The following is a 72,089-nucleotide window of genomic DNA, read 5'->3' on the forward strand; positions in this document are numbered from 1 at the left end:
TAGCCGGGCAAGGTGGCACATGCCTGTGGTCCCAGCCCGAGCAGTGGAGGCTGCAGTGAACTGTGATTGTGCCACTACACTCCAGCATGAGTTACATAGCGAGACCTCGTCTCAAAAAAAAAAAAAAAAAAAAGCAGAACTTCAACAAGGAGAGATGGGACATACCAGGCTAATCACCATTCCTATACTACCCCGTAATTGGACCAAAAGATCTACTTGGTAAACTGAGGGATCCAGCACTACGGTATGGTGCAATACCCAGTATCACACTCCTGTTTTCATTGAGCATTTGTCTACAACTCCTAATTCTTACTACTTTTTTGCAAGATGCTTTAAAGTATGTTTGTCACCCCCATGCAAATTTCAGCTATGCCTCACAGCTCAATTCATAAAATTAAACAGATACCGCAGTTTGCCAGATGAGGTCACCCAGCCCCGCACCAGCAAGGCCAAGGTTAGGACTCACAGACCACAGCTCTCGCACTTGTTTCTGCACCTCTGCCAGCCTGGCATGTAAGGAGTCCCCACAGGAAAGACATCTGACTGGTCATAAAGCTTTTATTTTACATATATTCCACTTATCACAAGGGTGGCTGAGGGAAGGGCAGAGCGTGCTAAAAGCCCCAAGTCCTCCCAGCCTCATGTGGCTTTGATTCAGCTCTGTACACGTGTGTTTGGATTAAGGTGGACAGTTCTGCTGTGCTCACTGCCTTGCCTTAGATGTGTTCTAGAGGGGCACTGCCTAATACAGGAGCTCAAAGTCACACGGGGCTATTAAGCACCTGGAATGTAGCCACTGTGAATTGAAAAGTGCTGTAAGTGTAAAATACACACCAGATTTCAGACTTAGCACAAAAATGTAAACTATCTCATTAATAATTTTCTATTACTTATTGAAATATTTTGAACATTTTTGGGTTAAATAAAATATATTGCTAAAATTAATTTCACCTGCTTCTTTGTTTTTTTTTTTTTTTTTTTTTGAGATGAGGTCTCACTCTGTCGCCCAGGCTGGAGTTGCAGTGACGCCTTCAAAGTTCACTGCATCATTGGCCAGGCGTGGTGGCTCATGCCTGTAATCCCAGCACTCTGGGAGGCTGAGGCGTGCAGATCACCTGAGGTCAGGAGTTCAATACCAGACTGGCCAACATGGTGAAACTCTATCTCTACAAAAAATACAAAAATTAGCTGGGCATTGTGGCACGTGCCTGTAATGCCAGTTACTCAGGAGGCTGAGGCAGGAGAATCACTTGAACTCGAGAGGCGGAGGTTGCAGTGAGCCAAGATCATGCCACTGCACTCCAGCCTGGGCAGCAGAGTGAGATTCCGTCTCAAAAAAAAAAAAAAAAAAAAAAATTTCACTGCAGCCTCCAACTCCTGGACTCAAGCAATCCTCCCACCTCAGCCTCCCAAGTAGCTGGAACTATAGGCACGCACCACCACACCTGGCTAATTCTTTGTACTTTTTAATGACTGAAAGAAAATGTAAAATTACATTATCTGGCTCATGTTACATTTCTATTGGACAATGGTGCTGTAGAGTATTCCAACAGCTTCCATTTACTGAGCAACTACAGATTTGCTAAGCACTGTGCTAGGAACCTTACATACTACTTTATTTAACCCTAACATCCCTAAAAGTAGATATGACCCCATTTAATAGCAGGAGCAGAAAACTGATGCTCAGAAAGGCTATGGAGCATGTCTGAGGAAACACTATTAGGAGGAAAATCAGGATTTTAGACCCAGATCAGTAACCCTAAAACCCTTGCCCTAAGGCCCACCACACCACATGGCCTGTATTCCAGGGAAAACCGAAGTATGACCATGCACATTCTTTCCTTCAGCTCATCAGTATTATGTGGGGGCCATCCTGAATCAATGACCTATGAATGGTTTGAGTGTAGGCTTACTTTATAGAGCATCATTAATTTAGTTTTTCTCAAAGGAAATCTCATGAAGGTGAATGCAAAGAAAAAGTAGTACCAAACACACCAGAGATGAGACTGGCACTGACTGAATCAGAGATCCCTCCCAGAAACAGGCCAATAGGCAGGTGACTTGCAGCAACAGTGTGGGTGGCACAGGGCCACCTGGAGTCCATAATAACCTTTCCTGTATTCTAGTTCAGGCACACAAATAAGGCCATAAAGTTTAAGTCAACATTTTTAAGATTTTGATCAGAACCAGCCTAGAATTAACACCTGGTGTTCCTAGACTTTCTCAGGGGGTACTTTTCACCTTGAAAATCACTAACAGGTGCTGGCTCAAGATGGTAATCTGAGCATATTTGTTTAATTCCCTCTTGCAAACTCCCATTTGAACTGACAAAAGGAATATAATGAGGAAGCTTGCGGTATGAGCACTAGAAGAGGAAGGAGGAAAGTAGCTATCTCCAAAACAAAATGTGTGGGTGAGTGAAATGGACCCACAGCAAAAGCCCATTAACATCCCCACGCACAGATCAGTGAGGGCTGGAAGAACTGCAGCCACCTAGGAAGAGTGGCTAGATGGTCAGTTTCTGCTCATCAGCAGCCTCCTTACTTTTAGCCTTTAATGCTACAAGAGAGGGGGCAATTACAAAACTCTACAGTCTTTTCATTTTGCCAGTCAAGGTCTATTTGCCTGCAGGGAGCAGGGCAACGGCTGCTCACACTCCCGTGCTAAATAAAGCAGGGCCCAGCTAGAGCTCTGGCAACCTGAAGAGGATAACCAGGCCAATTAGGAAAGGGGCACTGGCCCAGCCAGCTTCATGCTGCCACAAAAGAAAGAAATCCTTTGGGCATGGCTGCCTGAGTCTCCCAAAGATGAACCTCTGATCTTGTGAAGTAAACCTTCACTATGCTGGGCGCGGTGGCTCAGGCCTGTAATCCCTGCACTTTAGGAGGCCAAGGTGGGCGGATCCCAAGGTCAGGAAATCGAGACCATCCTGACTAATACAGTGAAACCCCATTTCTACTAAAAATACAAAAAAATTAGCCGGGTGTGGTGGCACTCGCCTGTAGTCTCAGCTACTTGGGAGGCTGAGGCAGGATAATGGCGTGAACCCAGGAGGTGGAGCTTGCAGTGAGCCAAGATGGCGCCACTGCACTCCAGCCTGGGCGACAGAGCAAGACTCCATCTAAAAATAAAATAAAATTAAAAAATTTTAAAAAGTAAACCTTCACTAAATCTAAATGTTTCCCTTCTCCCTTTGGGTGTGCTTTTTAAGATCTGAACAGGCACCCACATAATTTGAAGAAAACTGTTTCCAACTACCCAAACTAGAAAAATAATCCTCCCTAAGCAACAGAACATACTGTGGCAGCCACGAAAATACGCCTCTCAGATCTCCTGCTGTGGGGAGCATCACTCAGTGATGCTCTGGGGCCACCGGGTTCATACTTAGGCCACACTTTCTGGGGACTCTTTATAGCCAATGAGCACAGTACAGGTACTCAGGCAGGCCCATTCTGGCAAGATGCCAACTCCTCCAAAAGGCAACTTTGGCTTGAAGACTCTCCATCAACTTAGCTATATTACAGAAATCATCTGAAGAACACAGCGAAATGTTTGGTGGGAAAAAAAAAAAAAAAAAAAAAGAGACTCGGAGACTGAGACCGAAGCTTAGTATATTTATAACTGAAGTCCCAGGAGAGAGAAAACATGGGTCAGGAAAAAGATCTGAGGAAATAATGGCTGACACTTTCCTATATTTGATTAAATGGCATAAATTTAGAGAGCCAAGAAATTCATCAAACTCCCAAGATAAATACATAGAAAACCACACCTGAAAGCTGCCAAAGAGAAAGACGCATTCTATAAAGGGAACAACTATTTGAATACCCACTGATTTGTCATCAGAAACAATGAAGGCCAGAAGACAGTGGAACAAGATCTGTAAAGAGATTCTTTTTATTTTTTGAGACAGGGTCTCACTCTGTCACCCAGGCTGGGGTGCAGTGGCATGATCTTGGCTCACTGCAACCTCCGCCTCCTGGGTTCAAGCAATTCTCAGGCCTAAGCCTCTCAAGTAGCTGGGATTACAGGCACGCACCACCACACCTGGCTCATTTTTTTGTATTTTTAGTAGAGACAGCATTTCATCATGAAGGCCAGACTGGTCTTGAACTCCTGACCTCAAATGATCTGCCTGCCTCAGCCTCCCAAAGTGCTGGGATTACAGGCCTGAGCCACTGCACCTAGCCAAGAGATTCTTTTTAAAAAAGAGAAAACTGGCCAGGCACGGTGGTAATCCCAGCACTTTAGGAGGCCGAGGTGGGTGGTTCACAAGGTCAGGAGTTGAGACCAGCCTGACCAACGTGGAGAAACCCCATCTCTACTAAATATACAAAATTAGCCAGGTGTGGTGGCACATGTCTGTAATCCCAGTTACTCGGGAGGCTGAGGTAGGAGAATCGCTTGAACCCAGGAGACGGAGGATGCAGTGAGCCAAGATTGTGCCATTGCACTCCAGCCTGGGCAACGAGAGCGCAACTCCATCTCAAAAAAAAAAAAAAAAAAAAAGGAAAAAGAAAAAGAAAACTAATTTGTTGCCAGGAGACACAAAAAATGCTACAGAAAGTTCTTCAGGCTTAAGGGAAAGGCTATTAGATCTTTAAGAAGAAATGAAGAATATTAGAAATGGTAAATATGTGAATAAATACAAAAGATTTTATTTTTTCCTCTTAATTTCTTTAAAATACATATCATTATTTAAAGCAGAAATTGTAACTTATGACAGGACTTACAATATTTAAATATGTAGATTTAATATGTATGACAACTACAGCATAAAAGACAGGTATGATAAATGGATGTACATACTTACAAGATTTCTACATTTTACGTGAAGTGGCACATCAACTCTAGGTAGACTGAAAAATTAAGAATGTATATTGTAATCACTAGAACATCCAACTTAAAAAAATTATTAAAACAGTATAGCTAAAGAGCCAATAAATTAAAATACAATTATAAAATAATCTTATCTAAACAGGAAACATGTAAATTAGAAACCTATTAATAATTACATTTAATGTTAAACTTATTAAAAGATACAGAGAGAACAGATAAAAATGCAAGACTCAAGTATATGTTGTTTAAAGAAACTACTTTAAATAGGCACAGAAGCACAAAGTAAATTAATAGAAAGAGGTATACTGTGCAAACACTAAGCTTAAGAAGGCTGCAGTGGCTATATTCACATAAGATAAAGTAGATTTCAAACCCAAATTACCAGAGACAGAGGGAAATTTCATAATGATAAAATGGTCAATACATTAGGAAGACATAAGTTATTAGAGCTTCATACAAAAACTGGTAGAATTTAAGAAATAGACAATTCCACAATCGTAATTGAAGATTTTAACATCCTTTCTCAGCACCTGATAGAAATAAACAAAAAGATCAGTAAAGACATAGAAGATCTGAACAATACTATCAACCACTTAATCTCATCGATACTACAAAACATATTAACCCAACAATTCAAATTACATACTGTGTTTCTTAGAGACATGGTCTCGCTATACATTGCCCAGGCTGGTCTCGAAATGATCCTCCCACCTCAGCCTCTCAAAGTGCTGGATTACAGGCATGAGCCACCACACCTGGCCTAAAATACGCATTCTTTTAAACTGTGTGTGGTACATTCACCATGACAGACAATATATTGGGTCATAAAACGAGTCTCAATAAAACTAAGAGGATTGAAATCATAAAGAGGATATTTTCTGACCTCAATGGAATTAAAGTAGAAACCAGCAACAAGAAGATATTAAGAGGAAAAAAAAACAAATGTTTGCTAATCAGACAACCCACTTCTGATAATCCATGGGTAAAAGAAGAATTGAGGAGGAAATCAGAAAATAATCAGAGGCTGGGCATGGTGGCTCACACCTGTAATCCCAGCACTTTGGGGGGCCAAAGTGGGTGGATCACCTGAGGTCAGGAGTTCGAGACCAGCCTGGCCAATGTAGTGAAACCCCATCTCTACTAAAAATACAAAAATTAGCCAGGTATGGTGGCTGGAGCCTGTAATCCCAGCTACTGAGGAGGCTGAGGCAGGAGAATCGCTTGAACCCAGGAGGCAGAGGTTGCAGTGAGCTGAGATCGTACCATTGCACTCCAGCCTGGGCGACAAAAGCGAAATTCCATCTCAAAAAGAAAAAAAAAAGAAAATTAGAACTGAATAATAAAAATACGACATAATAAAATTGTAAAGTCGCAACTGAAGTAATGCTTAAAAGAAAATGTATAGCTTTAAATATGTATTTTAAATAACGTCTAAGATCAATGACCTAAGGCTTATCTTAAGGAACTAAAGAAAAAAGATCAAAGGAGACTCAAGCTAAATAGAAGAAAGAAAATAACAGCAATTAATTATATAAACAATTGAGAAAAATAAAACCAAAGGTTAGTTCTTTAAAAGTTAAACCGTCGGCCAGGCACGGTGGCTCACGCCTGTAATTCCAGCACTTTGGGAGGCTGAGGCGGGTGGACCACGAGGTAAAGAGATCGAGACCCTCCTGGCTAACACAGTGAAACCCAGTCTCCACTAAAAATATAAAAAATTAGCCGGGCGTGGTGGTGGACGCCTGTAGTCCCAGCTACTGGGGAGGCTGAGGCAGGAGAATGGCATGAACCCGGAAGGCAGAGCTTGCAGTAAGCCGAGATCGCGCCACTGCACTCCAGCCTGGGAGACAGTGTAAGACTGTCTCAAAAAAAAAAATAAAATAAAATGTCAGATCAGTAAAACTGATAAACCCCTACCAACCTGATTAGGAAAGTGAGAACAGAAATTACCAGTATCATAATGAAAAGGAAATTATCAACACAGCTCCTAAAGACATTAAAAGGGTAAGAAGGGACCATTATAAATAACCTTATGTCTACAAATTTGATAACCTGGGTCAAAAGGATAGATTCCTTGGATAGATTCATTACCTCATTTAGGTAATGACACCAAGATCAAACCAAAAAATGTGAATAGCCCTATATTTATTAAATACATTATAGAAAACCAGACAAAGAAAATTTAAGGCCAAGATGGTTTCAGACATTAATTCTACAGCCCTGACAAGGAAAAAGGGGACAGTTAGAATTGGGTTACTAAAAAGTTAGCTTTTAATATCAACAGGAATACTGGTCAAGAGTCCACATTATGCAGGTTGTAAATGGTAGACACTATAAACAAATAGGAATCAGCTCTGATGATACTCATTTTTTCTTCCCTTTCAAAGGCTTGGCAAATAAAGCTGGGTCAATTTGCTCCTTTGCCAGTCCTCTGACAGAGAAGAGTCTTGCTGCCCGCTCCTGCAGAGTGCCCCCACATTTCAGTCCAAGGGCCATCAGTTCACATTTGAGCTTCTCCAAACCCAGCAACTCCAGTTCTGCAACAGAGGTGAACGTCAATAAATCTATAGTTTCCTTATCAATAACCTGAGGGAAAAAAATAAGAAAATATTTAAAACAGGCTCCTTCCTCTGAATAAAGACTCTTTGTCAACTACATTTCTTGAGAAATTTTCATTTAATTTGCCATACCTTGCAACTGAATTTTAATCATCATCCATCCACATGTTATTCCATAAGTATTCTCAATACACATAACTAATTTTTCATCTATACATTTAGAAACAAGCATTCAGAACAGTAACAGAAGTATAGCATTCCCAAACAGATTTTTAATATTGCTTTCTTTTCCGATTTTTCTAGTAAACATCTAAACAGTAAAATATAGCCAGCCTATCCTCACACTATTCCCACAGAAAGAGCAGGCACTCCTAAAAGCTTAATGAGAATCCCATGCCTCTGAATCTACTAATTCCATAATCTTAATGCTTTCTATTCTAATTGAGTAATTAAAACTAATTGTCAGAGCGCTCCCTTATATAACTCAACAAACTCAAATGCTGTTCAATAGACTTGCAACTGTTCTACCCACCAAGTGCCTTTATAGACTTTAAGACAAAATTAGCCTGTAAACCCAGCCCTTTGGGAGGTGGAGGCAGGCGGAACACTTGAGATTAGGAGTCCGAAACCAGCGCGGTCAACATGGTGAAACCCTGTCTCTACTAAAAATACAAAAATTAGCCGGGTGTGGTGGCGCGTGCCTGTAGTCTCAGCTACTCGGGAGACTGAGGCAGGAGAATCACTTGAACCTGGGAGGTAGAGCAGAAATCACACCACTGCACTCCAGCCTGAGCAACAGAGTGAGACTCTGTCATTGAAAAAAAAAAAAAAAGACAAAATTAAATACTGCTAATGATACCTTGAAAAGAATGAAAATGCCTATCTTTGAGTGATTTTTTATATTCAAAGAATAACTTTCACAATTTTAAAATATTAAAGAGCTCTGGAGACATACTCTATCTTTCTAGTTGATCTTTGTTTTCTTAAAAAAGCTGTTTTGTTAGATTTCTGGGAGTTAACCTTGGCTTACTTATGACCAAGTTCTAAAATGCCACTTATGTGTGTTTAAAGAATCACACTTGGTTGTTAGGAATACAACAGCTATTACTACAACATCAAGAACAAAACTCCATGGCTAACACTGAAAAATATCAGGTTTTATCCTATGATTCCTTTTTTATTTTTCTAAGACTTCAGTCAGGATAAAGCTCTTACCTGTATACACATAACACAAAAATTACATGCTTACAAATCCAGAGATTGTAAGGACCTTAGCACAAAAAAATTCCAATAGTCTCACCAGAAAGGGCAATTTATGCATTTTTACTTACTTACTGGGGGCAGGGGAAGGTGCTGGCTAAACAAATGGTAGGTTTTGTGTTTATCGAAGGAAATTAAGTAGTTTAGGTTTCACCTATTCTAAAAAGCAAACCATTAGATCAAAGCACAGAGATTTTTGCTGGAAGCCGTCCATTGTAGATAGTGAAAAACCAACTTTTTGAGAGAATGTACTATGAAAATGCCTTTTTATTATTATTTTTTGAGATGGAGTCTCACTCTGTCGCCCAGGCTGGAGTACAGTGGTACAATCTCATCTCACTGCAACCTCCGCCTCCCAGGGCACAAGCCATTCTCATGGCTCAACCTCCCGAGTAGCTGGGATTACAGGCGTCCACCACCATGCCCGGCTAATTTTTGTTGTTGTTGTATTTTTAATAGAGACAGGGTTTCACCATGCTGGCCAGGCTGGTGTCGAGCTCCTGACCTCAAGTGATCTGCCCACCTCGGCTTCCCAAAGTGCTGGGATTACAGGCGTGAGCCACCGCACCTGGCTGAAGATGCCTTTTTTAAAAGGCTGACCGTGGGTACTTAAGATTTAATGATAAATTTAAAAAGAGGTTCCTCTTCTATAGAAGAGGTCTTCACATTCAGCTGAAACTATTGTTCAAGCTATCCTCACATTAGAAAAAGCTGAGTAGCAATTTAGTGACAGGAAAAATGAGCACATTTCATCAAATCTAAAATGCCATCGATCGTAATATACCCTCATTCATGTATTACTAAGAATAAACAATACCAATTAAGTTATAATATGTTATACACATCTCATTTTAGACATGCTAAAATGTGGAAAACATGCAATCTTACAATTGATGCAATATGGAATCAAGGACACCACCTAGTGGCAACATAGTATAAATGCCAGAGCTTAAAAAGAGTCTTTTTGGGGAATAAGGCAAGCTTCACCATAATCTGTACTTCTTAAAATCAAATAAGCCTTTCACTAAGCAGCTGAGGGGCAAAAGCACATTTTCATTTTAATGACTTATTGTGGAGATTAAATTGATTTGGCTCTAGGTATCAACCCCAAAACATACTTACTGTGTTTCCTGGCTGGCTTTCCTGCAGTTTGGCAACGGCAACGTTTTCCCTTTCTTCAGGTGCTACCTCAGCAACTCTTTCCCCATCAGTCCTTTCTTCTGTCTCTTTATCCTTATTCAGTCCAGCCCCAGTGGGTTCCTCTTCTATGGGTTCTTTACTCTCTGCCTTCTTCTCCTGGGTCTCTTCTGTTTCTGTAACCATCCTGCTTTCCATGTGCTCTTTGGACTCCCCCAGCTCAGCACATGAGTCTTCTAAAATATGCCTCCCAGAGTCAGTCACCGGGATCTGCAGTTGTTCTGGTGATCCATGGTCTGTATTCACTACTCTCGCCCTCTGAGAACCACTGGGAAATTTGGCTGCCATCTCGACACCATTGCTACCAATTTTTGGAGCATGGAAACCCATTCCTGAAGTGCTTGGTGCTTCTTCACTGTCATCATCTGAACTCTCAGAGCTGGACCCTTCTGCAGTCTCTAGTCCCTCCATGCCCAACCTGTTAGAAGCAACAGAAAGGTTTCACAGCGTTTGTAGCTTCTATTTAAAGCAAAGAGTTGGCTGGGTGCAGTGGCTCAGGCCTGTAATCCCAGGACTTTGAGAGGCCAAGGCAGGCAGATCACGAAGTCAGGAGTTTGAGATCAGCCTGGCCGACATAGTGAAACCCCATCTCTACTAAAAATACAAAAATTAGCCAGGTGTGGTGGCATGAACCTATAGTCCCAGCTACTCAGGAGGCTGAGGCAGGAGAATCACCTGAACCCGGGAGGCAGAGGTTGCAGTGAGACGAGATCGCGCCATTGTATTCCAGCCTGGGTGACAGAGTGAGACTCCGTCTCAAAAATAAATAAATAAATAAAGCAAAGAGTTATAGTTTGTTCAGGAAACAGAATCTGTTTCTGCTAGCTTGAGATGGAGAACAGGCAAATTTCGGAAAAAGACATTCCAGAGCTTATAAACATAAGGAAAAAACATTTCAATGAGACTGGGACCAACTGTCCCAAAGATCCAAGAGGATCTCCTTTCTAAAGTTCTGAATCTCTAAAAGCAAAATTGATTTTGCTTAAAGCTTTTTTCCCCCGCATTACATTACCTTCGACGGTTGGAAATTAGATAAAATAACAAATAGTTGGCCGGGCGTGGTGGCTCATGCCTGTAATCCCAGCACATTGGGAGGCCAAGGCGGGTGGATCACAAGGTCAGGAGTTCAAGATCAGCCTGGCCAATATGGTGAAATCCCGTCTCTACTAAAAATACAAAAATTAGCCAGGCCTGGTGGCAGGTGCCTGTAGTCCCTGCTATCCGAGAGGCTGAGGCAGGAGAATCACTTGAACCAGGAGGCAGAGGTTACAGTGAGCCATGATCGCACCACTGCACTCCAGCCTGGGCGACAGAGCAAGACTGTCTCAAAAAAAGAAAATAATAATAATAATAAATAGTTATAAAGAAAATCCATCCGGGCATGGTGGCTAACGCCTGTAATCCCAGCACTTTGGGAGGTTGAGGTGGGTGGATCACTTGAGGTTAGGAGTTCAAGACTAGCCTGGCCAACATGGTGAAACACCATCTCTACTAAAAATACAAAAATTAGCCGGGTGTGGTGGCGCATGGCTGTAGTTCCAGCTACTGGGGAGGCTGAGGCAGGAGAATTGCTTGAATCTGGGAGGCAGAGGTTGCAGTAAGCCGAGATTGTGCCATTGCACTCCAGCTTGGGCGACAGAGCAAGATTCCGTCTCAAAAAAAAAAAAAAAAAAAGAAGGAAAATTATTCGGTGCTGCCCCTTGATTTGATTGGTGAAAAAATACATAAAGAAAATCCTAGGAACAATTATTGTTTTACAGAGGTGTTGCCCAATAATATTAATACACACACACACACACACAATTTATAAATCCTATGCTTGGGCTGGACGCGGTGGCTCACGCCTATAATCCCAGCACCTTGTGAAGCTGAGGCGGGAGGATCACCTGCTCAGGAGTTTGAGACCAGCCTAGGCAACATGGCAAAACCCTGTCTTCACAAAAAAATAAAAAAAATCAGCTAGGCATGGTGGTATGTACCCTAGCCCCAGCTACTCAGGAGGCTGAGATGGGAGGATAGCTTAAACCTGGGAGGTCAAGGCTTCAGTGAGCCGAGATCGCGCCACTGCACTCCAACCTCAGCAACAGAGTGAGGAACCTGTCTCAAAAAAAAAAAAAAAACACCCATGCTTTATTAATAATTACTCAAACCCAGAAATTACCCAAATGTCTACCAAATGGAGACTGGATAAACAAACTGTGGTACATTCACACCATGAAATGATACTGAGTAATAAAAAAGAATGAACTACTGATACATACACTACCATGGCTGAATCTCTAAAGCTTTATATTAAGTGAGAGAAGCCAGACACTAAAGGCTATATGACATCCTAGAAAAGACTAAACCATAGTAACAAATATCACACTGGTGACCAATGGTTGCCAGGGTCTAGAGGTGGGGAAAAGGGACTTAACTGCAAAAGGGCACGTGGGAACTATTTCAGGTCATTAAAATACACTCTATCTAGATTGTGGTGGTGGTAACGTGACTACATAGTATACATTTTTCAAAAGTCGTAGAACCAATCAACCAAAAAGGGTGAATTTTGCTATATATAAATTATACCTCAATAAACCTCATTAAAAAAATACAAACCACAGGTAGTGTCACCACCCTTTCTCTCAGGAACATTTAATTCCCATTTCAGAAAGAACAAACATTGTATGCTGAACTCATAGTGTTATATGATCTTTGATTAATAATTATCTGTTTATCCCCAAAGGGGATAAACTTATTTTCAAGAACTTGGCCCAAGGGAAGTCACTGGCAACAAGAGGACCAACTAGAGGGACAAGAGAACTATCAGAAAAATGGACAAGAAAAAGTACTGCTGTGCTTTTTACCCTCAAGTGCGAAAGTGGTGAAGAGAAGTCTGGCAAAGTGACCAAAGACCTCAATGATGACTGCGAAAAAACCACACAAAACAACCACCTGGAAAGTACAGCTTGATTTCCACCTAGAATTTCTAAAAGTTAAACCCCTTCAACACCAAAAAAGTAATTCAAATATAAAGCTATTTTTATGTTTCAGTGTAAGGAAAAAATTCATCCTTTACATTCAATTAATGGCATTCACAGCAGAAACCATTACCAGTACAATGTGACAATCACTGAAACCTAAAGCCTGAAGCACTCTGGAAATTTTCTGAGCTCCCACCAAACATTACACAAAAATGTGTTTATGCCAGATAAACAAGGAGGAAATGTCTCAAGTCAGTCCTCAAAGATCAATTGGGAACGAAAGCGAAACACTTACCAGAAGCATCTCCTCTTTCCCGCACTGGCTCCTCTGTCTGTTTGAGATTTAGCAGGCCATTGCCGTTTCCGATTCTCACTGATTTCTGCTGAAACCATCTTGCTGGAGGCAGCCTGCATACCTAACCAGAAATTTTAACAACTCAGTTTCTACTATAGGGACTAAGTTTAAAGAAATCATAAATAACATGGATTGCAAAAAAAGCTGCAATCTACAGCTCCAGATTTAAATTTCTTAAGATACCAACATTTTATACAGTTAATCTCAAATTTACACAGATTTAAAATGATAAACATTCTAGTCTAGGAGCAGATTTTTTAAAGCACCATTGCACAATTTGTAACTTTGAGACTGACAAGTTCATACCCAGCCCTCCCCAAACCTAATTATTTATCCCTGCGTTAGTTATTTGCATACACTTGTCTTTTTCCTGTTATGTCATAACCTTTTTGATGCAAAAAGACTGTTTCTTATTCAACTGTTCCCATACTAGGCCTGCCATGTTTTGGATGCTAAAAACAAAAGTTAATGAGAATCATTCACATTAAAAACTGACTTAAAACTGGCAGCAAATTCTTTGAGGTCTAGACATCTTCTGAAGACTTAGCTTATCCCTAAACACAAACAAAAAATTTTCTTACCTGGGGCCCATGGCCCCTTGGAATTCAGGGGTTAAATATGCCAAATGTTGGCTGGGCTCATGCCTGTAATCCCAAGCACGAGGTTAGGAGTTTGAGACCAGCCTGGCCAACATGGTGAAACCCTGACTGTACTAAAAATATGAAAATTAGCCAGGCGTGGTGGCGCATGCCTGTAATCCCAGCTACTCTGGAGGCTAAGGCGGGAGAATTGCTCGAACCCGGGAGGCAGACGTTGCAGTGAGCCGAGATCACACCACTGAACTCCAGCTCTGGGCAACAGAGCAAGACTCCGTCTTGGGGGGGAAAAAAAAAGCCAAATGTTGTGTATGTGTTCTTTTTTAAAAAATACACTGTGTTCATTTTTGAGGATAAAAGTTCCAAGGTTTTCATCAGATTCTCAGACATCTGTAACCTAAAAAAAGCTTAAGAACTGCTCTTTGCGTGTAGTGTAGAGCAGTCTGAACAGCTGGCTTCAGGGGTGCCAGCTGAACACACTAAGGAATGCTCATTCTCACCTTTGAGGACGGAATCCTCCAGACGCTCAGCCATCTCATGGCACTGCTGCTGGTAGTCGGGGCTGGTGAAGCAGTGCTTGGGTTCTACAAGCTTCCGCTGCAGTCGCTCCAGCCGCTTCTGCTCCTTTTCAGCCTCTCGCTCGGCTTGTTGTTTTACCCATTCAGCCATTCTGGGGATGAGGGAGGAAGAGATATAACTGAATAGATATATTACATATACACTTTTATATATAAAATGTCTCTGACGAATTAATGTACTTGTTCATACTGTGATATTCTCTTAGAAAGGTGAGCCATGCTTACTACTAGCATATGGTACTGATCTTAACTTAATCCCAAAGATAATTATTAAATTATGGAAAAGGTTAAATCTGATAATAAATTTGGATGTAAATATTTTAAGTTTCCATTTCCAATATGCGTGGCATATGTATAATCACTACTAATAGGAAAGTATATGTCTCTCCTCAAAAACACAAAAAAAGGTGGGCATCTTACGCTTTTTCATGATTGACATCGCGTAGTCTCCTTCCACTGAGATCCCGACAAGCTTCTCGATTGGTTGTCTTCTCAATCTGAGCACCAAGTGCTCGGAGCATAGATCCAAAACCTGAGCAGATGTATTTGGAGAAAGTAGGTTAAAATGTGTTCAAGGATGGATAAAAGCAGAATTTGTGAAAACAATCTATATCACAAGATTAACAATGATCTCTACTTTTTTTTTTTTTTTTAAGAAAAGATGAACATCAAGGTTCTAATTCAGGCAGCGAAAGTAAAAAGACTGATTTAACCTCATGCCTTTCACCTTTCATTTTATAGTTCTGAGATAAAATACCTAGCCTTCCCAAACCTAATTATTTATCCTTGTGTTAGTTATTTGCATACCGGTATAATACCTGTACAGCTAGAATATTTAAAAAGCTTTACCCAGGCCAGGTGCAGTGGCTCACGCCTGTAATCCCAGCACTTTGGGAGGCTGAGGCGGGCAGATCATGAGGTCAGGAGATCAAGACCATCCTGGCTAACATAGTGAAACCCCGTCTCTACTAAAAAATACAAAAAATTAGCCAGGCGTGGTGGCGGGCGCCTGTAGTCCCAGCTACTCAGGAGGCTGAGGCAGGAGAATGGCGTGAACCCAGGAGGCAGAGCTTGCAGTGAGCCGAGCTCATGCCACTGCACTCCAGCCTGGGAAACAGAGCCAGGCTCCGTCTCAAAAAAAAAAAAAAAAAAAGCTTTACCCAATCACAGAGATCCCAAGATTCTCAGATTAAGAACTTAAAAAGTATATAGTGAGATTTTCCAATGAGTTTAGAAGGAAAGGCAATTTTAAGCTCCACTGGCTGATATAACATGCTTCATTAATTCATTCTTTTTATCCCCCCTAAGAGATGGGGCCTTGCTCTGTCATCCAGGCTAGAGGGCAATGGCTTGATGTAATCAAAGCTCACTGCAGCCTTGAACTCCTGGGCTCAATGGATCCTCTTACCACAGCCTCCCAAGTTGCTAGGATTACAGGCGTGTACCGACGCAGCTAGCTATTTTTTTTTTTTTGTAGAGACCAAGGTCTCACCATCTTGCCCAGGCTAGTCTCAAACTCCTGGGTTCAAACTGTCCTCCCACCTTGGACTCTCAAAGTGTTGGGATTACAGGCGTGAGCCACCATGCCTGGCCACATGCTTCATTCTTTTTTTTTTGAGAGAGAGTCTCACTGTGTCGCCCAGGCTGTAGTGCAATGGCACAATCTCGGCTCACTGCAGCCTCCACCTCCAGGGTTCAAGTGATTCTCCTGCCTCAGCCTCCCAAGTAGCTGAGATTACAGGCGCCTAACACCACACCTGGCTAATTTTTATCTCTCTAGTAGAGATGGGATTTCGCCATGTTGGCTAGCCTGGTCTCGAACTCCTGACCTAGGTGATCCACCTGCCTTGGCCTCCCAAAGTGCTGGGACTACAGGCGTGAGCCACCGTGCCCAGCCCACGCTTCATTCTTAATGATACAATTTCAAACAGCTGGATATAGTCTGAGATGTCAGCTCTCTGAAAACCAAACCAAATCACTGTAGATTTTGAGAAAGCTTAGGATCACATGTTACTACATTAGGAGAAATACCAAGAACTGTTTATACTGTTTTCGCTCTTTGTTATTTTCTTTCCTAGTAGTTGTGTTAAACAAACAAAACCTTAATCTGCCTCAACTTATAAACAATTGTGTTTCCTAAGGTAACTTTAGACTTCCTTTGGAACTACAAAAACGAGACAAAATTCTGATTAAAGCGGAAGGAGATTTAGAAAAAAAACTCTTTATTCAGCAAATTGAACAGAATAATGGCCATCTCTCTTCATCTAATTTTCCCCAAAGTTTTAGAGCCTAGGTTCCCTAAGAGCTATCCAGCTGAACAAAGTGGGAATTGTATCATACAATATTTCTTCCTCGACCAAAATAAAAGACAGCCTGGGCAACATGGGCAACATGGCGAAACCCCATCTCTACAAAAAATACAAAAATTAGCTGGGCATGGTGGCATGTGCCTATAGTCCCAGCTACTGGGGAAACTGAGGTGGGAGTATTGCTTGAGTTCAGGAGGTCAAGGCTGCAGTGAGCCGTGATCGTACCACTGTACTCCAGCCTGGGCGACAGAACAAGGCAGTGTCTCAAAAGAAAGAAAACAAAAGAATAAGAGAGAAAATGTCCAAAATCAGGTTAGGTAAATAAAAGAATTCATAAGGCAAAACAATATTGGCATACTAAAGAGACTAAGAAGTTTGTTAATACCATGGCTAAAGACAGCAAATGTCAGCAGCAGAATATGAAAATAAATGAATAAAGACTGCAAATGTGCTACAACTAAGTAGTCAATGTTCACGTCCTACCTCCTTTTCCACCGCAAAGTCTGGGTTCCAAACTATAAACAGCTCCATGCTGCACTGTGTCACTGGTGTTAATGAGTGCTCCACTGCATTTCACAAAGAAGTTTTCCACTGGAACATTCTAGAGACAAATTTGTTTTTTTAATGCCTTTTATGAGATAATAATCTAAGTTTGTTACAAGAAGGGACCTAGCTATCTTTTTATTACTCTGGTTACAACAGAGGGTGTTCAATTAATATTTGTTGAATTGAAAATGTAAACTACTAGGAGAAAAAGTCATTTCACATGATGCATTTTGGGTATAATTTTTTCCCAATATTACCTAATTATCACATATAGAAGAAACTTCAGTCTTTGTGGTGAAAACAAAAACTGCTTCTTCTTCTCTGATAGGTAATCTGAGTCAAGGTAGAAGACTATGCAGGACTCAGATTAAATAACTGTGGAGGTCCCATTTTCTGACTTTCTTAAACAGGTAAAATTAAGTTGAACATCAAAAGTAGTCCTCGATCCTAAAAAGTGCAGGTAGGAATAAGAAGTAGAGAAGGAAGGAGTCAAGAGTGTGGTTTTTAATACACCTATATAAGTACACCATAGGAGACATAAATACATGAAAAATGAGCAAAAATGAGCAAAGTTGCTGAAGATAGCCTAAGATGCTGGGCAGCCCCAGATTCTGTGTAGCTGCCCCAAAGCCTACATGAATCAATACTCTAAGCAGTCCTGTAACCCAGTAAAAGCCCACTCTGGACCAAGGAAATACAGAATTACCAAGCAGCACCAGGCTGGTGGATGTATGGAGACTGAGCTATGTGATTATAGTTCTCTATCAGTCACTGCCCAGATGCCAGGGCAGAACAGGTGGAGAGATGGATTTATGCTGTCTGGGGTTCTCCCAGACAAATATAATGGCGGGAGAGAGGAGCAAGGGAGCTCAGGCTATCTGCAATGAGGTAACATGAATAACTATCCTTGTCTTTAAAATACTGTCTACCTCAAAGAGCTGTTGTAAACACTAAATGAGATATGTAATACATTTTGTATCTGTTTAATGTTTACACATTAGAAGCCTTCTGTATGTCTAATGGGTATGGTATTTCTAAATAATTTTAAAAGATATTAATATGAAGGCAGAAAGTATACACCATGAAAATGATGTATACTTCATTTCCAAACAGAATGGCTTATTAAACAAAACAACTGATCAACAAAATTGCATTTTCTACTTAAGATTCTTGTCAATGAAGTCACAAGCAGAAAAAAAGGATACAACATTTAGACTCAATTTAACTGCTTTTAACCATTTGTGCATTGTAAGGTGCTTCAAACACAACTTATCATGTGTGTTTTAGCACAATCAGCCTAAGGCTATCAGAGATAAACCTGTCAAACTTACCGATTCACTGCAACGAGGGGAACTGCACACCAGGAGTCATGGGTATCTCACCAACCCAAAGAAAGGAGTGTCATTATAAGATTTGGGGCTAGGGTGGAGTTGAGGTGAAATTTACATCAAGCAGTGTTTAAACAGGTTCAAAATAAAGCAGGACTGTATATAAAAACGTCAACATCAGATCTGGATTGTGAAGGCTCCTCTTTCCTTGGAAACTACAAATTTAAGATAAATGTGGAAAGTTGTGTCCAGAAACCCTTAATGGGAAGCTCTGACCTGGGTTGGAAATCAAGAATGCTTCTCTACAAGGCAAGAGTGGGAAGGTTCACTCTTATTGAGAGAACTTCAAACAGCAAAATTTCTTATATATTCTATGGTTTTTGAGACCAAGGTTTCTCAGTGAATAAGAAAGCAGCAGACCTTCGTGGGGGTCGTTATGACATTATGACACATCACCATTTCCTGTTAACTCTGCAGCTGTACATCGGTGTAGTGTGGGGGAAACAAAAACAAAAAACAAAAACTTTGCAGCTGGCTTTATCTGTGTCTGTTATCCCAGCCTGATGAAAAGCAGGACAGATTTTTATTTTCTCAGTGGGAGTTAACACTAACTTCATCATGTCTCAGAATAGTTTTGTTTTTAAAAACATAGGTGTGAACTTGAGCTATTCTTACTTGTTCCAGTATCTCAACTAATACTCTTTTGTGTTTCTATTCATATTTGCTATGGTCATGTTCCTTAAGTTTCTGACTGAATCCACTCATTTATATTTCTTTATATATATTTTTTGAGACCGAGTCTTGCTCTGTCACCCAGTTTGGAGTGCAATGGCTCAATCTCGGCTCACTGCAACCTCCACCTCTCAGGTTCAAACGATTCTTCTGCTTCAGCCTCCTGGGTAGCTGGGATTACAGGCGTCTGCCGCCACACCTGGCTAATTGTTGTGTATTTTTAGGAGAGATGGGGTTTCACCATGTTGCCAAGCTGGTCTCGAACTTCTGACCTCAGGTGATCTGCCCGCCTCGGCCTCCCTAAGTGTTGGAATTACAGGCGTGAGCCACCACGCCTGGCCTATATTTCTTGCTTCCGATTTAAAAATTCTTTTTTCCAACATACCTCATGATTAAGATCCTATTTTTTCTGGTTTCACTTTGGATCAATTGTCAGCAAGTTTGAAAACTCTACTCATAGGCCGGGAGGAGTGGCTCAAGCCTGTAATGCCAGCACTTTGTGAGGCTGAGGTGGGCGGATCACCTGAGGTCAGGAGTTCAAGACCTGGCCAACGTGGTGAAACCCCGTCTCTACTAAAAATACAAAAATTAGCCAGGCATGGTGGCGGGTGCCTGCAATCCCAGCTACTTGGGAGGCTGAGGCAGGAGAACCGCTTGAACTCAGGGAGGCGGAGATTGCAGTGGGCCGAGATCACGCCATTGCACTCCAGCCCGGGCAACGGGAGTCAAACTCCGTCGGGGGGGGGGGGGGGGGGGAGAAAAGAACACTGTACTCATGAAATAAGAATTATTTTCAAAGGAATTAGAATGCAATTATTTTCATGGTCAAAAACAGTTGTGCTTACAGTTTTTAGACTGGATTACAGAGCAGGAAGGAAAACATGGAAAGTGAAAAACCGTATTATTTGCAAACACACATTGCTTCTTCACGGAATCGATCCAAGTCTCTTAAAATTTTGGTTTAGACTGCAGTGTTAACATTTGTTAAGCGTATAAATAGTAAGCAGAGAAAATAGCCGAGGAAAGCACGGATGAGGTGCGGAAAGAACAGAGTTCTAGATCAAGTGCCAACATTAAAATTAGATTTAGGGAAACCACTAAATTCTTTTGACAACTGAACAGGTTTAATATCTTATAGCTGGTAAAAGCTTACTTGAGAGTTCAGTAAAAGCTCACGTGTAACTTTGGAAGTCCCTGGTAGGTTTTCACAAATATGCACGGACAAATGAGACCATCAAATTAATAGTGAACACTTCTACATAACAGGCCCTAAGAACCCAGGCCCTCAACAGGACACACGTGTGAATGCTTGGTCACAACGAGTGACCAGATCAATCAATGTTCCTTCCCAATCATCCTTTGGCCTGGGTTTGGATATGACATACTTCTCTAGGCTGGGGCTAACAAGGCTGTGTGATGAGTGGACAAAATACACGTCACATAACCATAGTAAGAAGGTGAAGACTGGAGCCTTAAAAATCAGCCGGCCCAACTGCCAGAAGACCATTATATTTACGGATAAAGAAAGAGAAACAAAGTATTTGTAACTGTGAGCGGGACTAAGTGCCTGTCACAGTTTTTATCTCCCTCTTGGTGGGGAGACAAAACCACCACCACAAAAGAAAAGCAAAGGAAGGTCTCAGTAACAGTTCGAAGCACCCTAACACTGAGGAACTCTCAGCCTCAACGAGTGAAAACCCCAGAGAATAGACGTACCCCCGCCCCGGACAGACCTACTCCGCACCCAGCGCTGCCACCTGTCTGCCTCTTTCTCCTTCCTAACAGGAACCGAAATCCTCACCTGATCTTGGCAGTGCCGGTGGATAAAATCCCGGACGGTGCACCGAGCCGAGGCACACCGCACCGCCTTGCACCCGAAGCCAGGGCCGCGAATCCACACCAGCGCCACGGCCTCCGCCATGTCACCGACTACCCGAACCTCAAGCCTCTCTGAGACACCAGGCGCCGCAACTCGCCCGGCGCATCTTGATGACGCGAAGCATCTTCCAACGCCCCGCCCCTCACGCTTCCGTTCACCCCTCCCCTCCCCTGGGGCGGGTCAAGTGAGCCGGGCGGCGGGGCGGTGCGGGCTGGGGGAGGGGAACAGGAAAGGCCTGGCGGAGGCAGATAAGGCGGCAGAGCACGGGGCGAGGCGTTACTAGGAGAAGTTGCTAGGGCGGGGCTCGAGGGACCGGCTATAAAAGGCTGGCGCTGGGTTGAGTTTCGAGCTTCCTGGCCGTCAGCGATAAGGCTTTAGCTAAATACCACCTTGTGCTGTAGGCTTTGGCCCTTTTCCTCACATCTGTGTAGTTATTTTTGGGTCGCGGAGAATTGTGGCCCGAGAAGGCTCTGCTCCTTGAGAGTGTGGGGAGAGAAGCTGCAGTCCCGGAAGCGGTTTTAGGGGGCCGCTTCCTTGGCCTGGAGGAGCTCCCCAACCCGAGGGGGCAAGGGAAACGACCCCCAGGAGGCCCCTAAACAGTGGCCGGCGTGGTTTCTCCTCCAGGTTTACAGAGCCTTCTCTTCCCCTCCAGAAACAGCCAACCTCCGGGTTTCTGCCTGCCACGCACGGTTTATTCTTATTTCCGCCTGTTTGTGCTCTGCGTTATCTCCACTTCAGCTCTGTTTTCAAAATATTTCACAGCAAGTGGGCTCTTGTGAAAGGCAGTGACAGGAGTGACGTTTATAGTCATGCTGCTTCAAAAAAACCCTACCATAACTTTTATTCTGCACCATGGAAACACACTCGGACAGATTTGCATAACGTAACCTTAAGGCTCAGGGAATCCGAAAGAGTCCTTTAATATTTAATAGAATGAGATTATGGTATTTCTAAAACCCTGAACAATTCAAAAGCCACCAGTGTGAAGATAGGAAGGTTATTTGGAGATATCTGTGCCTGCTAAACACAAATGCATCGGCCCACAGAATTGCCTTCTCTGCTGTTAAAATGCTTGGCAAATGGAACTCCTAGCTGAGGGGGTAACAACAAAAAATTCAGAAATCGTTTAGCGGTGGCAGTATGTGCGAAAATGGAATTTCAAGGCCTGGGAAGTTAATAGATTCAGTGGTCATTATTTCACACACGAGGGAAAGTTGCGGAGAGAAAGGGCCTCCATGGGGATGCCAGTAGATAAATAAAAATTACAAAAAAAAAATAATAAAGATAGATTGTACTGGCCGGGCGCGGTGGCTCATGCCTGTAATCCAGCACTTTGGGAGACTGAGGCGGGCGGATCTCGAGGTCAGGAGTTCGAAACCAGCCTCACCAACATGGTGAAACCCCATCTCTACTAAAAATACAATAATTAGCCGGGCGTGGGGGTGCGCGCCTGTAATCCCAGCTATTCAGGAGGCTGAGGCAGGAGAATCGCTTGAACCCGGGAGGCAGAGGTTGCAGTGAGCTGAGATCGTGCCATCGCACTCCAGCCTGGGCGACAGAGTCTCCGTTTCAGAAAAAAAAGATATATTGTACCTAGGAAGCAGTATTTCGGAAAGGTGGTGCCATGGCAACCCTGGGGCGTGAAGGTGTCACCAGGTTACATGTAAGCCGTCCAAACTCCAGAAACCTCAATTCCCTCTGCAGTCTGCTCACCAGCTCTCTGTCCTGCAGGTTCCTGAAAAAGTAATCTACAGATCTGAGCCTTAAGCCTCTTCTTTTTTTATTTGTGATTTCTTCCTTCTGGTGATCAAAAATGACTATTTCAAATAAATAAATAATTTTTTTAAATGACTATTTCAAAGGTCTGAGATCCTACAAGTAACTGTATAAAGGTCAGTTTGGGTTTCCAAAACATTTTTTGTGTCGGGATAATGCTTCGTATCTTGTGAGGAATGATTATGATTAGTCTTTTTTTTTTCTTTCTTTCTTTTTTGAGACACTCGCTCTGCCACCAGGGCTGGAGTGTAGTGGCGCAATCATAGCACACGCAGCCTTGAACTCCTGGGCTCAAGTGATCTGCCACAGACTCCAGATGGAATTACAGGTGCATGCCACCACACCTGGCTAATTTTTAAATTTTTTGTAGAGACGAGTTTTTCGCTAAGTTGCCCAGGCTGGTCTTGAACTCTTGGGCTCAAAAAATCCTCCCGCCTCAGCCTCCCAAAGTGCTGGGATTACAGGCGTGACCTGCCGTGCCTGGCATAAGTAGTACTTTCCAGTAAGGAAACTCCACATCATTTATTACTAACATTATATTTAGTCCTCATAAAACATGATGTCTGAATGGAATTTTTCGCTTTTTATCCCTCTGTTGCATTTAAATTCCTATTATTTAAAGAATCCCAAGCATTGAATAGGTATTTGTCATTTAAAATATGAAATAACCATTGATATTAGCTTTTTAAAGACACAAATTTCCAAGTAATATATAATTTGTTGTTAAAACTTCAAAATGAGCCTGTAGTACCATGACATGTACAGAGTAGATATTAAGTAAATATTAGTTGGATACTTGATGGATTACTAAGGTAGAAGTTATTCTCAATGTACATATGATGAAATATATTTTGCATTAATATAACACAATCTATTGTAAGGATGCAGAATTTAACTTGGATTGCTATTAAATTCCTTTAAAGAATGGGGAAATTGAAGCATGTAAAGTTAGGGCTATGGCCAAGAACACAGTGCACATCAGTGAAAAAAAAAAATCTAGAAAGACAGCTATTAGCTGGGGTACTATGGGTGTGTGGTAGCTTCCAGTTGACAGTGCTATGTGGCAGGGCTGATCAGTGATTATGGAAAAGAGCCAACTGCTGCTACCTTTCCCACCTCGTGACGTCAGGTAGGGAAGGCACAGGAAGGCACGTGTGTGGTTGTGACAACTAAATGGTGAGTGGGAGGGGGGCCAGTTCCTCTATTGTCTACATAGTGTGGCCATGCTCCTAGGACTATATTTGGTGTGCTTTCCAGTAAACCACACTGGCTTTGTTCCTGCCTATGTTCTCCAGAAGAATGCTCTGGCCACACATTTGCCTTTTGAGGACTGGTTCTGCTGCCGTGAGAGGGACACTGGGAGGGCATCTTGAGGCAATGTGGAATAATTGTTCACTGCCAGGAAATGACAGCACCAGACAGACAATGTTTGTGTGGCAACCCATGACAGGGGCTCAATCGAGCCAAATGTCATGCTGGTCTGCAAGAACAGGAAGCAGAACTGTATGCTGGCAATTTCCATAAACAGCAGCCACGCTCCTAAACTAGTGAATCTATGTCCATGTGTGACATACAAGTCGCACTTCTGTGTTTTCAGCCATGTTTGTGCGCAGAGAGGAAAGGTGGTTGCTAATACCTTATTTATGACAAAAGACAATGGAACAGGCTGACTCCTTCTGTGCCAGAAATACAAAAATGCCATAAACCCCCAAATTGGCAAGTGTTGCCTTATAGATGGCTCCAGCCCCAGGGACAATGAGGTCAGCTCCTAGGATGGAAAAACAGCATCTGGGTGAGAGCTGTGTAGTCCACAGCGGGTGGTGGATGGTGTGGGAGGTGGAGCCTGAAGCAAGTCCCGAGATGCTGGCTGTCAGGGAAGGCACAGCCCCGCCCTCCTTCCTTATTGGATGGAAGAAAACAGGACAATGGTAAGGTGGAGTTGAGAGGCAGAGAAGGGTTGTGTTCAGCACTGACACTGGATAAGAGCATGAGAGGGCAGAAAAGAACACTAGGGTAGAGGTGCAGAGCAGAGATAAAAAGCTGGCCTCACAGTCAGTGCTGAGTATAGAAGCCCACCTCTTTGTAGTATCAGCAAGACAAAAGGACCGTCCTTCAGAGTGGACTTCCGCCAATAAATTCTATCACTCCCAGTTGCTCTAGATATTACCTTGTTTGCATTATCATGACAACACTAGCTTACAAAGCCCTACTGGTTATCATTACTCTTATCATCACCATCAAACAATGTTGTTTCATTTAAAAAATAAAATTTCTATATTATTCACTGTACTAAAACTATAAAGCAAAACTAGCATAGTGCCTATCTTCCAGAAATTTAGTATCTCAGTAGTAGAATTTTTTTCAACATTGAACTTGATTTCTCTCTGGTCAATAAAAATCCATGATCCTGTTTGAATTCTGTATAGCCAAGCATTTCAAAGAGGGATTTTCTTGCTGGAGAAGTGATAGGCCTTTGGGGGTAGTTTAATTAGTTGACATTGGTGTATGTCTACTCTATTAGGGTTTTCCAGAGAAACAGAACCAATAGGATGAATGGATGGATGAATAGACAGATAGATCAATAAATACATAGATAGATAATAAGGAATTGGCTCACATGATTATGGAGGCTGACAAGTCCCAAGATCTGCAGGGTGAGTCGGCAAGCTGGAGACCCAGGAGAGCTAATGGTGTAGTTCCCACAAGAAGGCCAGCAGACTGGAGAACTAAGAAAGAGTCTGTGTTTTAGTTCAAGTCCTGAAGTCCAAAGGCAGGGAAAAGCTGATGTCTCAGTTCAAAAGGAGTCAGGCAGGAGGAGTTCTCCTTTACTGGGGCAAGTGTCAACCATTTTGTTCTATTCAGGCCTTCAACTGATTGGATGTGGTCCACCCACATTAGGGGAGGCAACCTGCCTTACTCAGTCTACTGATTCAAATGTTAACCTCATCCAAAAACACCCCAAAGGAACACCCAGAATCATGTTTGACCAAACATCTGGGCACATGATGGCCCAAGCAAGTTGACATAAAATTAACCATCATATCCACTAACTGAATATCTTTGATAAATAAATAACCTTTGGCTGGGCACGGTGGCTCACGTCTGTAATCCCAGCACTTTGGGAGGCTGAGGCAGGCAGATCACTTGAGGTCAAGAGTTCGAGCCTGGCCAACATGGTGAAATCCCCTTCTACTAAAAATACAAAAATTAGCCAGGCATGGTGGTGCATGCCTGTAGTCCCAGCTACTCGGGAGGCTGAGGCACGAGAATCGCTTGAACCCGGTGAGCAGAGGTTGCAGTGAGCCGAGATCACACCACTGCATTCCAGCCTGGGCAACAGAGCAAGACTCTGTCTCAAATAAATAACCTTCATTATTTTATTTAAATTTAGCTGTGCAACCGAAGAGGAAATGTTATTTAGCAAATAGAGAGAGACTGACTGAAAGTCAAATGTCTCTTATTCCCTAGATGTTTTGCTGTGTGAACTCAGGAAGCTCATCTGACTATTTTACACATTTGTTTCTGAATGGTTGAAGAGTTACGACTATGACTATTGGTAGAATTTACCTATCTACCACAGGATGTGGCCAGACTTCCAGATTGTGAATCCTTTGAGATTTCTTTTCTTTTCTTTTCTTTTTTTTGTGAGACAGAGTCTAGCTCTGTCACCCAGGCTGGAGTGCAGTGGTGCTATCTCGACTTACTGCAACCTCTGCCTCCCGAGTTCAAGCTATTCTCCTGCCTCAGCCTCCCAAATAGCTGGGATTACAGACATGTGCCACCACACCTGGCTAATTTTTGTATTTTCAGTAAAGATGGGGTTTACCATGTTGGCCAGGCTGGTCTTGAACTCTCAACCTCAGACGATCCACCTGCCTTGGCCTCCCAAAATGCTGAGATTACAGGCGTGAGCCACCGCTCCCAGCCTTCTTTGAGATTTCTAAAATAGAAGGTGTTGTGCCCTGTCAATTAAAAAGTCAGGTGCTGGCCGGGCACAGTGGCTCACACCTGTAATGCCAGCACTTTGGGAGGCCGAGGCAGTTGGATCACTTGAGGTCAGGAGTTCGAGACCAGCCTGGCCAACGTGGTGACCCTATCTCTACTAAAAACACAAAATTAGCTGGGTATGGTAGTGCACGCCTTTAATCCTAGCTACTTGGGAGGCTGAGGCAGGAGAATCGCTTGAACCCAGGAGGTGGAGGTTGCAGTGAGCTGAGATCGCGCCATTGCACTTCAGCCTGGGCAACAAGAGCAAAACTCCATCTCAAAATAACAAAAAATGCCGGGCGCGGTGGCTCGCACCTGTAATCTCAGCACTTTGGGAGGTCGAGATGGGTGGATCAGGAGGTCAAGAGATTGAGACCATCCTGGCCAACATAGTGAAACCCCGTCTCTCCTAAAAATACAAAAATTAGCTGGGCATGGTGGTGCACACCTGTGGTCCCAGCTACTCGGGAGGCTGAGGCAGGAGAATTGCTTGAACTCAGGAGGTGGAGGTTGCATTGAGCCAAGATCATGCCACTCTACTCTAACGTGGTGACACAGCAAGACTCCATCTCAAAAATAAATAAATAAATAAATATTAAAAGTCAGTGGCGGAAGCTGAAGTAGGAGGATCACTTGAGCCCAGGAGTTCAAGTCCAGCCTGAGCAATATAGCAAAACACTGTTTCTGAAAAAAAAATTTTAAAATAAAATAATATAAAAGGTCAGGGGTCATTGGGCAATTGAATTAGGATTCAGCTTTGAATAAGTTTACTGAATTTATTTGAAAAACCCAACATTCTGGTTAACTCACCTATCTGCAATACATTTTTGTTTTTTTGAAACAGGGTCTTGGCCAGGCGTGGTCACTCATGTCTGTAATCCCAGCACGTTGGGAGACCAAGGTGGGTGGATCACTTGAGGTCAGGAGTTCACAACCAGCCTGGACAACTTGGCTAAGTTCCATCTCTACTAAAAATACAAAAATTAGCCGGGCGTGGTGGTGCACATCTGTAGTCCCAGCTACTCGGGAGCCTGAGGCAGGAGAGCCTAAGGCTGAGGTTGCAATGAGCTTAGACGCACTACTGCATTCCAGTGTGGGTGACAGAGCCAGACTCTGTCTCAAAAAAAAAAAAAGAAAGAAAGAAAGAAAAGAAAAGAAACAGAGTCTCACTCTGCCACCCAGGCTGGAGTGGGCAGTGGCCCAATCTTAGCTCACTCAGCCTCAAACTCCTAGCCTCAAGCAAACCTCCTGCCTTAGTCTCCCAAGTAGCCAGGACCACAGGTGTATACTACCACACCCAGCTACCTTTTTTATTTTTAATTTTTTTTTTGGTAGAGACAAGGTCTTGCTTTGTAAATTTTAAAAACATTTTTTGTAGAGGTTTTTTGTAGACGTTGGTCTTGAATTCCTTGCTTCAAGTGATCTTCCCACCTCAGCCTCCCAAAGTGTTGGGATTACAGGCATGAGCCACTGTAGCACCCTGAAAAACATTTTTAAAAAGTAAAAATAGAAATAAGTGCAATGGCTTCTGAACAGTTAATGTCTGTATAATTTTCTTGTAGAATTCTAGGCCCTTCTTGTTTTAAAAAATATTCTAGGCCATGCGTGGTGGCTCATACCTGTAATCTCAGCACTTTGGGAGGCTGAGGTGGGATAATCACTTGAGTCCAGAAGTTCAAGACCAGCCTGGACAATATGGCAAAGCCTTGCCTCTACCAAAAATACAAAAATTAGCTGGGCAAGGTGGCACACGCCTGTAGTCCCAGGTACTCAGGAGGCTGAGGTGGGAGGATCACTTGAGCTTGAGAGGTTGAGGTTGCAGTGAGACAGGATTGCATCACTGCACTCCAACCTTGGTGACAGAGCAAGACCCTGTCTCCAATAAAATAAAATAAAATCAAACAGATTCTAAAATAGATTCTGTTGTGCTCTGCTTAACAGCCTGCAGAAAATTAGTGAGGAGACAGGAAGAGAAGAGAGCAAAATGGGGGCTGCAAGAGGCTGGCATGGGGACAAGAATGAGAAATAAGAGCTGCCTACCAGAGTGATTTTTTTTTTTTTTTTTTTTGAGACTGAGTCTCTCTATGTCACCCAGGCTGGAGTGCAGTGGCACAATCTTGGCTCACTGCAACCTCCACCTCCCAGGTTCAAGTGATTCTCCTGCCTCAGCCTCCTGAGTAGCTGGGATTACAGGCACCCGCCACCACGCCCAGCTAACTTTTGTATTTTTAGTAGAGATGGAGTTTCACCACGTTGGCCAGACTAGTCTTGAACTCCTGACCTCAAGTGACCCGCCTGCCTCAGCCTCCCACAGTGCTAGGATTACAGGAGTGAGCCACCGCCTGTATTTAAAGACAAAAATCAGGCCGGTGTGGTGGCCCACGCCTGTAATCCTAGACCAGGAGTTTGAGACCAGCCTGACCAACATGGCGAAACTCCGTCTCTATTAAAAATACAAAAAACTAGCTGGGTGTGGTGGTGCATGCCCATAGTCCCAGCTACTCCAGAGGCTGAGGTGGGAGGATCGCTTGAGCCTGGGAGGTCAAGGCTGCAGTGAGCCATGATCATGCCACTGCACTCCAGCCTGGGTGACAAAGTGAGGCCCTGTCTCAAAAAGAAAAGAAGAAGAAGAAGAAAAGAAAGGAAAAGGAAAGAAAGAGAGAGAAAGAAAGGAAGGAAGGAAGGAAGAAAAAAAAAATCAACACAGAGAAGGAACTCCAAATCACCACCATTGGGGAAAAGATTGTATTGGGTCAAACAATGTGACACACGACAATAGGCCCTAAAGGGATTTTCCATATCCCGAGTCTAATGCAAAGGCTCAGTTATGTTCAGTGTTTTCTAGTTATGATGGCAAGGCAGCACAAAACACATTTTAGAAAAAGTCGGCTGGGCATAGTGGCTCATGCCTGTAATCCCAGTACTTTGGGAGGCCGAGGTGGGTGGATCACCTGAGGTCAGGAGTTCAAGACCAGCCTGGCCAACATGGTGAAACCCCGTCTCAACTAAAAATACAAAAATTAGCCGGGCGTGGTGGCGTGCCTGTAATCCCAGCTACTCGGGGGGCCGAGGCAGGAGAATTGCTTGAACCCGGGAGGCAGAGGTCGCAGTGAGCCGAGATCGCGCCATCGCACTCCAGCCTGGGGGACAAGAGCGAGACTTTGTCTCAAAATAAAAAAAAAAAAAGAAGAAGAAGAAAAAGTTCTCCAAAAAGGGAAGAATTTTGAATATTCGTGAATTTATGGGTTAAACCCTAATAATCAGGGAACCTCAGCTATCCAGAACAGCAGGTTTTCTAAAAGTTCCAGACAATGAAGGTCTTAGCTATTTAGGCACTCCTCCAAATAATTTTTATTTTTATTTTATTTGTTTATTTGAGATGGAGTCTCGCTCTGTCATCCAGGCTGGAGTGCAATGGCCTGATCTCAGCTCACTGCAACCTCTGTCTCGTGCGTTCATGTGATTCTCCTGCCTCAGCCTCCCCAGTAGCTGGGATTACAGGTGCGCACCACCACGCCCTGCTAATTTTTTGTATTTTTAGTAGATTCAGGGTTTCACCATGTTGGCCAGGCTGATCTCAAACTCCTGAACTCAAGTGATCCACCCACCTCAGCCTCTCAAAGTGCTGGAATTACAGGCGTGAGCCACTGCGCCCAGCCGATAATTTTTATATTCTAATGTATTTCAGACAGAGGGTAAGACAAGCTGCTTTATGTACAAAAAACAATTTCCTCCTTGTTAGTGTAATGTGACATTTAATTAAATACCTCACTTTTCTTTTTAATTACCTGTAGCCTTTGAATACAAACAACCTACGTCATTCTGAATAAGAAGGTAAGGATAGGAACAATACAAAAATTCTCTCATTTTCCATAAATTAGTAGAGGGTTTTCCTTAGAATATTTACCAGAAATCTAGAATCCATGTATTTGGGCTGTGTAAAGGATTCATAAAGAACATGAAATGCATAGTCACTGTCGCAGTCCTCTGGACATTGATAGAAGGAAAGGAATAATGTGCATTATGTGCTGCTGTTAGGAGATGAAACAAATTTATATACAGGCTCCAGATTCTATGAAGGTTAAATCAGAGCGGCATCTCCCAAACTGCACTCCAGAAAACCCTAGACCACAATGCGCTGTTATAAAAGAATTCCATTTTCAGATACATTTGAGAACACTCCTGTCTTAGTCTGACTTGGGCTGCTATAACAAAATACCATACCAGGCCAGGAGCAATGGCTAACGCCTGTAATCCCAGAAATGTGGGAGGCCGAGGTAGGAGGATCACTTGAGGTCAGGAGTTCGAGACCATCCTGGCCAACATGGTGAAACCCTGTCTCTACTAAAAATACAAAAATTAGCAGGGTGTGATGGCGCCTGCCTGTAATCCCAGCTACTTGGGAGGCTGAGGCAGGAGAATCACTGGAACCCAGGAAGTGGAGGTTGCAGTGAGCCGAGATCGTGTCACTGCACTCCAGCCTGGGCGACAGAGCGAGACTGTCTCAGAAAAGAAAAGAAAGAAAGAAAGAAAGAAAAACATACCAGGTAACTTACACAACAGATATTTATTTCTCATAGTTCTAGAGGCTGGGAAGTCCCACGATCTAGGTGCTGGCAGATTCAGCTCTTGGTGAGGGCCCTCTTCCGGCTTATAGACAGATGCCTTTTCGCTGGCATGTCCAGATGGGAGAGAGAGAGAGAGAGAGCAAGATGCAGTCTCTTCCTCTTCTGATAAGGGCACTAATCTCATCATGAGAGCTACATCCTAACCTCTCTAACCCTAATTACCTCCCAGAGGCTGCCTCTCCTAGTACTGTCGCACTGGGGGTTAGGGCTTCAATATGTGAATTTGAACCAAGCATGGTGGCTTGAGCCTGTAATCCCAGGAAGCTAAGGCAGGAGGATTGCTTGAGGCCAGGAGTTTGAGGCTGCAGTGAGTTATGATGGTGCCATTGCACTCCAGCCTGGACAATAGAGTGAGACCCCATCTCTTAAAAAAAAATTGAATTTGGCAGAGACACAAACATTCATTCTGTAACAACTCCCATACCATATGCCCTCTTTTAGAGATTCACAAAATTTATTAACATAGTAAAAGCCCTGAGAAATTTTATTTTGTTTGTTTATTCCAGTATTTTGCAAACTTAATTGACTATGGAACTTCTTTTCAAGTCACACCTAATAGTATGCCCTAAGATTGGTATTCAAAGAAGTCTGAGATTGAAGTAAGGAACTATAAGTTAACTAAAGAGTTTCTACACAAAAAACCAGAGATGCAGATTACAGAGGCACTGCCTTCGATTCCTCAGGATATTATAGAGCTCAGTTCTTTTCTTTTTTTTTTTTTTTTTGAGATGGAGTCTCACTCTGTCACCAGTCTAGGGTACAATGGCGAGATCTCAGCTCACAGCAACCTCTGCCTCCCGGGTTCAAGCGACTCTCCTGCCTCAGCCTCCCAACTAGCTGGGATTACAGGCACCTGCCATCGTACCCAGCTAATTTTTGTATTTTTGTAGAGACGGGGTTTCACCATGTTGGCCAGGCTGGTCTTGAACTCCTGACCCCAGGTGATCCTCCCACCTCGGCCTCACCAAAGTGCTGGGATATCAGGCATGAGCCACCATGCCCGGCCAGAGCTCATTTCATTTTAATTCATAAACACCAACACTCTTTTTTCTCCACACACCATCAAAATCCACTTTACTGTATCTTTTTTTCTAGTTGTTAAGACTGACGTGATGAGCTAAGTCTCCCCACCTTCTTCCACTTGGAGGATAAGGTAATTACTGAACACAGCTACCCTATGTGTCCTCTTTATGCTCACGTGCAGAGCCAATAACCACAAAGGAATTCACTGTGTAAAGATGAAACTCTGTATCATCACAGCTCACTCTAAAGATTTAGAGACCTGCAGTATGAGTGGCTTGTTCAATTCAATTTAACAACCATTTATTTCTTACCTCCTAAGTGCAGGAAAAGAGGGATGAGAGGGAGGGAACTTGACAGAGAGATACCAGGATAAAAAAGGTAAGGGCCTACTCTCCAGATGTTCTAAAACCATAATAAATAAAAAATCATTCTTGAAATGTCTCAGACCAGTAAATGCTATAACAGACCCACAGGCACACACAAGCTACATCCCAAAGGCACTTAGGGGAGACAGAGAGACAAAGAATTGGGGTTTTGAATGGGTATGCATTGGATAGGCTGATCAGGTTAAAAAATAAAAGCATTGATGACAAACACACAGATGCACTTAATAGAAAGGCACTGAGGAGGAGCACGGGGTTCATTCAAGGAATGGAAAGAAGTTATTGCAAGAGCATACATAGCAGGGGAAAGGGTGAAAGCATGGAGGATAATGGCTGAAGAGGCAGACTGGGCTTTTAACACCTGACTGAGACATCTGGACCTCACTCTGTAAGGAAGGAGAGACCACAGCGGGTTTTGAACAGAAAGGAGACATGGTCAGATCCATGCTTTAGAAAAATAACCCTAGGGGCCAGGCGTGGTGGCTCACGTCTGTAATCCTAGCACTTGGGGAGGCAGAGGCAGGCAGATTACTTGGCTCACGTCTGTAATCCTAGCACTTTGGGAGGCAAAGGCGGGCAGATTACTTGAGGTCAGGAGTTCAAGACCAGCCTGACCAACATGGTGAAACCCCATCTCTACAAAAATACAAAAATTAGCTGGGCATGGTTGTACGTGTCTGTAATCCCAGCTACTCGGGAGGCTGAGGCAGGAGAATCACTTGAACCTGGGAGGTGGAGGTTGCAGGGAGCCAAGATCACACCATTGCGCTCCAGCCTAGGTGAGAAGATTGAAACTCTGTCTCAAAAAAATAAAAAAGAAAAGAAAAAGAACCCTGGATAGAGATTGAAGGCATAAATAACAACAATACTAGTCACCATTTATTGAGTAGCCATCTCTGTTTTACAAGTGTAGAAACAGACTCAGAAAGGTGAAGTGACTTAACCTAGGTCACACAGCCATAAGGTATCAGAACCAAGATTTCAACTCGGGTCTGAGTGATTCCACAGCATAAAGACCAGTCAGGCTTCTGCCAAGGTCCAGAGGGGATGAAGGCCTGCAGACAAGGGCACCAAACGAAGGAAAATGGGGGAGACCCTGAGGAAGCAGAATTGACTAAATGGCTCCCTCTTTACTCATGGGAATCTGGTGTCCTCAAAGACAAAGCACAGGCTGGGCGCGGTGGCTCACGCCTATAATCCCAGCACTTTGGGAGGCCGAGGTGGGTGGATCACGAGGTCAGGAGATCGAGACCATCCTGGCTAACACGGTGAAGCCCCGTCTCTACTAAAAATACAAAAAAATTAGCCGGGCGTGGTGGCAGGCACCTGTAGTCCCAGCTACCCAGGAGGCTGAGGCAGGAGAATGGCGTGAACCCGGAAGGCGGAGTTTGCAATGAGCCGAGATCGCGCCATTGCACTCCAGCCTGGGCGACAGCCGTCTCAAAAAAAAAAAAAAGACAAAGCACAGTCCAGAAGGTAGAAGATCAGGGAGGAGGAAAAAAGAGACATTTGATCAATCTCCTTGAGTGTCTTCTTCCTGCCAGAAACCTTCATGATCACTCACTACTGAGTGTCGAGTGGGAAGGCTTGGGTGGGAATATTTACAGTGTGTCTTCATCTTCAATGTACTCCTAGCCAGGTTCTTTTTCTTTGCCTTTCCCTTTCTATAGCTGGGTTCCATGTACAGCCCGTCAATGTCTATGTCATGAATTTATAATGATATTCTGTATTATCTGCATAAATCTGGAAAATGCCTATGTGATTGTATCACAGATCCCACCGAAATAGAAAAGTCCAATGAGAAGGGCTGGATGCTGTTAGGATATTAGTGGAACACAGATGCAGATGAAGATATTAGGCCTCCGCCTGCCATTCTGAGTTACGTTCCTTTGTGTGATTCTTGCAATTTTGGATATATACCTTGTTTGTGCATCAAAATTATTGTTTGCTGTCGATGAGGCAAGAGGGACTATGCTATAATTCTGACACTGTCTAGGATTTATTTTAGAGTAAGAGTGCCTTCTTACAAATATCATTACCTTTTCTTTGAAAGTTCAATATCCACAAGATATAAGACATAAAGATGGGATTTCTCCATCAAATATTCCAGTTCTACTGGCTTATTTTTCACAATCTGGATACATATTTATGTTTCACATGTCTTAAACTTAAAAACCAGCTTTGGCTGGGCATGGTAGCTCGTGCCTATAATCCTACCACTTTGGGAGGCTGAGGCTGGAAGATCACTTGAGGCCAGGAGTTCTAAATCAGCCTGGGCATAGAGCAAGACCCCATGTCTACAAAAAATTACAAAATTAGCCAGGCATCGTGGCATGCATCTGTGGTCCCAGCTACTTGGGAGGCTAAGGTGGGAGGATTCCTTGAGCCCCAGAGTTTGAGGCTACAGTGAGTTATGATCACACCACTGTATTCCAACTCTGGTGACAGAAAAAGACCCTGTCCTAACCCCCCAAAAAAACACCCTCTTCCACCATGTGCCCTTTGTCTCTTCCACTGTCAATCCGCCCCTCCCAGCCAGGTTCTGCAGAGATTTCTCTGGGCTTGCCCTGCCCCTTTCCTTGCCCTGGCTCTGCAGCATGCCATGGTGGGCCTCTTAGCTCTCTGGCTCTGCCATCTGGATGTCCCATATGTATCTCAAGATTAATTATCTTCCCCGTAAACTTGCTTTAGCTTTTGTATTCCGTAATTCAGTGAGTGGTACCACCATCTATCCACCTGGGCGTCTAAAACAGAGTCATCCTAGATCCCATGCTTTGTCATCTCCCAAATCTAGTCAACATCCAATTGCTTCACTTCTCTCCGTGCCCTTCCTCTCCCAGTGCTAACTCTGTGTTTCAGCCACCATGGGCTCCAGTCTGGGTGAACTTCCTACCACCATCCTCAAACCCTTCCGCCCGCACTGCACACTGCAGCCATAGTGATCTCCCTGAAACCAAATATAATTATGTCACTCCTGGTTGGGCACGGTGGCTCACGCCTGTAATCCCAACACTTTGGGAAGCTGAGGTGGATGGATCACCTGAGGTCAGGAGTTCGAGACCAGCCTGGCCAACATGGTGAAAGCCTGTCTCTACTAAAAGTACAAAATTAGCTGGGCACGATGGCACATGCCAGTAATCCCAGCTACTTGGGAGGCTGAGGCAGGAGGATTGTTTGAACCTGGGAGGTGGAGGTTGCAGTGAGCCGAGATTGCACCACTGCACCCCTGCCTGGGCAACAAGAGCGAAACTGTCTCAATAATAATAATAATAATGCCACTCCTGTGTTTGAAACTCTTCAGTGGCACCCTCTAGCTTCTGAAGAAAGTTCAAACACCCAAACTGGCCTCTGCCTCATGCTGTGCCTTGGTTCTCAAGCAGTCTCCCCAGTGGGACCCTGTGCTTCAGCCATGCTGACTACCTGTGCTTCTCTGTGTTCAGCTGCTTATTCACACCTTCATGTCCTTGCTCAAATTGGACCTTTCAAGCTTCTCCTATCCCTGCCTTTCCCCAATCTTCCCCACTCTCCCTGCTATCACCGCCCATTCCTTCCTGTGTGCTCTGCTGGGAGCTTATAGAACTCTAATATAGTGCCAAGCACACTGGCCCTAGCATCTCCTTGTCTTCCTTTAGAACAGAGACTGCATCTTATGTTTCCTTTTTTTTCTTTTCTTTTCTTTTTCTGAGACAGTTTCTCTCTTGTCTCCCAGGCTGGAGTGCAATGGCACAATGTCAGTTCACTGCACCCTCTGCCTCCTAGATTCAAGTGATTCTCCTGCCTCAGTCTCCCCAGTAGCTAGGATTACAGGCACGCACCACCACGCCTGGCTAATTTTTGTATTTTTAGTAGAGACGGGGTTTCATCATGTTGGCCAGGCTGGTCTCGAACTCCTGACCTCAATGATCCACCCACCTCAGCCTCCCAGAGTGCTGGGAGTAATCACGGTGACTGAGCCACCGTGCCTGGCTGCATCTCATGTTTCTATTTCTAGCTTCTAGCACAGTGTCTAAGAGAGAGTTGATGCTCAAATAAATATTTGAGGAAGGAATATTAATTAATTTCCAGTAGCTTCTTTATTGTTGGTAACTTCAAATTTTTATCTTTGGGTGAGGATAATGTCCCACTTATGTTTTAATTCAGCATATTTTGACCTTTCTCTCCCATTATGGTTTCCAGCTAGTAAAGGCTCTGATGTTTCTATGCTAAGTGGGGTGAAAGAGGAAGCAGAAAGCAAGAAGGGAACATTTGGTTAAGATGAACCAGGTCAAGGGAAGAGGGTGATTTGGCACCAATAATGTTACTGCAGTTTGGGGGAAAGAATGATTCCCTTTAAGACTATGAAACCCAGACAACATGGTGAAAACCCATCTCTGCAAAAGATACAAAAATTCGCCGAGGCCCGGCGCGGTGGCTCACGCCTGTAATCCCAGCACTTTGGGAGGCTGAGGCGGGCAGATCACGAGGTCAGGAGTTTGAGACCAGCCTGGCCAACATGATGAAACCCCATCTCTACTAAAGGTACAAAAAATTGGCCAGGCATGGTGGCTTGGCCTGTAATCCCAACTACTCGGGAGGCTGAGGCAGGAGAATCGCTTGAATCCAGGAGGCAGAGGTTGCAGTGAGCTGATATCATGCCATTGCACTCCAGCCTGAGTGACAGGGCGAGACTCCATCTCAAAAAAAAAAAAAAAAAAAATTAGCTGAGTGTGATGGTGCATACCTGTAGTCCCAGCTACTCGGGAGGCTAAGGTGGGAGGATCACCTGAGCCTGGGAGATCAGGAGATCGAGGTTGCAGTGAACCAAGATCATGCCATTGCACTCCAGCATGGGCAACAGAATGAGACTCTGTCTCAAAAAAAAAAAAAAAAAAAGACTATGGAGTCAACTACAATTGTATTTATTTATTTATTATTATTTTTTGAGATGGTGTCTTGCTCTGTTGCCCGGGCTGGAGTACAGTGGCACAGTCTTGCCTCACTGCAGCCTCTGCCTCCCAGGTTCAAGTGACTCTCCTGACTTGGCCTCCCAAAGTGCTGGGATTACAGACATGTGCCACCACGCCCAGCCTGCAATTGTATTTATATTCAAATCTAATCTCAAATTATAAAAAGTTTATTACTGGGGAGTGGTTAAGAGTAGCAGAATAATCTTTATTCTTGGAAATTTTTTTGCAGAAAAATCTATGTGTGAAAAGTGTTCTTACATTTAATATAGTCAAATTTATCAGTCTTTCCTTTTCAGTTAAATACTGTTTAGGTATTATTTAAGAAGTCTTTTCCAACTTCAAAGTCTGAAAGATTCACCTATATGTTCTTTCTTTTCTTTTCTTTTCTTTTTTTTTTTGGAGATGGAGTTTCACCCTTGTTGCCCAGGCTGGAGTGCAATGGCACAATCTTGTCTCACTGCAGCCTCTGCCTCCCAGGTTCAAGTGATTCTCCTGCCTCAGCCTCCCAAAGTGCTGGGATTACAGGCATGAGCCACAACACCTGGCCCTCCCACTGGTTTTATATGCCACCTATGGCATATGCCAAAGTTCCACACCATTCCATTCTATTCCATTGGTCAATTTGTCTCTCCCCAGGCCAGTACTGCATTGCTTTAATTATTATATTTCATAATGGGTTTTGTTATCAATAGGTTAAGTTGCTCCTTACTGATCTTTTTCCAGACAGGAACATCTTGTCTCCTGTTTACAGTAACAAAAACCCCAAAACAATCCAAATGCCCATCAAGAGGAGAGACGATGAGTAAGTTGTGTTTTATTCCTACAATGGAATGTGATTCAGCAGTTAAAACAAATGAACTATTCTTTCAGTGGGCTCTGAAAAAAAAAAAAAAACAAACAAAAAACAAATGAACTACAGCTACAGATAACAATATGGTTGAATCTTAGCAATATAATATTAAGTGAGGCGATGGCCCTTTCCTCAAGAACTCCCAGTTGAATTTGTGTCCAGGAGAGAGATAAATAGGAAAAAGTCACCCACACGTAATAAACACGCATTTCTGTGAAAAGTCTTCATACTATGCCTTTCTCTGAAAGGGCTCAGAGCCCTGTGGGTGCCCCCTGCCTTGCCATTAATTCTGATAACAGCCCATGGAAGGTTATTGAGGATGTTTGTCCTTGCTTTGTGAGGCCCTGGCCCTCAGCTCTCTGACCATATGTGGACCAGGTGTTTCCCGAGTTGGGGAGCTCCCCAGCAGGACCAGGCAGGACTCGAGTGCGCGAGCTGATTTCCTCCCTGTCAGGTGGTGGCCAAGCCATCAAATCCCTTACCTCAGCTTGCCAGCCTGCTTCTGAATTGTATGGGAAGCACCTTGCCTGGTGACCTCCAGGGCTCAGAGGCCTGGTACTGGCAGGAGCACCTTTCTCTGAGCAGAATCTTGGCTCCATTGTGAGATCAAAGACAGGTAGAGAGAGAATGTTCAACTATGACATCGTCAACCCGCTTTTGATGGAGGGGGTAAAATGAGGTCATTTCTGTTTTTCACATGCAAAAAGCAGGTTGCAAAGACAGGATAAAAATGGCTACTTACACACATATTTAATATTAAGCACACTCAAGGTAGACAATAAAGCATCTCCCCACAACTTTCTCCCTTGATAAATACGTTTTTCCTATAGACCGGTGATTCTCAAACTAGTACCACACAGAGGAGTTGTTAAAACCGATTGCTGGGCCCCATTCCCAGAGCCTCTGATTCTGTAAGTCTGGAGAGAGGCCTGAGAATCTGCATTTATAACAAGCTCTCAGGTGATGCTGTCGTTGCCAGATAGTCGGGGACCACACTTAGAGAATATGTTACAGATTATGAGCAATAGAGTTGTGACAAAACTTTTGATCCCATGCCTTAGGACATTCTAAAGGAAGGCATTAGAAAATCTGGAGTTCAACTGTATGGTCTCTAAGGTCTCTTCCAGAATCAGATTCTATTGTGAGGGCACAGTCAGCAATTTACTGAGGAATTTGTATCCCAAAGTCAATAAGCCAGTTGTGTACACCTCAGGAAACATTTTCCTGCAAAAATATGGTTACAGGTAGTGGTTGAAGGTCCCAGTCCAAATCACAAAAAGCCATTTAGCCCATGGTTTACATGAATTTATAGTATTGTTTCAACTATGACTTACTAAAGATTCTCTTTTCCCTCTGGTTCGTTGCATCTCTTCTTCCAGCTTAAGGGGCTGCTAACAGCTGAGCCTCAGTAGAAGCCACTGTATGTGCTAGGGAGGGGCCTGGGGAGGAGGCATCATCAAGTTATTCAGATATATTTGCCCAAGATACATCATTCAGATATATTTGCTGGGCATGGTGGCTCATGCCTGTAATCCCAGCATTTCGGGAGGCTGAGGCAGGTAGATCACTTGAGGTCAGGAGTTTGAGACCAGCCTGGCCAACGTGGAGAAACTCCATCTCTACTAAAAATACAAATATTAGGGCCAGGTGTGGTGGCTCACACCTGTAATCCCAGCACTTTGGGAGGCCGAGACAGGTGGATCACCTGAGGTCAGGAGTTCGAGACCAGCCTGACCAACATGGTGAAACCCTATCTCTACTAAAAAATACAAAAATTAGCCGGGCATGGTGGCGGGGGCCTGTAATCCCAGCTACTCAAGAGGCTGAGGCAGGAGAATCGCTTGAACCCGGGAGGTGGAGGTTGCAGTGAGCCAAGATCACACCACTGCACTCCAGTCTGGGCAACAGAGTGAAACTCATTCTAAAAAATTACATATTATATATATTATAGAATATATATATATATGTGTATATATATATGTATATATATATATGTTATATATATATTCACACACACATCTATCTATATCTATCTATCTATCTATCTATCTATCTATCTATCTATCTATATATATATTTGCCCAGAAGAGAGACCTCCTTCTTCCACGAAAGCATATCCTGAATTGGGCTCAAAGGGTAGTTAGAGACTGAGAGTCGGTGCCTCCTCCAGTACTTGTTTGCTTGTTTTCCAAGTCTGAGTTGGAAATCAAGGACTGTCCACACTGACATTAGCTGTGTAGGGACCAAAACCAGCAATGAGCCTCCGAGGCCAGAGCAAGGTACAATGAGGCCAAATTACTCCATTAGTTGATGGCAGATCCAGGTTAAAACCCTACACCTTCTAGCTGGGCGTGGTGGCTCATGCCTGTAATCCCAGCATTTTGGGAGGCCAAGGCGAGCAGATCACCTGAAGTTGGGAGTTTGAGACCAGCCTGACCAACATGGAGAAACCCTGTCTCTACTAAAAATACAAAAAATTAGCCGGGCATGGTGGTGCATGCCTGTAATCCCAGCTACTCGGGAGGCTGAGGCAGGAGAATCACTAGAACCTAGGAGGCGGAGGTTGCAGTGAGCGGGGATTGCACCATTGTACTCCAGCCTGGGCAACAAGAGCGAAACTCTGTCTCAAAAAAAAAACAAAAAACAAAAAACAAAATACAAAAAAAACCAAAACCCTACACCTTCTAATTTAGGGTCTGGAATTAAGTCTTTATATGTAATTTTCTGGTCATTGTTTTAAATAAATTGTACTTTTTTGGCATGCCAGTCATAGAGGTCTGGGTTCTTCTAATCTCACAATTAGTCTAATCAAAGTTGCCCCTTGCAAACCAGGAAATGATTTAACCTGATCTGCTAAAGAGGGAATTAGCATTTGGTATGTAATATAACCCTGGCTCTTTGTACAATGGATTTTTCATTCCTGGAAATATAAGCCAGGAGTGGCTTTATGATCATACTGGGTATAAGCCCTGTCTGGTTAAGCTTGGCTGGGCTTTTCATTCTTTTTTTTCTTTCCTGCTGGCAGGTGAGGACATTCAACTTTCGCCAACACATCTGAGACATGCTCTAACAGCATCTTGTTGTGATTTACTGCTTAATTATAACTGTATCCATGTTTGCCTGGGCCTGCAAAAGTATTGAAGCTCTTTTAGTTCCATCTAACATAGGCAGTCATAGCTACAGACTCAGAGAAGACATTTTTTATGTTTAGTGAATTATTGGTAAAGTGGTACCAACCCAAGTCAACTAAAACAAGGATGCAGGAATAAAGCAAAGAGAACAGAGAGAGGAAACTTGCTATCAAGGAAAATGGAAGTTGAAGAAAATCTAAGCTTCGATGTTGAAGCAATATTCCCGAGCTTGGGTCATAACAGATTTTCAAGTGGTAATCAAGAGATGGCTTGACCCATGCCATGAGTGAGAGGGAGGGAAAGAGAGAGAGAGATTGATTCGTAGTGCTTCATGAAAGCTGAACTCAGGCCAAAATTTATATACTCAGAACAAAAATAACAACTTGAACGTGCAGGTCCTTTTTTTTTTTTGAGACCAAGTCTGGCTCTGTTGCCCAGGCTGGAGTGTAATGGCGTCATGATCTTGGCTCACTGCAACCTCCGGCTCTTGAGTTCAAGCAATTCTCCTGCCTCAGCTTCCTGAGTAGCTGGGATTACAGGTGCCCACCACCACACACAACTACTTTTTGTATTTTTAGTGCAGACAGGGTTTTGCCATGTTGGCCAGGCTGGCCTCGAACACCTGGCCTCAAGTGATCCATCTGCCTCGGCCTCCCAAAGTGCTGGGATTACAGGTGTGAGCCACCATGCCTGGCCTGAACATGCAGGTTCTGATCCAGCTGACTGCAGGCAGATCCCAACACCCGAAAGCCTGTGAGTGCCACTAGCCAAGAGGACAAGATAGGAAGACAGGTGCAGATGACTGGTCTGGAGTCCAACTGTCCCTGCCAGAGGACAACACGTAGTATCTCAGTTTCACTTTTTCTCAGGAAGCCAAGAGTTTGTTTTGTTGGGACTTTTGCTATCTCCAGCCTTATTTTAAAGTTTGTCTTTCCTGAAAATCCTGAGTGGTGGGTGTTGAGAAGTCACTTTTTAGCCACCCTTGGAGGAGTAGCCCTGAACTCTTCCCAGTCTGAGGAAACCTGAGGGATGCTGTGAAATTTGGTTTCAGGCTTTGAAAGGGTGACATGGGCCGGGCGTGGGGGCTCATGCCTGTAATCCCAACACTTTGGGAGGCTGAGGCAGGTGGATCACCTGAGGTTGGGGGTTCAAGACCAGCCTGACCAACATGGAGAAACCCCATCTCTACTAAAAATACAAAAATTAGCTGGACATGGTGGCTCATGCCTGTAATCCCAGCTACTCAGGAGGCTGAGGCAGGAGAATCGCTTGAACCTGGGAGGGGGAGGTTGTGGTGAGCCGAGATCGCACCATTGCACTCCAGCCTGGGCAATAAGAGCGAAACTCTGTCTCAAAAAAAAAAAAAAAAAAAGGGTGACATGGATCATCATCATAATTCTGGACTCTTTTAAAGCCCCTTTCATCTGAAGATCTCAAAGACCTGCATAATCATTAATTATTCTCATAGCACTGCTTGGGTGTGCATAGATGATAGGATTCTATGAGCCTTTCCCTGGTGCTTATTCTATATCTGTAGACTTCAGGTTCCATCCATTATTAGAAAAAACATATTTCCCCCAGTTTGCAGGGAAAATGAAAGTGCCTATTAAGAACACAGCTCTGGGCCAAAGTCTGTGGGCTGCACAAAGAAGTTCTGTATAAGGCAAGGTCTCTGCTCTCAAGGAATTGACAAGTCTATTGAGGAGATAAGGAGCATGAATACCCAGCCTGGGCAACATGGCAAAACGCTGTCTCTACAAAAAATACAAAAATTAGCCAGGCGTGGTGGTGCATGCCTGTGTCCCAGGCAGACTAAGGTCGGAGGATTGCTTGAACTCAGAAGGTCGAGCCTACAGTGAGCTGAGACTGTGCCGCTACACTCCAGCCTGGGTGACAGAGCAAAACCCCATCTCAAAAAGCCAAAAAAAAAAAAAAAGCACGAATATAAAAAAATATAAATTATTACATGATGGTATGACTAGTGTAAAGTGAGAAGTTTTCAGTGGGAAGGATCATCATGGATGCTGATAGCTTCACAGAGAAGGGGAGATTTGGACTGGACCTTTTGGTTACTCATTTTGTGTGTGTGTGTGTGTGTGTGTGTGTGTGTGTGAATGCAAGGTATGCATTTCAGGAGGGGATGGTGGCAATGGGTAAAGGTACTGAGGTAGGAATATGCATGACTCACTTAGAGTACAAATATCCTGATATTGCTGGAGTCAGGGGAATAAAGGAAGAAAAGATTGAAAGGTTGGGCAAGTCAGAACCAAACAATGAGGAGGCTTAATTATCAAATTCTCAAGATTTTGACTCTCAGTATATTCCAGAATAAATTAAGATAAGAAACTGGCCCATAAGGACAGGTAAAGCTCATGCTTGATGTGAAATAATAAAGGAATGGAATTGGCTGCAGAAAGAATGAAGAAGGATAGCTTAGAAGAGATGGTTTACCTAGAGAAGTAATTCTCACGGCGTGGTCCCTGGACTGGAGCATCAGCATCAACTAGGAACTTGTTGGAAATGCAAATTGCTGGGCCCCTGCAAGACTTATTATCAGAAACTCTGGGGCTGGACTCAGCGATCTGAGTTTTAAACAGCACACTCAAGTTTGAGAACTAGTGAACTAGATAAATAATCCTTTTAGCAGATAAACAGTGTAGCAGAATTCTCTCTATCCAATTTATGTTCTACATATGAAAAAAACAAAACTGTTAAACCAATTATTTGAATCATTTCAAAAACCTTTTTTGCTGGCCGGGGGGGTTGGTTCACGCCTGTAATCCCACCACTTTGGGAGGCTGAGGTGGTTGGATCACTTGAGCCAAGGAGTTCAAGACCAGCTTAGGTAACACAGCAAAACCACACCTCTACCCAAAATACAAAAATTAGCCAGTCTCATAACCTGGTCTCAAAATAAATAAATACATAGATTAAATTTTAAAATAAAATAAACAAACCCTTTTTATATAAACATTTTAAACCTACACAAAAGTAGACAGAACAATAAACCTTCATATACCCATCATCAGATTTAACAATTATCAACATGTTGCCACGTTATCACTTTCTCTCTCTGTGATTTTTTGTTTTAATCCTAGAAATTATTTGAATTGCCCAGGCATGATGGCTCATGTCTGTAACCCTGGCACTTTGGGAGGCTAGTCAACATAGCGAGACCCCATGGTTAATAAATAAATAAATAAAATTTTTTAAAATTTCAATTCACCCATATATATTTCAGTATGTGTCTCTTAAAAATGTGCATATGTTCTTGTTTGACCATAATGTCAATTTCACACCTAACAGGATGAACAATACTTCCTATTTTCACCTAATACCCAAACTATAATCAAATATCTCTGATCATTAAAGTGTAGCCTATTTAATTCTATTGTACTTGGCTATTTTCTGTGATACCCACTTAAAACAATAAAATTAGAGAATACTAAGATGGAAAAAACTTTAGAGACTTTTTTTCTTTGTAAAATGTCTTTTAAAAAGAATATTCCTGGCTGGGCATGGTGGCTCATGCCTGTAATCCCAGCACTTTGGGAGGCCAAGGTGGGTGGATCACTTGAGGTCAGGAGTTTGAGACCAGTCTGGCCAACATGGTGAAACCTCGTCTCTACTAAAAATACAAAAATTAGCCAGGCATGGTGGCCGGTGCCTGTAATCCCAGTTATTTGGGAGGCTGAGACAGGAGAATCACTAGAGCCCAGGAGGCAGAGGTTGCAGTGAGTGGAGATCGCACCATTGCACTCCAGGCTGGGCGACAGAGTGAGACTCTGTCTAAAAAAAAAAAAAAAAAAAAAAAAAATTCCTTTTAGACATAAACAAGTTTAGAAGTATTTGGATGGGGGAGGGGGTGTCCTTCTTTATTATCTATGGATTGGATATTATCTGTAACATGAGTTTCCATTTTGGATACTGTGACATCATGCTAGTTGTCAGAAAATGTAATTAATCAGATAAATCATAGTTGTAAGTACATCTCCCTGCCACATGTCAATAGTTATCTGCCGCATTCTCTGTGTAGTCAGCAAAAAGTGTTAGGGAAATGTGTGGTGTTTCCTGACATTGCCTTGGAAATACCTGTTCTGTTATTATCCCAAAATGGGTATAGAAAATGTGGTAAAATGAGGCTGGGCACGGTGGCTTACGCCTGTAATCCTACCACTTTGGGAGGCCAAGGCAGGCCTTGAGGTCAGGAGTTCGAGACCAGCCTGTCCAACATGATGAAACCCCGTCTCTACTAAAAATACAAAAAAATTAGCTGGGTGTGGTGACGGGCGCCTGTAATCCCAGCTACTCGGGACACTGAGGCAGGAGAATTGCTTGAACCCAGAAAGCAGAGATCGTGTCACTGCACTCCAGCCTGGGTGACAGAGCAAGACTCCATCTCAAAAAAAAAAATAAGTAAAAATATAGTAAAATGTTCTCAGCACCTTTAAAATATTCTTAGCTCTGTTAATTTCCAGTCAGAAATAATAATAATGTACACATTTATATAGCACTCTTAAGCCTTTTATCCACATTTACTCATTTAGTTTGTTTAAAAAGCCATTAAGAATGTACTTACATGATGCAAAAACAACAGGATAAAAACAGACAAATGAAATCATAAGCTAGCTGACCAAATGTTTAGGTAGTAGGAAATGGTTTTTTAAACTTAATTCTTTCAGCAAGTAATTTTTTCTGATTTGGATAGATAGATACTGTTATATATGACCTGTCATTTCTACAATGATAAACTTTGATATTTATAAAGTAAATAATTTTGGCCGGGCTCAGTGGCTTACGCCTATAATCCTAGCACTTTGGGAGGCCGAGACAGGCGGATCACGAGTCAGGAGATCGAGACCATCCTTGCTAACACGGTGAAACCCCGTCTCTACTAAAAATACAAAAAAATTAGCCAGGCGTGGTGGCGGACGCCCGTAGTCCCAGCTACTCAGGAGACTGAGGCAGGAGAATGGCGTGAACCCAGGAGGAGGAGCTTGCAGTGAGCCGAGATCCCGCCATTGCACTCCAGCCTGGGTGACTAAGCAAGACTCCGTCTCAAAAAAAAAAAAAAAGTAAATAATTTTATTAGTATATGCTCAAGACATGCACATAGTGTATGTGTACTTTATACTCTTGCAATTATACTTTGATTTAGAAGATATAACAAAATACAAATAGTAAATTTAGGGCAAAATTGAACCGTACTACCACTTAAAATGTGGTGCAAAGACTACGGATTTTAATTGATTGATTTTATTTTATTTTTTATTTTTTTGAGAAGGAGTGTCACTCTGTCGCCCAGGCTGGAGTGCAGTGGTGCTATCTCCACTCACTGCAACCTCCGCCTCCCAGGTTCAAGCAATTCTCCTGCCTCAGCCTCCCAAGTAGCTGGGATTACAGGTGCCCGCCACCACACACAGCCAACTTTTTGTATTTTTAGTAAAGACAGGGTTTCACTATGTTGGCCAGGCTGGTTTCGAACTCCTGACCTCAAGTGATCCGCCTACCTCGGCCTCTCAAAGTGCTGGGATTACAGGTGTGAGCCACTGTGCCTGGCTTTTTTTTTTTTTTTTAATTTTCTTTCTTAACCTTTCTGGGGGTGGCAGGGAGGAGGTCTGTCTCTCTCTGTCTCTTATTTCTACCATCTCTTCTTTTGCCTGTTTCCTCCCTACTTCTCCCTAGGCCACTTCACAGCTGCATCACTTATTTGTTTGTTTGTTTATTTATTTATTTTTCGAGACGGAGTCTCACTCTTTCTCCCGGGCTGTAGTGGCGCAATCTCGGCTCACTGCAACCTCCGCCTTCCGTCTCCTGCCTCCTCAGCCTTTGGAGTAGCTGAGGTTACTGGTGCCCACCACCACGCGCAGCTAATTTTTGTATTTTTAGCAGAGAGGAGGTTTCTTTTTTGTTTGTTTGTTTTCTTTTTTTTTTTAGACGGAGTCTCGCTCTGTCGCCTAGACTGGAGTGCAGTGGCGTGATCTCGGCTCACTGCAAGCTCCACCTCCCGGGTTCTCCACCTCCCGGGTTCACGCCATTCTCCTGCCTCAGCCTCCCGAGTAGCTGGGATTACAGGCACCCGCCACCACGCCCGGCTAATTTTTTTTGTATTTTTAGTAGAGACAGGGTTTCACCGTGTTAGTCAGGATGGTCTCGATCGCCTGACCTCGTGATCCGCCCGCCTTGGCCTCCCAAAGTGCTGGGATTACAGGCGTGAGCTACCGCGCCCAGCCGGGGGTTTCATGATGTTGGCCATGCTGGTCTCCAACTCCTGACCTCAAGTGATCTGCCCACCTCTGCCTCCCAGAGTGCTAGGATTACAGGCGTGAGCCACTGCGCCTGGCCCTGCTTATTTATTTTTAGAGATAGAGTCTCACTCTGTCACCCAGGCTGGAGTGCAGTGGCGTAATCTTAGCTCACTGCAGCCTCAACCTCCTGGGCTCAAGTGATCCTCCCACCTCAGCCTCCCCGAGTAGCTGGGACTACAGATGTGTATCACCAAATATTTTGTAGGGATGGGGTTTCACTTTGCTGCCCAGGCTGGTCTTGAAATTCTGGCTTTAAGTGATCCTCCTATCACCTGAGGTCAGAAGTTTAAGACCAGCCTGGTTAACATGGTAAAACCCTGTCTCTACTAAAAATACAAAAATTAGCCAGGCATGGTGGTGGCCGCCTGTAGTCCCAGCTACTTGGGAGGCTGAGACAGGAGAATTGCTTGAACCCAGGAGGCAAAGATTGCAGTGAGCTGAGATCATGCCACTGCACTCCAGCCTGGGTGACAGAGAAAGACTCCATCTCAAAAAAAAAAAAAGAAAAAGAAAAAAGTGATCCTCCTGCCTCAGCCTCCCAAAGTGCTGGGATTACAGGCATGAGCCACTGCACTCAGCCAGCAAACATGTCATTTTATGATGTTTTATTAACACTGATTTGTAAAGTTGCAAGTACAGTAAACAACTTGAGAAATGTATAGAGTAGATCGTGTTGAAGATAAGGACAATTCCAAAAATAGTTGTCTGCCTCTCTCTGTTTTTGTTCTCCCAGTAACAAAGCTCACTGCCTTTAATTATAGTTTGAGACACTGTGTTGAAATATTTAATCTCTGGGTAATGACTGGATTTTAGTTTCCTAATTGGCATCTGTGTGTTTAGCATCTCTGCCAAAGCCCAGCTCCAAGAATGAGCATGTAATACAAGATGTGGACTACACGTAAAACACTCTGATACCTGCCGCCTAAGCTCCGGGGAAATACTGTCATAACAAACAAGGGAAGGATAAATATCATATACTTTATTATTCCACATATATGTATATTTTTAATGATCAGATTCCCCATCATTAACACATATTTTCTTTCCTTCTTTCTTTTTTCTTTGAGACAGGGTCTCACTTAGTCACCCAGGCTGGAGTACAATGGGACGATCACAGCTCACTGCAGCCTTGGCCTCTCAGACTGAAGAGATTCTCCTGCCTCAGCCCCCCGGTAGCTGAGACTACAGGCACATGACACTACACCCGGCTAATTTTTTGTATTTTGTGTAGAGATGGGGTTTTGCCCTGTTGTCTAGGCTGGTCTCAAACTCCTGAGTTCAAGTGATCCTCCCAAGTCGGCATCCCAAAGTGCTGGGATTACAGGCGTGAGACCCCACGCCTGGCTGACACATATTTTTTAATGCCTGCCAACAACAGGCTAGGGTTTACAAGTCAAACCAAAAATCCGTGTGTGAACAGCACATAGTGAAGTGTAACTATGGCCCCAAAGAAGCCCTTGGCCTTGTGAACATGTCTTGCTCATTTCTGAATGGTATTTCATGTACCTGGGAGTAGCTCCCAGAAGAAAATGCTCCACCCACAACTGGGTGGCTTCCTTAAAACCTTGCAAAACCAGCTTGAAAGAACTAAAAGAATAATTTAGGTGGAAAAGTCATTGGCTTGAACTCCATCCACCAAAACTGCTTTGTGTTTTCTTAGCTGGAGAATCCAGAGAAGTGTCATTTTTCCTATTATTGTTGGCTTTGCGTTGTTTGAAACAAGATGCCACTGATTATTTGCAACACATCTCTTTGGTGAGTCCATGACACACTGTGGGCGTGGGACCTACACACTCACATTCCCTGAATAATGTATGTTTCCTTTGGTAGTGTTTATACAGCCTAATGTTACATATGGGCGAAGGTGGAGCGCTGTTCTACCTATTGAGAACAGTCTAAGGTGAGAGGCCAAATCATAGATCAATGACAGGCTCTGTAGGACAGCAGACAGTGTTGCTCTTTCAGATGTGGAGAGGGAGAAGAGATTCCACTTTTCCAGTCTAGCCAATATGGGGCAACAGACATCCGACAGCAGTGTCATAAACCTTGAGTGAAAACTCAGGACAAGGGATAGCCAGCTATTTTAGAAGCTTTGAAGCTGCATATTCATCTGGAGGCCAATGTGTTCGTGTTCTTCTGAAAATGAAAACCACTCTCTTTCCTAACATGGATAACACTCTAACACTCCCGTGGGACCGAGATTGGAAGCTTTCTGCCCCAGGTCACAGTGGGTGACCAAAGAAGGCCGCTCCAAACACTGAAGCATCCTTGTGGTTTACTTAACAGGATCGAAGCAAAGCCAGCTCTCACCGCAGCAGCCTTCTACCAGTCACTAAATGATGGCAGGGCCAGCAGACTCTGTCAACTCCTGTGGTTGCCCGAATCTGATCTTCACCTCATATCCACCTTTCCCGGTCACAACCCAGGATTCAAACTTTTGCCCTCTCCAAATTCAGATGAAGGGATCGGGTGCGGTGGCTAACGCCCATAATCCTAGCACTTTGGAAGGCCAAGGCAGGCAGATCACTTGAGGTCAGGAGTTCGAGACCAGCCTGGCCAACATGGCAAAACCCTGTCCATGCTAAAAATACAAAAATTAGCCGGGCGTGGTGGTGCGTGCCTGTAATCCCAGCTACTTGGGAGGCTGAGGCACAAGAATCACTTGAACCTGGGAGGTGGAGGTTGCGGTGAGCTGAGATCGGGCCACTGCACCCCAGCCTGGGCAACAGAGCGAGACTGTCTCAAAAAAAAAAAAAAAAAAATCAGATGAAGGGATCCAATCATGTCCCAGAAAAAATGCTCAGTCCTTTCACTAAATTCTCCCTATGAGATGGGAATTTTCTCCTTGTGTCATAGAAGTGGAAACTAAAGCTCAGAAAGCTCATGTGACACAGCAGGTCAGAGGTCGTGCCAGGAGAGAAACCCAGGTCTGTGTGACTCCAAAGGTCACGTTCTTTTCACTTCCTCATTTTCCACCAAAAAAAAAAAAGTACCAGTTTTATACATAAACAAATACTATTGTCCATCGACACTTCGGTATTAGCAGGTTCTGAGTTTCACTCTAATGGAGCTCATTGGGCCTGACTGGGTCTAGTTAGAGGTGACAAGCATGTTAACGATATGAGGCCAGAGAGTTCTCCGCCCCTTAAGAAGCAGTAACTTTATTCCTGGCCAAGGATGATGAGTTGACTATGTTCTTTGGACCCTTTGTCACAGCAAGGTATAATTCTCAATCTAGACTAGACAGATTGGCTGGCACTATCACTTGGAAAGAAAGGAGTTTACTCCTCTTTGATGCCCTCCTTTGTGTCTGGAAGCAATCAATATAAAATTTATTTAGCCATATCTTCTGTAACAAACCAAAGAGGGGAAAGTGTCCCAGAGAAGGCCGTGGGCATTTACTCACCCTTATTAATTCCATGTAACAACTCAGAGGCACTTTGAGCCTCTTAACCAAAAGCTTCACATCTTCAGATGCCAAGCCTCCAGCAGCAGGGCCACATGGCTCAAGCAGACAGGAAGCAGACCGGAAGTAGGCTGGAAGCCAACCTGAGCACAGCACCATGTCTCCAGGACCAGGCGGCACAGAAACTTGAAGCCACCTGTTCATCGTCTGTATTTTTACCTATTTTTAAAATGTTGAACTCTCAGGGCTGGTGTTAGATGTTTATGATGCCACCAGGTAAGCCCACAGGTGCCAAAACATTATGTGCTTCTGCTTTGATATTCTCTGATGGGTATTGCTGGCCCCAGCTCCCCTCTGGTACTTGGGGGGAAGTGGAATAAGAAGAAAGATGAGCTGGTTGTTCTTGCTGCTGTTCCTCCACGATGAGACAGAATGAAAACCCTCTTTGGTTCCCTTCTGAATCCACCATCTGAGGACCAAGATATTCTCGGCTTGAATGAAATCAAAGTGGTTTAAATTAAAACTAATTGTATCTGCTTTTAGAAACTGTAGGAATACGCCAGGTGCGGTGGCTCACGCCTGTAATCCCAGCACTTTGGGAGGCCGAGACAGGCAAATCACCTGAGCTCAAGAGTTCAAGACCAGTCTGGGCAACATGGTGAAACCCCGTCTCTACTAAAAATACAAAAATTAGCCAGGCGTGGTGGCGCGTACCCATAGTCCCAGCTACTCAGGAGGCTGAGTCAGGAAAATCGCTCAAACCCAAGAGGCAGAGGTTGCAGTGAACTGAGATAGCGCCACTGCACTCCAGCCTGGGCGACAGAGCGAGACTCTGTCTCAACAACAACCAAAAAACAATAGGAACACAACCAATGGTTTTGAAAATACACCTTATCTATTAAAAGCATAAAAACATGAATGAGAAAGAAATACATTGAAATTCTTGTTGCTAGTTCCTCTGAAGAGGGAGAGAGAACAGAAGTGGAGGAGAAGGGAAATACTGTTCAAGTGGATTTTAGCCACATCTGTTTTATGTTTGATTTCTTTTAAACGTAAAACGAAATTTGAAATAAATATGGCAGAAAGTTAACATGTGTTAATATTGTTAATTCTGGGTTATGACTACATAGGCGCTTGATATGTTCTCTGTATTTCGTTATACTGAATGTTCTCACAATAAAAATATATTTACAAATATTTTATGTTACAACTATGACTGAACGCTAAAAACAATGAGGTACATGGACTGTGAGAATGTGTAGGAGTCCTGAGGTTGGGAAGTGTGGCCAGGGGCACTTGCCTAAGAAGAAACTGAGGGGGTGTCAGGAGGGCTTTGTATGCCCAGAGTTTATTAGGATTCTCCAGAGAGACAGAGAATCAATAAGAGAAAGAGTGAGATGGATGGATGGATAGATAGATGACAGAGATGAGAGATGATTTATTATAGATAGATAGGTAGATAAGAGATAAGATTTATTTTTCATTTTGTTTTTTTTTTTGAGACAGTCTCACTCTGTCTCCCAGGCTGGAGTGCAGTGGCACGATCTCAGCTCACTGCAAATTCTGCCTCCCAGGTTCAAGAAATTCTCCTGCCTCAGCCTCTTGAGTAGCTGGGATTACAGGTGCCTGCCATCACGCAGGCTAATTTTTGTAGTTAGTAGAGACGGGGTTTCACCATGTTGGCCAGGTTGCTCTCAAACTCCTGACCACAGGTGATCCACCCGCCTTGGCCTCCTAAAGTGCTGGGATTACAGGTGTGAGCCACCATGCCCAGCCGAGAGAATATTTATTATAGGAATTGGCTCACATGATTATGGAGGCTGAGAAGTCTCACTATATGCTGTCTGCAAGCTAGAGAACCAGGGAATCTGACAGTGTAATTCTGAGTCCAAAGCAAGAGGCCTGAGAAACAGACTGGCTGCTGGTGCAAGTTCCAGGGTCCAAAGAACCAGAGAACCTGGAGTTCTGACATCCAAGGGCAGGAGAAGAGGGCCTCCCAGTTTCAGGAGTGAGAAAGCGAGAATCAGCCTGTCTTATACCTTTTGGTTCTATTCAGGCCGTCAAAGGATTGGATGGTGCCCAGCCACACTGGGTGAGAGTGGATTTTCTTTACTCAGTCCACTGATTCAAATGCCCATCTCTTATGGAAATACCCTCACCAACATACCCAGAAATAATGCTTCACCAGCTGAGTATCCCTTAATCCAGTCAAGTTGATGCCTAAAATTAACCATCACACAGGGATTGCCCTGTTACTGAGTGACGCAGCTGGGAAACTATTTTGGAAGCTGAGATGGCAGGGACTTGGACTGGAGTAGTCATAGTGGCGGATACAGAGACAAATTGATGAGTTTAACAGAAATTGAGGAAGTAGGCCTGGCGCCGTGGCTCACACCTGTAATCCCAGCACTTTGGGAAGCCGAGACGGGTGGTTCACCTGAGATGAGGAGTTTGAGACCAGCCTGGCCAACATGAAGAAACCACATCTCTATTAAAAATGCAAAAAAAAAAAAAAAAAAAAAAAGAAAGAAAGACTTGGTTGGGCATGGTGGTGCATGCCTGTAATCCCAGCTACCTGGGAGGCTGAGGCACGAGAATGGCTTAAACTCAGGAGGAGGAAGTTGCAGGGAGCTGAGATCATGCCACTGCACTCCAGCCTGGGTGACAGAGCAAAACTCCATCTAAAAAAAAAAAAAAAAACAACAACAAAAACAAAACAAAACAAAAACCCATAAGAAATTGAGGAAGTAAAATTGCAGGACTTGGTGACGGATCGTATGCAGGGAAGGAGAGAAGGGAACCAGTCTGGGGCCATCATGTTTGGCTTGCTTACATAGATGGATGATGGCACCATCTTGACCTATGGAATGCTCAAAGAAGCCTGGGTCTGGCAGGGAGAATCATGAGTTTGGTTTTGGACTTACTGATTTTGAGGTATCTTGGAGACAGTCAAGGAAAAACAGGGTACAATTAACAAGATAGTGGCAATAGGTGCTGGGCAGCCCAAAACTGCTGGTCACTTCTACTTACTAATCGCTGGAGGGCTGAAGTCTGGCTTTCTCTTCTGTGCTCTGACTCTGTGACATGTCCAAATTGCTACGTTCAGGTTTAGGATGCAAAAAATCTGCTTTATTACACTGTGAGGAATCTTAGGATATTACCTATCTATAGCTGGGAAATTTAACCATTCCCAGCTTAGTCACATTTGACTAACTTGTTGAAGATGGTGTCTGATTCTTCATTTTCCTCCCCAGACCTGCTAGACTCTTTTTCTCATTTCTAGTCTTTGCTGATTTCAGGTTTCTTTTAGTTGGATGCCATGTATAAATAACCCTAAACTCAGCTTGTAAGTGCTTTTTTTCTCTGCTACCCAAAATTAATATAGATTCCTATTACCTTAGGTTAGGTTGTCCCAGAATCACACCTTAAGGCAGGATTTGAGTGCGACTAGTTTTGTTCTGTATATTTTGTTTTGCTTCTTTTTTTTAAATTGTGGTAAAATACATGTAACATACAATTTACCATCTTAATAAGTTGTTTTTTTTTGTTTGGTTTTTGTTTTTTGTTTTTTGTTTTTTTTTGAGATGCAGTTTCGCTCTGTCACCCAGGCTGGAGTACAGTAGCATGATCTCGGCTCACTGAAACCTCTGCCTCCCGTGTTCAAGAGATTCTCCTGCCTCAGCCTCCTGAGTAGCTGAGATTACAGGCATGTGCCACCACACCCCGCTAATTTTTGTATTTTTAGTACAGACGGGGTTTCACCATGTTGGTCAGGCTGGTCTCAAACTCCTGACTTGGTGATCTGCCCGCCTAGGCCTCTCAAAGTGCTGGGATTACAGGCGTGAGCCATCGTGCCCGGCCCCATCTTAATAAGTGTTAGTGTCCAATTCAGTGGTATTAAACACATTCACAATGTTGTGCAGTCATCACCATCATCCATCTCTATAACACTTTTCATCCTGTAAAACTGAACCGTACACCTTAAACCAAATAACTCCCCATTCCCTCCTTACCCTACCCCCTAGCAATCACTCTACTTTCTGTTTCTAGATTCAACTAGTTTGTTTAAGAGGTGATTGCGGGAAGACTAGAGTGGGGAAGTAAGGCAGGAAAGGGAAGGAAGCCAAGAAAAGGAACATTATTAAGCAAGTTGCTGCTGTGTAACGGCAGCTGGGGTTCAGTCCTACTGGGGACCCTGGGAGACAGTGCAGAACATGCCTCTGAGCTTTCCTACCCAAGAGGTGAGGAAGATGGGGAGCCTCCGGTTTCCATCCATCATTGGCTGAGGCCTGCTCGTAGGGTCAGTAACCCTTCAGCATGTCTGTGTCTCAGGTGGAAGGAAAACTGTCAGGTGAAGAATCCCAGGTGCTTGCAGTAGGACAGCCACTGGAATGTACTGGAATGCTGAGTGACAAGGGGATATGGATCCCGAAAGAATTTCTGAGCTCCCTTTAAGGAACAGACTCTAAAGTGGTCCCCATGATCTCCACCTCCTAGTAACTCACACCTTTGTATAATCATATAATTCCCTCCCTTTGAGTGTGGGTGGGTCCAGTGACTGCTTCTTTTTTTTTCTTGTTTGTTTGTTTCTTTTTTCTTCTTTTTTTTTTTTTTTTAAAGAGATGGGGTCTCACTGTGTTGCCTTGGCTAGAGTGCAGTTGCTGTTCACAGATGCAATTATAGCCCACTACAGCCTCTAACTCCTGGGCTCAAGCAATCCTTTTGCCTCAGCCTCCCAATCTAAGACTACTTCTAACCAACAGAATATGGCAAAGGTGATGGGCTGTTAGTCTGTGATTAGATTACATTATGTACAATTCTACCCCACTAGCTCTGTTCCTCCCTTAGTGGCTTTGAGGAAGCAAGCTGCTATTTTGTAAGAGGACCTATCAAGAGGTCCACATGGCAAGGAACTGTGAGCAGCCTCATAGAGCTAAGGGCAGCCAACAGTCAGCAAAAATCCAGGCCCTTGGTCTTACAGCAACAAGGAACCAAATTCTGCCAACAACCCGAATGAGTTTGGCAGCAGATCTGTCACTAGTCAGGCCTCCAGATGGAGCTGAGCCACGGCCGACACCATGATGACAGCCTTGCGGCCTGCACTATGCCCAGGCCCCTGACTCACAGGGTGTGGGATAATAAAGGGAAGTTGTTTTAAACTAGCGCGTTTGTCGTAATACGTTATGCAGCATAGGAAACAAATATGCTCCCTTATCCTATAAGCCTCCAATCTGAGCAAGATGGCCTCAGCCCTTCTGCTTTTTCTTCTGATAACCTTTACTCCATGTCCGCTAATGAGCAATTCTTTTTTATCTTATTTTATTTTATTTATTTTATTTTTTTAAGACAGGGTCTCTGTCTGTTGCCCAGGCTGGAGTGCACTGGCATGATCATAGCTCACTGCAGCCTCGACCCTGGCTCAAGTGATCGTCCAACCACAGCTTCCCGAGTAGCTGGAACCACAGGTGTGTGCCACCACACCCAGATTTTTATAGGTTTTTTTCTTTTCTTTTCTCTCTCTTTTTTTTTTTTTTTTTTGTAGAGGCGGGGTCTCAGTATGTTCCCCAGGCTGGTTATGAACTCCTGGCCTCAAACGATCCACCTCGGCCTCCCGAAGTGTTGGGATTACAGGTGTGAACCACCACGCCCGGCAGCAATTCTTATGGTTTAAATAAACGTATTGCTTTTTTCTCTTATTAGGAAAGTAAGACATATTCATTGTAAGGCATATAATATATATAAACAAAAAAAGAAAAAAAAACCAATGCTGTTCATCTAACTTTTTGTTAGGTAAGTTCAGACTTTCTTCTGGAGAGTTCTCTCTGTCTTTAAATTCTATATTCTCTTTGATCCCTACTATGAAAGAACTTTTACCCAAATATAAATGTATAATTAGAAAAGATTGTATTTATATGGCTTGTTCTTGACCTTTTCCAAAGAGGTGTACACTGAAAATGCCCATATAATTGAGAAAGGCATTATTCCCAGGGGGAAAATTTCCGTGGACATAGTAAAGCCATTATCCAGCTTTGTTCAGAGGGATTCTCATCCTACCTGAGAAGGAAAGAGGTGCCAAGCGTTTGGGACCATTGAGTCCAAACGTCTTTTGAGTAAATAAAGGGCTTTTGCATTTAGCATGTAGGTGCTGAATTCAGCAAAGGAGGCACAGCAGAGACAGAGGAGCTCTCTGTATCTTCCTTCACCTTTTTACTTCCCTCTTTGCCTGTGGGCAGCAGTGAAAGAAGAATCTCCTGCTGGCTCTAAGACTCCCAGGGAATAGCCCCAAGGATTTTCCCTCTTCCTTTCTCACTTTCCTTCTTTCTGCTCCTCACAGAGCAGTTCCAATTCTACCAATTCTACCATGATGTAGTCTCCATGAGGCCTCTTGCCAATAGGAAAAACTCCTCCCCTTCCTACTGCACTTGTGCTCCTTTCTGGAGCGTCACTGGGTGTTTTCAGTTCACCCAAGTGTTCATTTAACAAACACCAGGTGGGCTGGGTGCAGTGGCTCATGCCTGTAATCCCAGCACTTTGGGAGGCGGAGGCGGGTGGATCACGAAGTCAGGAGTTCAAGACTAGTCTGGCCAACATGGTGAAACCCTGTGTCTACTAAAAATACAAAATTTATCTGGGTGTGGTGGCTCAATTTTTTTGAGACGAAGTTTCACTGTTGTTGCCCAGGCTGGAGTGCAGTGGCACGATCTCGGCTCACTGCAATCTCCGCCTCTCGGGTTCAAGTGATTCTCCTGCCTCAGCCTCCCAAATAGCTAGGATTACAGGCATGTGCCACTGAGCCTGGCTAATTTTTGTATTTTTAGTAGAGACAGGTTTCACCATGTTGGCCAGGCTGGTCTCGAACTCCTGACCTCAAGTGATCCACCCACCTTGGCCTCCCAAAGTGCTGGGAATATAGGTGTGAGCCACTGTGCCAGGCCGATTTACATGCAGTTATAAGAGACAGTACAATCCTGTCTCTACAAAAAAGAAAATAATTAGCCAAGCATGGTGGTACATGCCTGTAGCCCTAGCTACTTGGGAGGCTGAGATGGGAAGATCACTTGAGCCTGGGAGGTTGAGGCTTCAGTGGGCTGTGATCACACCATTGCACTCCAGTTTGGGTGACAGAGCAAGACCCTATCTCAAAAAAAAAAAAAAAAAAAGGGAGATAATATAGAATCACAATGTGTTACAATTTCACACTTACTAGGATGGCTGTAATTAAAAAAAAAAAAAAAACAGACAATAACAAATGTTGGTAAGGATGTGGAGAAATCAGACCTCTCAGACATTGCTTATGGAAATGCAAAACAGTGCCACCCCTTTGAAAAACAGCTTGGTGATTCCTTAGAAAGTTAAGCACAGAGGGCCGGGCACGATGGCTCACACCTGTAATCCCAGCACTTTGGGAGGCCGAGGCAGGTGGATCACGAGGTCAGGAGTTCGAGACCAGCCTGACCAACACGGTGAAACCCCGTCTCTACTAAAAATACAAAAATTAGCTGGGTGTGGTGGCACACACCTGTAATCCCAGCTACTCAGGCCTCAGGCTGAGGCAGGAGAATCGCTTGAACCCGGGAGGCAGAGGTTGTAGTGAGCCGAGATCACGCCACTGCACTCCAGCCTGGGCGACAGAGTGAGACTCCATCTCAAAAAAAAAAAAAAGAAAAGAAAAAGAAAGTTAAACATACAGTTACTATATGACTCCGCAATTCCACTCCTAGGTATAAATACCTAAGAGAATTAAAAACACATGTTCACACAAAAACTAGTACATGAATGTCCACAGCAGCATTATTCATAGTAGCCAAGAAGTAGAAACAACCCAAATGTCCATCAACTTATGAATATGATAAATAAAATGCAGAAGTAGATCCATACAATGAAGTATTATTTGGCTGTAAAAAGAAATGAAGTACAGACACATTTTATAAAATATTAATAGATGGATTTTGAAAACCTTGGCTAAGTGACAGAAGCCAGACACAAGGCCACATATTGTATGATTCCATTAATATGAAATATCTAGAGTAGGCAAATCCAGAGACAGAAAGTAGATTAGTGGCTGCCAGGAGCTGGGGGAGAGGGGAACGGGGAGTAACTAATAATGGATACAGGGTTTCTTTTGGGGGTGATGAAGAGGTTCTAAAATTAGATAGTGCCGAAGTCCCACAACTTTGTAAATATGTTAAAAACCACTAAATTTTACACATTAAAAAGGTAAATATTACATGAATTTTATCTCAATAAAACTTATTGAAAAAAGAAATAATGCAGAGAGATCCTGCGTACCCTTCACCCATTTCCCCCCAATGGTAACATCTTATATAACTATTGTACAATATCACAGCCAGGAAACTGACATTGATAGAACCCTTTGCCATTACTCAGATGTCATCAATTTTTAGTTTTTTAGTATTTAGTTCTTTTTTTTTTGAGATGGAGTTTCACTCTGCTGCCCACGCTGGAGTGCAGTGGCGCGATCTCGGCTCACTGCAACCTCCACCTCCCGGGTTCAAGCGATTCTCCAGCCTCAGTCTCCTGAGTAGCTGGGATTACAGGCATGTGCCACCACACTCAGCTAATTTTAGTATTTTTAGTAGAGATGGGGTTTCACCATGTTGGCCAGGCTAGTCTTGAACTTCTGACCTCAAGTGATATGCCTGCCTCAGCCTCCCAAAGTGCTGGGATTACAGGCATAAGCCACCATACCCAGCCACTCATGTGTGTGTATTTAGTTCTAAGCAATTTTACATGTGTGGATTCATGTGACCACCACCAAACTCAAGATGAAGAACAGTTCCACCACACAGACCCCTTATGCTACCTTTTTATGGCCACAGTCACTCTTCCCTTCTACCTGACCCCTGATCTGTTTTCTATCTCTATACATTTATTGTTTCAAGAATATTATCTAAAACGAATCACACAGTATGTAACTTGAGATTGACTTTTTTCACTCAGCAAAATTCTCTGGAGATCCATCCAGATCATCATGTGTATCAATAATTCCTTCCCTTTTATTGCTGAGTAGTATTCCATGGTATGAATGTACCATAGTTTATTGAACCTTCCACCATTAAAGGACATTTCAGTTGTTTCCAGTTTGGGGCAATTAGGAATAAAGCTATTGTGAACAGTTATGACCAGGAACATAAAAACTTTCATTTATCTGGGTAGATGCCCAGGTGTGTAATTGCTGCATCATATGGCAGGTGCATATTTAATATTGTAAGAAGCAGTCATACTCTTTTCTAGAGTGGCCATGCCATTTTATTTTCCTGCTGGCAATATGTGAGTGATCAAAGTTCTCTCTATCCTCACCAGCATTTAATGGTGTCATTATTTTTTATTTCAGTCATTCGGATCATACATATACTTTTTACAAGTTAGACAAACATGCACCATACTCTTGACAGCGGTGGTTTCTAGTGTATGTATGGGTTAATTCAATGGAAGACTCTCCTTTATATATTATATACTTTTGTAGTTTTTTTGTTTTTGTTTTTGTTTTTTTTTTTGACAGAGTCTTACTCTGTCGCCCAGGCTGGAGTGCAGTGGCACGATCTCGGCTCATTGCAAGCTCCACCTCCCGGGTTCACACCATTCTCCTGCCTCAGCCTCCCGAGTAGCTGGGAATACAGGCACCCGCCACCACGCCCAGCTAATTTTTTGTATTTTTAGTAGAGACGGGGTTTCACTGTGTTAGCCAGGATGGTCTCAATCTCCTGATCTCGTGATCCTCCCACCTTGGCCTCCCAAAGTGCTGGGATTACAGGTGTGAACCACTGCGCCTTTTTTTTTTTTTTTTTTTTTTTTTTGCGACAGAGTCTTGCTCTGTCACCCAGGGTGGAGTGCAGTGGCACAATTCGGCTCACTGCAACCTCCGCCTCCCGGATTCAAGCGATTCTCCTGCCTCAGCTCCCGAGTAGCTGGGATTACAGACATCTGCCACCATGCCTGGCTAATATTTTTAGTAGAGACGGGGTTTCACCATGTTGGCCAGGCTGGTCTCGAACTCCTGACCTCTGGTGATCCGCCTGCCTAGGCCTCCCAAAGTGCTGGGGGCATGAGCCACCACGACCGGCCTGTAGTGTTCAAATTTTACATAACTTAATGTTGTATTTGTAATCTAAAATGCAATAAGGATTTTAAAAAGTTGGCCAGGCACAGTGGCTCATGCCTGTAATCCCAGCACTTTGGGAGGCCGAGGCAGGCGGATCACCTGAGGTCAGGAGTTTCAGACCAGTCTGGCCAACATGGTGAAACCCCGTCTCTACTAAAAGTACAAAAATTAGCCAGGCGTGGTGGTGCACTCCTGTAATCCCAGCTACTTGGGAGTTTGAAGCAGGAGAATTGCTTGATCCTGGGAGGCGGAGGTTGCAGTGAGCTGAGATCGTGCCATGGCACTCCAGCCTGAGCGACAGAGCAAGACTCCATCTCAATAAATAAATAAATAAATAAATAAATAAATAAATAAATAAATAAATAAAGTTAATAGGTAGTAAGGAAGTGGAGACGATTATTAGAAACTATTCTATAGATGAATTGTCCCTGGAAGGAAGGGGAGATGTGGGCCAGCAGAGGAGAGAAGACAGCATTCTAACAGAGAAGGGGAGGCTGAGCACACAGGACAGGGAAGCCATGCGCTGGCTATGCTCCATGTACCCAAGACCCTCACTTCTCCACAACTGCTCCGTGTTCCAGGAGACTCCATCAGGCAGCCTCCACTGCCCTCCAGCTTCCAGGAGCCTCTGCACCACGGATGGGCAGGAGAGAGAGCGGCAAGGCTTGTTGCTGTCAAATACAACTCTACTCCACCTCACTCCCAGGCCCCCACTGTCCACAGAGCCCACTTGTGCCAGGCCCCAGGGTCACCGTTTACCCCCTTTGTGGGTCCTTGCAATTGCCTGTGCCCACGCACCCTGTCCTGTTCTGCTCATACCCTGTGGGTAGACTCTTCATCGAACCCTGCTTAAACTCTGACGGTGCTCAGCAGCCCAAGTTTTGAGTGCACCACCTCTCTTCTGCCAGGACCCTGATGGGTGCATCTAATGAGGCAACCCCCAAAACAGTCAGGAGGGACCTAGATCAAGAGCTAAAGCAAGGGCAGACCCAGTTCTCTGAGACAGGAGGAAGGCAGCAGAATGGTCTGACAAAGATGTCTGCAGGCAGGAGGGTCTGCAGAATTCATACCCAATTCCCTCAGTTTTCTTGGTGAACCAGGGGGTGGTGACTTGTGCTAGGCACCCAAACTAGAGACCAATCACTCCTTTTCACAAACATTTTATAAAGAATAGTCTTGTTCTCTTCTAATGAAGAAAGAGTTTTCTCTGCTCTTTTAGTTAGGCTGCTGAGCACTGCTGGGTTTTATTATCACGAAGCTAATGAGGGGTTAAGGATGTTGACTAGAGCCAGACTGTCTAGTTTGAGTCCTCATTATTGCTATTTTGTGACCTTGGACAAGTCACTTAGTCTCCATGCCTCAGCTTTCTCATCTGTAAGATAGGAGTGATAATAGGATTTGCTTCATAGGTTTCAAGAGGATTAAAGGATTTCACACAGGTAAAAACACTTAGAACAGTGCCCAGTCCACAATATGCACTCAGTAAACGTTAGCTATTACTGCTGAAGAGAGAGGCAGCAGGAGGGTAACTTGAGTAAGTGGAAGAGCCAGGGCAGGAAACAAACAGGACTTAAGCAAAGACAGGTGAAAAGTGCTGAGAGAAGACAGAGAGCTCAGATAGCCCAGCAGAGGTTGAAGCAATGCATTTCATTCATTCAAACACTGTCTTGAGTGCTCACTATGTGGCAGGAATTGCACTAGGGGCTAGAACCACAGCAGTGAATAAAACAGAGTTTCAATCCATGCGGACGGGGATATGAACAGTAGTGGGGTCCAGTCTTCTGGCTGCTGTTTCTCCAGGTGCTCGGCAGCCCAGGGACGGGGTGGCTGGACTGCTCCCCAGGTAAGGACAAGATGCTGCTCCGGGCAAGGTGAGGGGTTACAATGAACAGGTGTCCACTTGAGCTAGCTCAGGTCAGAGAGGGTGGGGCCAGCAGTGGGCATTACTGGGACACAGCAGGCAATCTTGGATTGCTGGATTCAAAGAGCAGGAAACAGGGCGAAAGGATGTGCCTTAGGGGACCACGGTGGAACAGAAAAGGAGGCTCCCCTCTGCTTTCTGTACTTCGGGGTCCTTCAGCTCCACCTCTCTCCACTCATCTCTCCTGAGCAGTGTCTTCTGCCTAGCTTTCTCTTAAAAGGCATCTCTCAGCCGGGCGCGGTGGCTCACATCTGTAATCCCAGCACTTTGGGAGGCCAAGGTGGGTGGATCATGAGATCAGGAGCTCGAGACCAGCCTGACCAACATGGTGAAACCCTGTCTTTACTAAAAATACAAAAATTAGCTTGGCATGGTGGTGCATGCCTGTAATCCCAGCTACTTGGGAGGCTGAAGCAGGAGAATTGCTTGAACCCAGTAGGTGGAGGTTGCAGTGAGCCGAGATCGTGCCACTGCACTCCAGCCTGGGCGACAGAGTAAGACTCTGTCAAAAAAAAAAAAAAAAAAAAGGCATCTCTCTCTGTCCCTCTTATCCACAGAATGATGGCAGACCTGAGTGAAAGTGTTCAAGGGAGGGCATCTAGGGCACAGTTTATCCAGTGGACTGGCTGGTCTCAGGACCAGATCCCCAACCCTGGTCCATCAGCAGTGGGCAGGGCATACACCTTAGCAAACTCATTGCAAAATTAGTATTCCTATAAAATAAGTTGCATTTCCACTCTCATGTAACATTATCAAAGTAGAAATGGACACTTTGGTTGATTTCACTGAGGGATTTTTTTTTACTTCATCACAACTTCCTCTGTCCACATCCTGTGTCCTTTGTCATCCTCTGCAGAGTCCCCAGTTATCAGATTTGCACAAGTGATGATGGTTTACAATTGACTTGACTCTGTGGCCAGAGGAAGTTCTGATGGAACAAAATCTCAATGTAGTGTTGTGCCCGTCTTTTTTTTTTTTTTTTTTTTTTGAGACAGAGTCTCACTCTGTCACCCAGGCTGGAATGCAATGGTGCAAAATTGGTTCACTGCAACCTCCACCTCCTGGGTTCAAGTGATTCTCCTGCCTCAGCCTCCCCAGTAGCTGGGATTACAGGCACATACCACCATGCCTGGCTATTTTTTGTATTTTTAGTAGAGATGGGTTTCACCATGTTGGCCAGGCTGGTCTCAAACTCCTGACCTCAAGTGATCCACCCGCCTTGGCCTCCCAAAGTGCTGGGATTACAGGCATGAGCCACCCACTGTGCCTGGCCATGTGCCAGTCTTGTCTCATGAATGGCAGTCAAGTGTAGGTCAAGAGAGGAAGCATAATGTGAGTTACTTTAGGCCAGGATCAGTCTGTGCCAGAGATGGAGGGAAATCATCTTCCCCAAATCCCTGGCCTTACATGGGTGCCATTAACCGTCTCAAGTGTTGGGTGGGCCTTGGCAGCCTGAAGGCCAACAGCCCCATGTGAGGGGCTGAGCTCCCACTGACCTGCCCACCTTCTCCAGGAAGTTCTTCCTCTGGAACTAATCACCAATAAGTAACTCCTACAAGAAAGGTGTATTCTTTTGCTGCCATAACAAAGGGCAACAGCCTGGATAGCTTAAACAACAGAAATGTATTGTCTCGCATTCTGGAGGCTGGAAGTCTGAAATCAAGGTGTCGGAAGGGCTGCTTGGTCCTCAGAGAGCTGTAAGGGAATCTGTCTGTGGCCTCTCTCTTTGGCTGGTAGGTAGCCATCTTCTCCCTGTGTCTCTTTGCACCATCTTTCCTCTATGCATGTCTGTCAAATTTCTCCCTTGGATAAGAACACCAGTCTTTATACAATATTGTTTAGAAAAAAAAAATAAAGAACACCAGTCATATTGGATTAGGGGCCCACCCTATTCCAGTATGACCTCATTTTAACTAATTACATCTGTTAATGACCCTATTTCTTATTTTTTTTAAATAACTAATTACATCTGTAATGACCTATTTCTCCTTCCTTCCTTCCTTCCTCTTTCTTTTTTTTTTTTTTTTTTTTGACAGAGTCTCACTCTGTCACCCAGGCTGGAGTGCTGTGGCACAATCTTGGCTCACTGCAACCTCCACCTACTGGGTTCAGGCGATTCTCGTGCCTCAGCCTCCCAAGTAGCTGGGATTACAGGCACGCACCACCATGTCTGGCTAATTTTTGTGTATTTTGCAAAGATGGGGTTTTGCCATGTTGCTCAGGCCAGTCTCAAACTCCTGAGCTCTAGCAATCCTCCTGCCTTGGCCTCCCAAAGTGCTGGAATTATAGGCATGAACCACTGCACTTGTCCTGTAATGACCCTATTTCTAAATCAGGTCACATTCTGAAGTGCTATGGGTTAGAACTTTAACATGTGAATTTTGGGAGGATGAAATTCAACTCATTTCATAGGGATTTGACTCTGATCTCTGATGGGATGAAGCCTGAGGGCCATCTAATTGTACATGAAGGAATGATGCTTAGGAAATATGTGGAAAAGATTGAAATAACTCAAGAACCCATCAGAATAAGTACCGTTGCTTTGTATTTCTGGCAGCATAGATAACAGACTTTCTCTAAAACAGCTGTTCATATGTTTATGTTTCTGCTTTGGTGTGCCACATGTGGTGTGGCTGGGACATGGTTTGTTTGTCCCCACCAAAACTCGTGTTGAAATTTGATCCCCCATGTGGTGGTGCTGAGAGGTGGGCCTAGTGGGAGGTGTCTGGATCATGGGGGAGGATCCCTCATGAATGGCTTGGTGCAAGACTGGATTAGTTCCTGTCGGAAAGGATTAGTTCCAGTGAGAGTGGGTTGTTTATGAAGCCGAGACATCCCTCAGGTTCTCCCTCTTCACATGTGTTCACTTCCCTTTTGACCTTCCCTACCATGTTATGTTGCAGCATGGAAGCTCTCACCAGAAGCCAGGGCCATGCCCTTGAACTTCCCAGCCTGCAGAATTGTGAGCCAAATAAACCTCTTTTGTTTATAAATTACCCAGTCTCAAGTGTTCTGTTATGGCAACACAAAATAGACCAAGATCACATGGTTTCACAGAGTCTGGAGCAGTGATTTGCTTCTGAGGTTAATTTTATAATACAAACCTAAGTTGGAGGTGGTGGCTCACACCTATAATCCTAGGACTTTGGCAGGCTGAGGCAAAAGGATTGCTTGAGGCCAGGAGTTTGAGACCAGCATGGACAACAAAACAAACCCTCTCTCTACAAAAAAAAAAAAAAAAAAAAATTTAAAGTTAGCTGGGCATGGTAGTGTGCATCTGTAGTCATAGCTAATCAGGAGGCTGCGGTGGGAGGATTGCTTGAGTTCAGGAGTTCAAAGCTGCAGTGAGCTATGATCATGCCATAGCACTCCAGTCTGAGCAACAGAGTGAGACCCTGTCTCTAAAAATAAGAATTGTTTTCATTTTTTATAGACTGTTTCTCGGTGTGGCTATAATAAATTTGTTTTAAAATTAGAAAAAAGAATACAAAACTATAATAAAGTATGAGTATTCTATTTTTCTTTATTCTTTTTGTTTTCATCATTATTTTATTATTCTCATACTTCCATAGCATTAGTTACTAACACTAATCATCTAATGGTGCTACAGTACAGTACAGATGTTCTAAAAGCACGTGCAAATAGGCATTAGTCTGCCATATCTTTATTTTATTTCCAACCAGATAGATATATACAACCTGTGAGAAACAAGACTTATTTACCAACTACCTACCTATTATATTTCACCAAATCAGACAGGAAAGGAATTGAGAGGCCCCAAGTACAATTTTTTAAATCCTGTATTATGAAATTTGATTGCCTATGTCATTTAAATAAATTGGATAATCATGACACAGTAGGATACATCCATTTACCAATGACTTTACAATTTGTTGCTTTTTATTATTTTATTTTAATCTCACAACAAGTCTGAAAAGGAGGGAATTCAAGTATTATTGCCATTTTACAGATGAGAAAGCTGAAATGTCTCAGCAAAGTTATTTCAGTTTCATAGATTGGGCCATTGCTATAGAGGGCTGATGTCAACAATTTTTCCTAATTTCATTCTCAAAGGATAGTCTTTGCTTCACTTAGACTTTGCAGGTACCTTCCCCTTGACCCTGTGTACCCACTATAGCACCAACCTGAATTAATAATGAAAACCTTTTTGGAATGCTGCTAGTGGTAGTGATAGGGTAATGAAATTATGAGTGGATTGTTTTCTTGATCTATTCTCTATTTTCCAACGTGCCTTTCTCTCTTTTTTTTAGAGATGGGGTCTTGCTATGTGTATCAGCAGTCAGAGTTCTCCAGAGGGACAGAACTAATAGGATAGATGTATATATGAAAGGCAGTTTATTAAGGACAATTGACTCACACAATCACAAGGCAAAGTCCCACGATAGGCCGTCCACAAGCTGAAGAGCAAGGAAGCCAGTTGGCTCAGTCTGAGTCACAAAACCTCAAAAGCAGGGAAGCCGACAGTGCAAACTTCAGTCTGTGGCCCAAGGCTGGAGAGTTCCTGGGAAACCACTGATGTAACTCCAAGAGTCCAAAAGCCAAAGAACCTGGAGTCTGATGCTTCAGGGCTGGAAGCATCTAGCACAGAGGAAAGATGAAAGCCAGAAGATTCAGCAAGCCGTCTTATCCCACCTTCCTCTGTCTGCTTTGTTCCAGCCATGCTGGCGGCCGATTGGATGGTGCCCACCCACATTGAGAGTGGATCTTTCTCTCCCAGTCCACTGACTCAAATGTTAATTTCCTCTGGCAACACCCTCACAGACACACCCAGAAGCAATACTTGACCAGCTATCTAGGCATCTTTCAATCAAGTTGACACCAAATATTAACCATCACACTATATTACCCAGGCTGGTCTTGAATTCCTGCCCTCAAACGATCCTCCCATCTCAGCATCCCAAAGTTTTGGGATTACAGGCATGAGACACTGCTCCCAGACAAAATCTTTCATTTTAAGTTATTTGGAGTTAGAGAGGCTGAGTTCAGAATATTCACCTCTGGAAGGGCTGACCTCCCTTCTACCTAAGCCTGGTCCCCAGCACCACCAACCCTTGCACATGTGTGTGCAAGGCAGGGGCAGCAGCACTCTGTGAGCCCCAGCTTTTCTCCAAGACATGGCAGGCATTTGAAGACCATGCCCCAGGGACGGACGCTTCACCCAACTGATACATTCCAGACTGGGCTTACTTTTTAAATTAAGTGGCCTCAGCAACCCAGGGGTGTAATTTCCCATGTGCTTCCATGAAGGAAGCTTGGGATTTGCTATAAAGAGAAAAATAAATAAGAATGGACTTTCCAGTCCTGACCATTCCCTCCCCACTCCCTAATCCATTTGGCCAGAATAGGGAGTAAGAGGGTAGAGAAAAAAGCGGGGAAAATGGAGATGAAGAGAGAAAGGAAGATCCTAGAAGGGGAGGAGTAGAATTAATAGACAAAAAAGAACTGGAGAGCTCATCCTCTTGCCTTCCCGCCTCCTAGGCTGGAGAAGAATCTTGCCTGATACTCTCCAGAAATCTTCTCAAAGGCAAGAATGCAAAGGCTAGACCACCACATAGGCCAACAAGCATGTGCTTAGTGGATGAGGAAATAGCCTGTACTACTGCAAGTTCTCTGCTAGGGAAAGATACAATTTGCAGAGCTGGCCGACTCTGAGAATTCTGCTTTCATGTTCAACAGTTAGGAATTTGCTCAGGCTGACTCTTGGCAAATATCAAATCCCGGGTATCAAAGAAATTTGTTCAACAAATTCTTAGGAAGCCTCCTGGGCAGGTGGCCATGAACACTTCCCTATTTGCAGATCTACCCAAAGGGGACCAAACTGCAGAGGTGGATTCAGGAAGAAAAAGCAACAGTCCTACTGTTCCCTCACTCAAGAGATAGACTTAAGCAAAATTGTCTAGTGTGTGACATTTGTCTTCTTTCGTCTCTTTCCTGAATCTCCCTTTAAGTTTCAAGCTACACTCAGCTCACCAGTAGTTACCAGCCCTCCCAAGACCTTCCTGGGCCACACCCGAGTCCCACTCCCTTCAGCAATTCCCAGAGCCTCTCCCCTTCCCCAGTCTGAGCTCTACTCCCTAAGGAACATGTGGTCCCATCTCACTCTCATTACCAGGTCCTAAGCACACCCATCACGGCCCCCACTTCCCCCACCACCCCCCAACCCCGCCAGCTTCCCCAGCAATTTCTGGAATACCATGCTGAGGATCCTTAGATTTTTATCTGTGAGCCTGATTTAGCCTATAAACTGAAAGAAGGGTGGTGGTTTTCTGTGTTAATTCCAGTATGTAATAAATTATGCCTGTTTTTGTTGTTGTTGTTGTTTTGAGACAGTTTCACTCAGTCGCCCAGGCTGGAGTGCAGTGGTGCCATCTTGAATCACTGCAACCTCTGCCTCCTGGGTTCAAGCAATTTTCCCATCTCAGCCTCCTGAGTAGCTGGGATTGCAGGCACACACCACGACGCCCAGCTAATTTTTGTATTTTTAGTAGAGACATGGTTTCACCATATTGGTCAGGCTGGTCTCGAACTCCTGATCTCTGGTGATCCACCCACCTTGGCCTCCCAAAGTGCTGGGATTACAGGCGTGAGCCACTGTGCCTGGCCTATTATGTTTGTTTTAATGAATCCTTTAATAAATGAAGAAATGACCAAATGAATGAATGAATCTTCAAGACATTCACCAATATATTTTTATTAACACTTAATTTGGAGAGAGAGAGAGAGAGAGAGAAAGAGAGACAGTGTCCAGAAACTAATAACAAGACATTCTCCACTGCACCATCACTCCAGATGCACTGCTGAATGCAGGGACTAGGAGGAAGGCTCTTCTCCCAGGACAGGCTGAGTGAATGTCCTGGGAGAGGGGAAAAGTTGAAGAATGTGGTCATCTGAACACTAATGAAAAGCTTCCAAATCATGGATAAGACATTGTAATGCCTTTGTACTGGTATTTGTTAGTTAGGACTGGCCAGACTTGCCTTTGTATAGAATGATGACACTACCAACAGAGAGGTTTCCTAAGCAGAACAACTGCTGACAAGACTCATTGTCTGAGCCACATGAGGGTATCAATTTTATTTGGTTCCCTGACAGCTTGTACTGGGGTTATGTATGGCACCATGGGTGGCCACAGTTCCTGCCAACATAATGTCTGGAGGGGTTCCCTCAAATAAACTTGAGTTACCCAAATCACTTTTGGTTTACAGCCATCATTGCCAATTTATCTATGGATATGTGTATGTCTTGGATTTGAGGGAATAGTTTCAATTTCAAACCCTGTGTCCTATTGCTAGGCTTTAAGTCAGGCCAGGTGTCCTGGTATCCTCAGTTCTAAAAATTCTCCTCATAATGGCATACGGTTCTACTTGCACTTACGAGTTTTTTAATTATTAAAAAATCTTTCCACTATAAAAATAATGTAATCACATTATTAAAAATGTTGGAAAAGTAGAAAGAAAAACATATCACCCATAATATCACCATCCTGGTATATGGGTATATACTTGTGTATAATTTTCCCAGCATAAAATAAATATACAATTTTATATCTCACTTTCTCCAACCCACATTACAATGTCTTTTTTTCTTTGTAGAGACGGGGTCTTGCCATGTTGCACAGGCTGGTTTGAACTCCTGGCCTCATGTGATCCTCCCACCTTGGCCTCCCAAAGTGCTGAGATTACAGCTGTGAGCCACCACACCTGGCCAACATTACAATTTTAAAAACATTTTAAAAAACATTTCTAGTCAAACTTATTAAGGATAGCATTTTTATGGCAGGATATTTCACTTGGGGGTTACTAAAATATATTAATCATATGTCTATTTGTTTATACTTTTACACTATTAATAAATCTGCAATAAATACCATTAGACATACATTTTCTGTATTTTTATTTTTCCTTGGTTTAGATTCTAGATGCTGAATTATAGGCTCAGAGTATGAATATGCTCATAATCCTTGATGCATGTGCAAATTGCTTTCAAAAGAGGTTTTATCAATTTATACAGTCATCAACAATATCTGAGGGGTCTGTTCCATATAATCACCACCAACAAACTAAAGTGGTAAAGTTTTGAAATGATTTTCATGATAATTTCATTGAACAATGGCCCCCTACTTTAGTAGGTAAAGTACAGATACAAGATGAATAAAAAACAGATGCTATACTGAAGATGATAAACTGAAGAGCGGTGTCATTTAAACCACGTATTAAAAAATAAAAAAACCCTTAAATGATGCTCCAAACCACAATTTCCAATGATGTATCTATGGACTGCTAGGAAACAAAGCAATGGCTGTCACATAAACTGGAATGTAGCAATCACAAACAAGGTAGCTTTCTCAGAAAAGGCTTTTGCAGATTTGAGTCTCAGGCTAAACTCCAAACAGCTCCAGGCATACTGCCTATTCGAAGGGCGCACTTTCTATGCAAATGCCACAGAAAGC

At 43.6% G+C, this 72,089-nt stretch overlaps 2 protein-coding genes across 6 annotated transcripts in view; both read right to left on the reverse strand.

The window, feature by feature from the left end:
* Nucleotides 1-4,631: 4,631 nt before the first annotated feature.
* SDE2 (SDE2 telomere maintenance homolog) lies at nt 4,632-39,336 on the reverse strand. Of its 5 annotated transcripts, XM_019031212.3 has the most exons (8): nt 39,213-39,310; nt 25,531-25,639; nt 17,136-17,253; nt 14,764-14,875; nt 14,266-14,435; nt 13,110-13,230; nt 9,777-10,269; nt 4,632-7,422 (listed from the first exon to the last, which is right to left on the reverse strand). In XM_019031212.3, the coding sequence occupies exons 4-8, from the start codon at nt 14,862-14,864 to the stop codon at nt 7,201-7,203; spliced, it is 1,107 nt and encodes a 368-aa protein (XP_018886757.1). In that variant the 5' UTR covers nt 14,865-14,875; nt 17,136-17,253; nt 25,531-25,639; nt 39,213-39,310; the 3' UTR covers nt 4,632-7,200. The 5 variants fall into 5 exon arrangements, with proteins under 5 accessions (XP_018886757.1, XP_055227857.1, XP_004028533.1 ...); XM_055371882.2 differs by lacking the exon at nt 25,531-25,639 and having other exon boundaries at nt 39,213-39,336; XM_004028484.5 differs by lacking the exons at nt 25,531-25,639; nt 39,213-39,310 and adding an exon at nt 21,060-21,258.
* Nucleotides 39,337-67,960: 28,624 nt separating this feature from the next.
* LOC134758249 (histone-lysine N-methyltransferase 2B-like) overlaps nt 67,961-72,089 on the reverse strand; it is a 16,978-nt gene continuing 12,849 nt past the window's right edge. The window contains exon 3 of the mRNA XM_063705127.1: nt 67,961-68,218. The gene's annotated coding sequence lies outside the window, so the exon portion shown is untranslated. The remainder of the gene's footprint in view (nt 68,219-72,089) is intronic.

Source organism: Gorilla gorilla, chromosome 1 (genome assembly GCF_029281585.2).
Source record: "Gorilla gorilla gorilla isolate KB3781 chromosome 1, NHGRI_mGorGor1-v2.1_pri, whole genome shotgun sequence".
Lineage (NCBI taxonomy): Eukaryota > Metazoa > Chordata > Mammalia > Primates > Hominidae > Gorilla > Gorilla gorilla.

Excerpts from the sequence above, each read along its gene's own strand:
- SDE2 (XM_004028484.5), bottom strand. The coding sequence starts at position 21,179 with ATGGCGGAGGCCGTGGCGCTGGTGTGGATTCGCGGCCCTGGCTTCGGG. Across the intron at positions 17,254-21,059 it reads ACCGGCACTGCCAAGATCAG|AATGTTCCAGTGGAAAACTT; the intron begins GTGAGGATTTCG and ends ATTTGTCTCTAG. Across the intron at positions 7,423-9,776 it reads AAAGCCAGCCAGGAAACACA|GTTATTGATAAGGAAACTAT; the intron begins GTAAGTATGTTT and ends TTTTTCCCTCAG.